This window comes from Quercus lobata, chromosome 7 (assembly GCF_001633185.2).
Source record: "Quercus lobata isolate SW786 chromosome 7, ValleyOak3.0 Primary Assembly, whole genome shotgun sequence".
Lineage (NCBI taxonomy): Eukaryota > Viridiplantae > Streptophyta > Magnoliopsida > Fagales > Fagaceae > Quercus > Quercus lobata.
The window spans coordinates 790,127-862,215 of NC_044910.1; the positions used below are offsets into that span (position 1 = coordinate 790,127).

Sequence of the window (72,089 nt, forward strand, 5' to 3'; positions counted from 1 at the left end):
TAATACAAAATTAAACTCACAAAAAATGATAATTTACTGCTATGAGTGGCTCCCAAACTTCTGGTTCAATTGTCCATATATTTAAAGAATCATTCCATCCAAAACCACTCAATCCATCTTTAAATATGTCATAACATTCATGAAAATTCTTCTTCAGTGTCTTCTGTCGATTTTTCACCTTATCCTTGTTAATTTCCATGTCAAATTTTTCAACCAACTCTTTCACTGTGTCATCATATGCCTTAGAGGTAAAAGTTCTATTAACTCTACCACCTATGATCACCTAATGTAAAAAAATATCCACTAAAGCATCATCCATAAGACTACTCCATTGTACTTCTTTGCTTGGATCTCCACCATTCTTTTTTGATATTTTACCCATACTATAATTAATAGAACAAAAAACACATATAAAATATTATATAAATATTAATATTAATATTAATTATCAAAAGATAGAGAGCAATATCAAAATAAAAAGAGAAATTTGCAAAACATTTAGGTCTAAGTAATTGAAACAAGCATAATCTTAAACGATATGACAACAATAAATCCAAAAGTTATTACATTTGGACATAGTTTTGCCACATGGCTGATACTATAGAATCTCTTATAATATCTCATTGCCTAACATCCTTATCATCTTCTCTTGGAGTAGGGGCTACACGTTCACGATAAAAATGCAAAACCTCTTCATCAACTTCAACAATAAGACTTTCATCAGGATCGACACCCATTAAATAATTATGAAGTATGCAACATGCTAAAATGATTTCATTTTGGGTGTCAACACAATAATTAGGTTCTGTAGTACTTACTATGATAGGAAATCTCTTTTTAAGTACACCAAATGCTCTTTCAAAAGCAGTGCGTAGTGACGCATGTTACGAATTAAATAACTCTTTAGCATTTTCAGGAGGGACGAATAAAGTACTCTTTTAAATAATAATGCACTCCTCTATAAGGTGCAATTAGACGACTTCTATTAATGTATCCCGCATCAACAAGATAATATTTACCTAATAAACAATAACAACCATTAATTGTATACTACAAATTTTTTTAATTATAAATAATACACCCTAATACGTATTTGAATTAGATTTACCTTGTGGGATTTTTAAGTTATCGTTTCTAGTTAAAACACTCTTTATTATTTTTGAATCTGAAGCAGTTCCTTCCCAACCTGGTAATACGTATGTGAATTTTAAATCAAATGAGCTTGCCGCCAACATATTTTGTGTTGTGTAACCCTTCTTACTCTGATATCTTGGTGCATCCTCATTAGACACTTTGACAGGAACATGTGTTTCATTAAGTGCCCCAATACAATCTTGAGATTAACATTATCTCTCAAAAACATTTACCTTCAAATATATTTGTACTAAACTACTATCAAATATAAATTATATGCATGATATATTTACCTTAAAATATAGGTTGAACCTACTACTTTGTAGTATTTCAAGTGGCACTTGGGTTACATCAGGTTGTCAAAAGAATTGATATTCTAACATAATTATTGATCTTAATATGTTATGAAAATGGCGACTAATGGTCTCATCGGAACGACAAAAAAGAAAGGGACATTGTACGAGTCGTCTGATTATGTGCTAGCATGTGAAGAAACTTGCCAACTTGCTCTTCAACCGTGGCACGCTGTGTGTCTTGAAGATCAACATCTCTCCGTAAAATGTCACACAAACCTTGAAAAGCTTGTGAACCCATGCGTATTACATCATAGCATTTTTCACTATTCATAAGTCGAGACATTAGTTTATCACAAACTTTTTGTCTTTCTATGGTTGATTGTGTAGGAATGTGGGGAACACGTCTTCTTTTTAGTCGTTGCCTTTGATGGATAATGTAACACAAATAACGGCATGCAGCATGAACCAAGGCTAGTTTCCACATAAAGTCCGAAAAAATTATGATCTTAAGTACCTCATCATTCAAATCCATCTAAGTAAAAAAATAGTTATGTTATTAGTCCAACTTAGAAAATTATGAGCACATGTTCTAAAAAAATAGTATCGTTTAATGTTTATAACCTTTCATCTTCATGTGTCTCAATCATTATTAGTAGCATTGGGTACTTTATGCTCATGCCATCAAAGTACCCAATGCAACTAATAATGATTCTTTCACCACTATTGTCTTGCAGACATCCCACAATAACACTAGATTCATAGCCATGGCAGTAAAGAGAAAGAGGGGTTTTATACTTTTTTTGAGGAGTAATATGTCAAATACTTTAATAGTAGTAGACAAAGTGGTATCAAGTATATATCACAAAGTGGCATAAAAAAATTTATATTAAAAATAATCTACTCCAACTTATTAAAGTTCTAAACTACTATTATTTTAATTAAAATACTTTTCGTTTTACTTTCTTCTCATTTTAAAATTTGTTTACTCTTGTTTTTTTCTTAACCACACACCTGTTCTTGTTCACTAGCTTTAACATCTTAATAAGTTGTAAACAAATGCATAAAATATATTATGTATATATTTTGTTTAGATAGAAAGGGAATTGACATTGATAAATTATAACATAGATTGATGGATAGAAAAGGGAACTATCATGGACTGATATTGGTTTTGTTATTTGCATTGCAAGAATTCTGTTGTGATTTCATGAATAAGTAGTGGGCAATAAATTTGTTTGAATTATTTTTGGCTAAGAATATATTCAATGAAATGCCTTGATTTGAATTTGGGCAGAGTCATGTAACTCAGTCCTAGGCTGAATCATTTTCATGTTCAGCATTAATAGTAAAAAAATAAATTTCTATGCTAACTCAGTGTATGATTTTCCGCAGTAGTGCATTACTTTCTAGTTTCTTCTCATTTAAAAATTGTTTTTCTCTTGTTTTTTTCTTAACCACACACCTGTCTTTTGTCTAAACTTGTACACTAGCTTTTGTAGACATTTCCTCTTAACCATACACATGGTGAAGCCTTGGAGATATTAACTAATTGGATGGTTGACTTAAAACTGCAAGTGTAACAAATCACTTGCTTCATAAATAACAGAAGAATCAAAGAGGAAACAGAGTAAAAAGCAAATCTGAGTTCTCCAGTGGTATTTAGTTTCAAATTCACAGCAGTTCTACAGCAGTTTTCCAGCAATTCTTACTTTCAAATTTCTAAATACAATTTTTTTTAGCTGTACAAGTAACAGCAATTTTCGTTTCTTTTCACTTTCAAGGTTTTTAGTTTTATAGAATGTAGTTTGTTTTGGTTTTTAGGTGTACAAAAACACTATATATCACTCTCATGAATAACTAGCAAAAATATTCCATTTTATTTCATTCCATTTTCTTCTCCCAAACGGAGCCTAAGGTTTTGGTGTTAATAGGTTGACTTATTACTTTGCTACATGGGCTTTTTTTTTTTTTTAATTGTAAGTTTGGTCCTTACGGGCTATTGCTTAAATTTCTTCTACACGAATGTTGGGCTTGGGCCAATTCCCAGCAAAGCCCAAAACTTTAACACCCACCCCAAAAACCTGATCATAGCGAGTCGGACCTGATCATACCGAGAACACAAACCGAAAACTTTTAAACCCCTAAACCCTTAATACTGTTAAACCCCGTCCCTTCAAAAATCACAACCAAGCCAGACAGCATAGCATAGCAGAGCAGATATCACTTCCAAATTCAAATCCAAAAGCCAAACCAGCATGCCAGAACCAGAAGAACAAGCGGAGGAGCTTTTGAAAGATGGCTCCGACATCTGCCAACAGCTCATGGACCGTTACGCCAGGTCCTCCGCCCCGCAGCACCGTCACCTCCTCGCGACGGCCGCCGCCATGCGTTCCATCCTCGCCTCCGAGTCCCTCTCCCTCACCCCGCCCGCCTACTTCGCCGCTGCCATCGATACCGCTGCTTCCAATTCCGACACGCTTGACTCCACCGCGGCCGCCGCGCTGTTGTCATTTCTGTCCGTCGTGCTTCCGCTGGTGCCGGCACAGGAAATCAGCGCGGAGAAGGCCGGCGAAGCGGTGTCCGTGCTGGTCAATTTGGTTGGGAAGGAGAGAGGGAGCGATGGAGGCTTGGCCGTGGCCACTGTGAAGGCTGTGGTAAAGTGTTTAGGAATTTTGTTAGGGTTTTGTGACTTGGAGAATTGGGATTCTCTCAAATTAGGGTTCCAAACTCTCCTTGATTTCTCAATTGATCGCCGTCCCAAGGTAATGCATGATTCTTTTATTCATAAATGATGTTGAGTTTATGAGTTTGTTAATTGCAATGATCAATTTCATAAAATTCAAACAATGAGTATATGATTGGTTCAGGTTAGGAGATGTGCTCAAGATTGTCTTGTGAAAGCTTTTAAGTCTTTTAAAAGCTCGGGTGTAAACAAGGCCGCGAGCAAGTTGGTACTGTCTATGCTCAAAAACAACATGCCTTTGGCAGTTAAATTAAGTAGTTTGAAGGCTGTAGATGGGTCTAAAGATGATGCATTGTCGAAACCCGAACATTTGGAGGTTCTTTATATGCTTAGTGTAGTGAAGATTAGTGTTCCGAGTCTTTCTACAAAAGTTAGTTCAAAAGTAATCTCAGAAATAGTGAAGCTTCTGAATTCCAAGTTCTCGGTGCTTACAAGACATGTTTTTCAAGTTGTTGAAGCATTTTTTGAAACATCGAGAGTTGAAGTTACTGTTCCAGAGACAGAGAAAATTGTAGATTCGCTTGTATCGTATGTGTCTTCGGGAGATAAGAACCCTGTGGACACTGATATTTCTGCAGCAACATTGTTAAAACGTGCTCTGGATATACTTCATGATAAAGAATCAAGCTTGTGGATTAGGAATCTTCCTCTAGTTTGTGGCTGTTTAGCAGGTATGTTTCTAGTTGTGTATTGGATCTTAACATTATTAATGATGCAACTATGCCTTTGGCATTGAAACATTTGATGTAGCTTCTTTTGCTGTCTCATCTCATGTTGTTAATCGTAATTTACCTTTTTTTTTTTTGGGTAAGTAGTAACTTCATTAAAGGAGAATTTTTCACAGGGTTACAGGGAAATCCTCCTAGAAATTACAATATAAAGTTTAATAGAGCAATATAATTTAAAAAAGAAGCTGTTTGTGATTGTCACATTTCACATTATTATCATCTTCCCCACTTCCCCTCTTTATCCTTTGTGTTAATTCGGTATATATTATACATCTACTGATTCATGTTGCTAATGCTGATTTAGGTCTTCTAAGTTCAGAGGCTAGCATTGCTTCATTGGCTTCAAGTATTTTGAAAGAGTTGCTCAGCCATCTTGCGGATTATAAAACTCTCTTGACTGATAAAGATAAACCATCTGATGATGAAGGTCAGGAGAGCATGGAAGCAAGTGCAATAAAATCAGTTTGTCTTATCTTTGAGAATGCCCTTGCCACTTATAGTGGAACTCCAGATGAGCATATTTTGGGGGTCATAACTGTTTTGTTTCTCAATCTTGGTATGCTATGTTGTTGATATCTACATTCTGCAGATTAATCTTTATATTTATTTTTAATTATTGTTACTTCTAAAAATTTCACTTGCTTGAATCAACTTATTTATTTGTCTATTTATCAAAAAAACTTATTTGATTTGTCTAATTGTTTTTTAGCAGTAGATTGTAAAAAAGAGAAATAAGGCATGTTAAAATTCTCTTAATTGACCACTTTTGTTCAGATAAGGTCATTAAAGTAATCACTGAATTATTACCTATCAAAAAAAAAAAAAAAAAGTAATCACTGAATTATTACTTGCACACTTTGGGCATTTGATATCGGTTAATAATCTACTTGCACAGGACACTTTTTATCGAGGTTTAACGTAAGTTAAGGTGTTTGTTCATCATCTATTGGCATGGCTTGAATTGTTTGATGAAAAGAAGTTCATGCTCAGCAATTTTAGCATCACACTGCCAAACCTTCTATCCTATAGGGATGATATGTTCAATCTGGACTGTGCTTACAGTTTGTACGCATTGCCTTGTTGCATTCTTCGGTGTTGACTATATTATGCTTATGCTAGGACTACTTTCTAGTAATCAATTTGAGGGTAGGACTGCGATATCTCCATATTCTTGGTTCAGTTGCTAATTTACCCTTCTTTTTTTTTTTAATAAGTTAAGTTGCCCCTCAGTTTTATTGAATATAAATTTCAAATGTCTGATATTTACTGACTGTAAGGTTGAAACTTAAGACTGACCCCAAATCCACTTCAACCTTCACTACTTGAGCCTAGCCAAAGTACATTATAAGCTTTTAATTGGACATTGTTAAGTTGTAGTTTGCGTGAAGATTATTCAAGTGGGAATAGGCTACTTTGCCTTCTTTTGCTTTGGGATCAGATCTTTTAGCTTTTTTAGGCAGCTTGAATGTTGGTTGACTTTATTCGCTGGGCTCAGATCTTTTACCCTTGAAAGAGTCCTTTTGTATAATTCCCATGTACTTGGGCCTTGCCCTTTTTATCATTGAATCCTTTCTTTTATTAATCAAAAAAATGAAAATGAAAGAACTTTCCTAACTTACCATGTACTTTATTTGAAAAGTCAATACTTCTTTTCCACGTGCTTTATTTTAATTTTGATTATGAAGGGTATCTTTGGAAACTGATAAATTGTTATTTCAAAGACAATTCATTAAATAATATTCCTTTAGGAGTTGGATTTTCTAAGGTGGACAAACAACATAGGACAAAGAGTGTAGCATGAAATCACAATATATCTGTAATTTTTGAATTTGTAAACCCCTTATTTTGAAACTTTGACATTATTATTGAACATAAAGAGGTTTTAGGTGCAAGGAAGTCAATATCGTATCGGTACCGGCCGTACCGGAAAAATATACTGTACTGGCCATTAAACTGATATTGGTACTCCTCCAAAACATACTGGAAAAAAACCAGCTTGTACCAGCCTATTTCGGCTATACCGGCCTGTATCAGCCCATATTGGCCGGTATTAAAATAATAATTGAAAAAAATTATTAAAAAATATTTTATTTAATCTAATATATTGTTTAATGTACTTAAGCTAATATGTAGGCTTGTAAAATATGTGGATTTTAAATTTTATGTTGATAAACATTGAAATTAATAAATTCATACTTACATAAATAATAAAAATATATATATTTATGCATAGAAATATATAAATAGCAGTAAACCCAAAATGGTACACTGTTATCAACCGGTATCGTAATATTTCATTCCCTTGGCCAAACCAAAATAGCCTTTGGTACGAAATTGTCTCCCTTGCATGGGTGATAAATTAATAGTAGAATTTTGAACCTTGTTGCATTTATATAGAGGCTTGCAACAACATACAAAAAAAACTTCAGTTACAAATTCAAGAGGGTATTAGAAATAGCCTATGAGGAATAATTTCCACACTGGGTTAAATTTCTTTAACAATGAGTTGCCAGTTATTCATTTGTAGTACATTTATAATATGGAATTATTGTGAAGAGCATAACCATGTATTTAGGTACTCTTTTGATATAATACCTTTATTTTTTGTATTTTGTTTTATCTTTTGGAATTTCTTTTAATTTTATTGAAACCCCTTTATAGTGAAAGTCACAGTTCTACATAAATGAGCTTCCAGGTAGTGTGTATGTTGATTTAAGCACCTGTATGCATGTTAGAATTGTGTACTTCAAGTTCAGTATGTTACAGCCATTTGTGAGCAACACTGATATTTTTAGTAAAATACTGCAATTTCTGCTCATATTATGTACTTTTGGTTGTAGGAGAAATCTCATATGTCTTTATGAAGAGTATAGTGCTTAAACTTGCGGACTTGATGATCCTTGCCAATGGGGGCACATCCAACACTGACCATGTAAGTTGATGGAAATTCATTTTAACTAATCCCATGTTGGTAAGCCTTTGGTTTGAATGAATATGTAAATATAAAGTCTTTTTGGTCTTGTTGTCACCTACATCAAGCTCTAATTTTGGTGACTAGCAATTTGCCAATTCCATTTTGGTGTTTTGGCCTTACACTGAATCATATATTTTCATTAGTACTAGTGGAAAGGCCCTTTTTTATGAAGTTTGTATTTAGATGAAAATTGGTGGGGGTTGGCAATATTGAACTCTATGATGTTCTTTGTTTGTGCATCAACTAGGGAATAATTTTTGATTTTGCATACTTAATCGGGAGACTTTTGGTTCTTATAACAGAGTTTCTAAATCTTGCCTTATTATTGAATTTTATATGGTTATCAGCTCAAGCAATTCAACAGATCTAGGATAACCACTCTATAATCTGGATCCATAAAGTTCCTCATGAATGTGATAAGTCATGTCAATTTATTTCTGCACTTTTGCTTTGAATTTATTTCATGGTAGAGGTACAAGTTTTGTAGGTAGTAGCAAATATGTTATCTTCAATTGACTTCTATTGATAATTGGTTAATATCTTTTTTGATGATAATGCAGCTTCGGAAATGTATTGGGTCTGCTGTAATTGCTATGGGACCAGAGCGGATACTTACACTTTTACCTATCTCCCTACATGCGGACTTGACTTGTTTGAACATTTGGTTGATACCTATTTTAAAAGATTATGTTGTTGAAGCATCACTAGGGTACTATATTGAGAATGTTGTGCCCCTTGCTAAATCATTTGAGCGGGCTAGTCGTAAAGGTATTTCCTCAAAAAATACTGGGAATCTCTATCCTTTATTTCAATTTTTTTTTTCACAATCCTCTCTCTCATTGCTTCATTGAAATCAGAGTAGGAGTTGTCAGTGTGAGTCTTTGTGCATGTTGTATGTGCTATCACTTCCAATATCTATCCATTGTAACACCTTTTATCAAATAGGCTCCTCTTCCTTTTGGATATGAAGGTAAATGATGAAACATACCTGATCTCCATCCTTACTATGTCTTGAACTGCAGACCTTTTGTGCTGGATTCTTTAAAAGTCATTTGATATACTGAGTTACAGCTCATTTATCCAGGATGTGTTGACTATATTGGGCATTTTTATATTCAGTTTTTAACCTTGATTATTTTTGTTGTAAAATTAAATTTCTTAGTAATTATGAAAGTTTGCGGAGAGGATTAAGACTTTCTGTTGCCATGTCATTTCTCTTATTCACACTAGTCTTTTAATGTTTTCTATTTGCTGTATATGATGGTATGTAGTGAACCATTTCATGAATTTACATGTGGATTTTCTTCTTTCTCTTGTCTTCCAGTTAAAAAGTTAGCAACCAGTCAAGATCTTCAGGCTCATGCCCATGACCTGTGGGGATTGCTACCTAGTTTTTGTTGCCATCCTACTGATACTTACCAGAATGTTGGAGCTTTGGCTGAAATATTAATTACTTTTCTAAAGGAGGACTCCTTTATGCATAAAAATATTGCTATTGCCTTACAGGTGCTCTCTCCTTCATATGTAAAGTCAGGGTGTTTTTCTTTCAATTTTTTTTAATGTTCATTTTTGGTTATGTCCTTAATTATTCATTTCTGTATCTTTTTTTTTTTTTTTGGGCTTTTTGCACAGGTTCTTGTCTATCAGAACAAGAATGTTCTTAGCCCTAAAACAGAATCTGCAGAACCCAATTCCTTTGCAGAAAAAGATTGTGTGTTACAGTTCAGAAATGTACCCACTTACTCAAAGAAGATTGCAACCAAAAACATCAAGGCCTTGGCATCATGTTCCACAGAGTTGCTCCAGGCTCTAACAAACTTATTTGTTGATTCACTTCCTGAGAAGCGCTCGTATCTAAAGGTTCTCCATTTGTCACTCACTGAACTTATATTTAGAAATTTGATATATCTTCTCTTGCTCTCCATTCCTGTAATTACAGGATAAGCATAATCGTAGTCCATAAATTACTCTGTTTTTCTCCATTGTGGTTATAGAAAGGTGGTCTATTTGTAACCATTTGCAATTCCATACACAAATTTTGTACAAACTTAATTCCCTTTTTTAATATTTATACCTTATCTTTCTTCACTTTTTTGGGTATGCATTATGCAACCTCCTTTTTAGGTAATAGAAAAAGAACTGATATGTATCTTAGAGTCCAAGCTACCATTATCAACCTCAATACTCTTGGTTTTGGGCAGGTCTCATGGTTCAATGATGGTCAATGTGAGCCGATATTATACCAACACTGACCTTCCTACATGATGGTCTCTTTATGCTAACACATGCCAAGCCAACCTGTGGGCTTTTGGAGAAGCTAAACTTGCTACTCTAGGGTATTGGAGCTTAATAACATGCCGTAGTTTTGGAACAACTACAGATTAACAACTCCGTGATTGACTGAAAATTAAGTGCAAATGCGTAAATGTGATTTTGTTTTGAATATGTACATTAGATTAGTGATTGAGAAATTTCCATGGCTGCAATATATTATATAATATTCATATATATTCATTCTAATATTGATTCTATTCAGCTGAGAGTTAATTTCCAAGGGACACAATAAGTTTCTCGTTTGAGAATGTTGCATTAATCTTTTCTTAAATAAAATTATATGTATAGAGTATTTTTTTGTGTGTCATTTTTTAAAGAATTTTAATCTTCTTTTTATGGTTTGAGATTGGTTTATTGCTTGTTTAGTTCTGATATTCTCTTGGTCTATATTTTCTTTGGCAGTATGAATTATTAGCCAATTTCTAAATAATAATATGATTAAATATCTTTTGTTCTCATTTTCTCAGGATGCCATTGGATGCCTGGCTTCTATTACTGATTCTTCTATAACTAAAATGATTCTCCTGTCATTATTTGAGAGGTTTCAGTTCGTAGATGGTGAGGGTGAATTTGAAAAGTTGGGGAGTGATAACCAAGCAATGATTGATAAAGAACAAGGCAATCTAAGTAGTACAGAGAAAGAGATTCAGAGGTAAATGTGAGTGATATTGTTTTTCGGATGAGTGAGCTTTGGCCCCAAGGGTGGTGGCAGAGCTGGTAACGTGAGTGTATGCATCATATAAAATTGGGTAATAGGCCATCTGCCAAGGGTTTTAGGTTTAATAATATATTTTAGCAGTACTTGTAAATAAATGAATATATATTATTATTATTATTTTCAAAGGAAGTCTGTGTGAGTTTTTTATTTCATGGAAAGGAGAAAACACTTCGGCTTAATATCCAAGAACTTGTTTGAAAATCATGTAAAGCAAAGGGACTTAAGGGTCTATAGTTATTTGACCAAATGGGATTGTCCATTTCCTCACTTAAGAGGAGTAGGATTAAGCTGAGCCAAAATGGTTTTCCATGAGACAGGATTTTTAACCAAATAGGATTGTCCTGTTTTTGTAGCCAGGTGATAATCCTACTTGAGATTTCTGTATAAATGATTGTTTGATGATGAAGAACTTGTCTTTGTGGTCAACTAAGAAAGGTAGAACACGGGAATTTTGTTTGTTTGTTATTTATGGCTTTGTATTGTATTTCTTATTGGCCTTTACCAATATATCTTACTTCAACAAGATAAAAGCAACTGAATTGTATGAATTTTTGCTGCCATTAATTGGATGTTCATTACTTTGTTTTCCTGGCAAAGTAATTGGTTTTTATTTTTGATTACAAATAGAATTTTTTTGGGAACTTTACTTTAAATTAACTACATAATGATTTCTTTGGTTTTGCGCTCCATACTTCTTTTAGATTCATTTGGTAGCCTGTTGGTTTCTTAGTTTTACCCTCTTTTAAAAGTTCATCTTCTGATGATCAGCACTAAATATTTTGGCAGTAATTTTCTATTAACTTTCTGTTAAAAAATATTATTCAGGAACTTTTTGGTAGGTAGGGAAAAGGATTTGTGTTAGGTATTGCCCTCTTAGGGTGTGTTTGTTTGGAGGTGAAATAGGGTAGATGGAAAACTTTGGAGAGAAAATGGGAAGGGAAACTTTTTTGAGTGTGTTTGGTTGGGTGAGGAGGAAGGAAAATAAATGGTGGGGCTCAGGTGTTTTCTCCCTGGGCCCGCCAAAAAGTTTTCTCTCCAAAATGGAGAGAAAATTGATGGGAGAAAATGAGGTTGCTTAATGGACAAAAATACTCATGTTTAGTTTTTTTTTTTTTTTTGGGCATGTTGCCTCTCTTTGCTTTTTTTTTATTTTTTATTTATATTAATTTTTTGCTTTTTTGGGGCTGTGGCTGTGGGTGGGCACGATACCAATTTTTTTTTCTTTTCTTTCTTGGATTTTTTTTTTTGTTTAACTAGACATGATTTTTATTTTTTAATAAATTGGGTGATTGCTTTTTTTTTAGTTGTTTGTCACTTTTTTGTTTTAATTAGTCATCATTTTTAAATAAGGGTGTATGAGTAAATTTAAACAAACTCACTTTTTCCATCTCTCCATTTTTCCACTCCCAACCAAACAAAAAGGGGAGAAATTAAAATCTTTTCTATTCTCCCACTTTTCCATCCTCCCATTATTTTCTATCCTCCCACTTTTCCACTACTCCAACCAAACGGACCCTTAAGTTACAATCTGTTAGCTTTAGTTCTTGAACTTCTTGTATTTGTTTCTTGTTTAGAGTGTTCACCATCGTGAACACGATGTTCAATTTTTTTGATATAAGTCTTAGTACCTAGAAAAAAAAAAGGTACTGCCCTCTTAAATGTCTTCTGAATGAGTCTGATTGCAATATTCTGTTCTTGGTACATATCCGTCAAATTGCTACAGTAACCAAAATTTACAATTATTTCAAAACCTCCATCTTGATGGCAAATGTATATCTACTGATAATGTATCCATAATTTATGTAAATGGGTTACCAATGGCATTCTTTGCTGGCATCAGCATTTGCCTGGTGCAATCATTATGTAGTCTGATATATGGGTTTTAATGATGCTTTTTATTTCATAAAAGTTTATCATATGGGTTGCACCATTATATTTTATAACGTGAAGTCTAATAAGTGGTTGTGTTAGATGACGTGAAGTCTACAGGAATGACAATGGTAAAAGGTTAAGAGAATTCTTTATTGTTTTCTAGTCACAAAATATTTTGATGATATCTGCCCCCATTGCAGCTTGTATGCAGTCATTCAATTATTAGACCATAAAACATTTTGTATAAGTTTGTCTAAATGTGTTGGATCATTTTATCCTAAATTTTTTGCCCTCCTGCTCCAAAACCACCTTTTCTTGTTGACTATCAGTACTATCTAGCACTTAAGCCTATGCAAAATATGTAAATAAAGTATAGCTTGTTTGTATTTGTATTGGTAGGAATTTATTGTTAGATATTTTGTAGTCAATGAAATGCCATTGTACATCAGGTAAAAAAAAAAAAACCTTCCCCCATTTTCTGGTCATATGGTCATAAAATAGATTGATGATTTACTGTTTAGTTAATGTTGTTATTCTTTCAGGTGTGTGATAATGGAGCTAGCATCTTCTTTTGTTGAAGGAGCCAAGGAGGATCTTATTGATCTAATCTATAAATTTATTACACACACTTTTGAGGTATATTGTTGGCACTCTTTACCCACATGAGTAACATGACATGCTTTTTATTAATGCCAATTCTGTTACTCCTTTGACTAATGGATTTAGGCTGACACCATTTGTGAACCTTTGGTTTTAGGTAACTAATAAGTCTGGCCATTGTGAAGCATACCACACCTTGAGCAGAATTCTGGAGGTCTGAATTGGCATCTCCCAACTCTTAAATTTGTTATTTTTGGAGCTTGTTATCATTATGAACTTGATTCTCATTTATGTTATGGAATGGGACAGGAACATGCGTGGTTTTCTTCTTCCCGATTTGTTGAGCTGATTGATTTGTTACTTGGTCTTAAGTCTCCTGTTGATATTGCCTCTCTTAGGAGTCGCTTTGCTAGTCTCCATATATTAATGATTCATGCATTGAAGGTAAAAAATTCTTTCTTTAAGGTAATGATAAACTTATTTAGTTTTTATAATGGGGGAAATTGTGCAGTTGGTCCTCAATAGTAGTAGGCGGTGTTTTTATTTTTCTAATTAGAAAGATGTTTGTTTGCTTCACTAAATATTGGTGCATAATATAGTGATAAGTTTGGAGAGCTGCCTGGGTGCGCTTTCTATCTTTGATTTTCTCTTGTTCTTTCTCTTTCCTCTGTTTTGATCTCATCTTTTACTTTTCTACCTGTTAACTGTTTAATTTTATTTTAATATATTTTTCTCTAAGTTATTTTCTGCTGTCCCAGTTAGTGATTCTTAAACTAATGCAGCATGCCCCATAGATCTGGTTTTGAAATTTTTAGCACTTCTCTATGAATGTGTCTCATGTAATTACTCAAAATGATAACAGAAGCCATATCTTTTTCTACAAGTTAAGATGAAAGTGTACTGGTTGGTAGGAAGCAAAGGTCTTTGAGTGCCCTCTATCAATTAAGATTAGCTATCAGAGCATGCAACACATGCAACCATATTAACGAATTCTTGTTATTGTCAAAGTAAATAAATAAATAGGGACACATACGCACTTATAGAAAAAATAACAAGAATACCAATAAAAATGTGAAGCCCTCCAAAATGTGGACAAATTTGCTCCTATTTTGTCTTATCTAATATCCAAATACGTTTTTGCTTGATGGCCTGGGAAGATTAGATGCTATCATTACATAACAGCCCCTTCCCCCTATGCTCTTTTTATCAATGGTCCGTGCAGTTCCAAAACATTGATGGTTATTGACTGCAGTAGCTGAAAGCATTTCTCTACTTTTTTGTTTTATACATGTGGGTTTATAAAGTCATCTTATCATGTATGAGATGGTTGAAAATATTTTTTCAGTTTCTGCTAACCACCATGAAGTTTTATATCCCAACTATGACTGACTTCACCAATGCTATTTCATTATTCAGCTTTTGTTGAATGATAAGCCATGATGCCAAAATGACCAATGCTTGTTTTGGCTTGCTGTAGTTCTTTCCACTTGAATTGTATGGCTCGTTGGCTACACTTTACCTGACAATCTCAGATGGCTTTTGTATTTTGTGTCCATTTTCCTGTTGGGTGATTGTTTTTTTTTTTTTTTTTTGATAAGTAAGAATGATATATAAATGAAAGACTACTCTATGCATGAAGAACATAGAGCAAACCTAGAAAATACAAGAAAAGGAAAACAGAGAAAAACAAAAAAGAAAACCAAACAATAGAAAAATTACAAAAGAGAAAGGGAGCAAAGAAAAGAAGGGAGGGAATCACTAGACGTGAGTCCCCACGCCTGAGACCAATCAAAAAGAGTTCCACTAAAAGAAGCAAGCATCTGATCACTGGAACTATCCAAATCTTCAAAAGTCCTCCGATTCCGTTCCTTCCAAATACACCAAAGGATGTACAATGGGACTAAGTTCCAAATCTGAGACGAATGCTTCCCCAGCCAATTCCACCAGCCAAACACCAAAGGACTAAGTTCCTGTTGGGTGATTGTTGCAAGGAGCAGGAAGAAAATTTTGTTTTGTTTAAGTTTAGAAGCCAACTATATGTTTTATTATTGGTCCATTGGATTTTATTTAGGTCTTATTATTTAATTGACTGGAGTGAAGGTTATTTCGTAATTCAATAATTGGGCTTTGACCCAAGTCAATTAAGATTGGGGGTTTTTTCTGATCAAAGATTTGGGTTTGTCATAGTAGTCTATATAGGCATATTATTATATTCTTATGGAGACAAATTTATGATTGACTTATCAAAAAAAAAGAAAAAAGTTTATGATGAATTAAAACTCAGTTGGAATTTTTCTAATAGTTTGGTGTTGACTCTAGCCAACCCTAAGTTTTCTATCATGCTCAATGCTGATTCCTATGTTTAATTTTATTTTTCGGTTGTTTATATTATCAAATTCCTTGAGAAATTTTTACTTCATCAGTTTTGGTACCAGCTCTCGTTGTTTTGCACTTGTGGTATGTGACCTATGTTCAATTATCATGCTATTCCACTTGCAATTCAGACCTTGACACCTGTGCTGGTGTTCTTGTTTCAAAGGATCTTCCACAAACATTTTATGCTGAATGAGGCTGTGTTACATTCTCATAGTTCCATATTTTAATTTCTTTTCAGAATGAAGATTAACTACTTACATGAAATACAGCCAGAACTCATTTGGCACATTACTTGTAGTTTAGTTGGTTCCCTTCAAACATCTACACTTTTCTGCCTTATTTGTGAAGCAGCAACCTTTTCTATACAGTTTTAAAAAGGCAGTTCAATTTCTTTTGCTGAATTTTTGTTAAATCTTTGTATGCTCTGTGCAGATGAGGTTGGAGGAGGAGAACACAAAGGCTTTTCTTATTCTCAATGAGATTATACTCACATTAAAGGAGGTAAGAGCTATTATTTCCAAAAGTATGATGTTGTAAATGCTTTACCTCATTTTTGTTTAGCCCGTTGTCTCTCTCTCTCTCTCAAGCTAGTTAGTTTCTTAAGAGTACATCAGTGAAGCTCTGCCTGAATTTTAGACTTGACCTTGTAACTGGGAATAATGAGATCTTTATACCATATGTGTCACTCAGTTCTATCCTTTAATTTTTTTAGGCCAAGAAGCTTGTAGCTTAAATCTCTTAATTAGATAATGTCTGTTCAATTCCATTAACCTACTATTGATGGGTTGTGACATGACCCACAATAGGGCTTGAGAGTGGAAGGCTAGCTGCCACTAAAGTAGCATTCGAGGTAGAGATATCTATATCCATGTTAAGTCTTTTTCCGCTAAATTGAATATTCATCTGAAGTCAATTATGATCTCCAGTTAGGGAGTCAACGCATCCACGAATAATGAGGATACTTGACTGTATGTACATTTAGTGGATCATCTGAAAGTATGGAGAGGCCCATAGAGCTCTACTGTCTTGCAACTTCTGGGAAACTAGGTTGTATAAGTTGGCAGTTGTACGCCAATATTTCCTTGTCCCTTTATAATAGTTTTATGTTTTCTTAATTTTCTTTTGTATGCATGTTGTAGTGGGGGGCTGTGATCTAATTCTATCTTTCCTTTTGATGAATGTACATTTCTGTTGTTGACTTTTTGAAGTAAGCTTAGTACTTGAACCTTTTGAAGCTTCTTGTGTCAACATTACTTAAGTTCCATTGTAATCACACCCTTTTTATAACTCTTATTTGCTATTGAAGCAGAGTTACCAATTCTGGGTTCAAGAGACAGCCAATGGTAATGGCATCGTTGTGCTGCCCCATGTCTGTCCAACCCCACCTCCCCCTCTATCTACCTGTAAAAAAGTTGCCAATTTTGCGATAAGAAAGATTTCTGCACTACTGATGTGTTTTTTTATATGTAGGGAAACGAAGAATTCAGGAAAGCTGCTTATGATATTCTCCTTAAGATAAGTGCCAGCTTGAAAGACTCATCAGCTATTTCTCATGCACCTTATCACAAACTGATTGGCATGGTAAGTATATTAATGATTGTACTTCAACATCTGATTTAATACAGATGGTACTTTTTAAATACATGATTATTTGATGAATTACCGCTTCCTCAACTGCTTTCATCTTTAATATCTAATGATTTTACAATAATCAGATAATGGGCTATCTTTCTGGTTCATCTCCTCATATAAAGAGTGGGGCTGTGTCTGCCCTGTCAGTATTGGTTTATCAGGATGCAGATATCTGTCTTTCAATGCCTGATATTGTCCCCTCACTTTTATCTTTGCTGCATACCAAAGTGGTGGAAGTTATAAAAGTGAGTGTTCTCTTAGTTGCTCCTGATTCAGTGGTTGGTACGATTTTTCTTTTTATGCTAATTAGTTGATTGCATATTTAACAGGCTGTTTTGGGCTTCGTGAAAGTACTAGTGTCATGCTTACAAGCCAAAGACCTACACAGGCTTCTGTCTGATGTTGTCTATGAAGTTTTACCATGGTCATCTGTCTCCAGACATCATTTTAGATCAAAGGCACTTGCAAATTTGACATTAAGCACTTATTTGCCTTATTTACATATATAAATGAAATTATATTGGTGTTGGTGTTGGAAATTTTTATACATATGCATGTGCATCTTTATTCACAGGTCATTGTCATAATGGAGATAATAATACGGAAGTGTGGTTCTGCAGTCGTTGAGTCAGTTACTCCAGAGAAATATAAGAGTTTTCTGAAGACCGTTTTTGAGGTGATTCTTTCATTTCCTGTTTTAAGCTCATTTTTAAATATATAGTTTATTTTAATTTTAGAGAGGGACTTGATCATCCAATTGGTTGAGAACTCCTTTGAGCTGTTTAGGCCCTCAAGTTTGATCTTTTTTATACCGTAATGAATTATTTTCAAATAGTGTAATCTCTACTAAAAATTGTTGGTGATGCAAATATAGCTTGATCATTGGTTCCTCTCCACGGATGCCTTGTTTTAAATGTCAAAGTACTGGCACAGGGCATTAATAAGCCACATGCTTATGTGGCTTCACAGTTATTTTATAATCTTGAGAAAAACATTAGCAATATAATGTTGCTGCATGTCTTAAGACAGTTTTCTGAAGAGTAGCTGTACTTGTCATGCACAATTAGCATGGTAGAAGCATGTCCTGTGAGCTCAACTAGGTGGATGGCAAATACGGAGATGGAGGATAGTTCAGTGGGATTAGAGGTCTGGAGGAGTTTGATAGACATTGTGCATGAAATAAACACAAGCTAGTATTTGAAACTAGGTATCTGGCTGTGTCTTTGAATGGAAATGCACTTGTATTGCCTGGAACGCCTTATGCATTTGTAAGAGAATGCTAGGACGGGCCCAACCACAAGTGTCACAAACCAGAATGAAACCACCAACGCTGAAAGCTTTTATTTCATTTTAGGGGGGAGGGTAAGATATTCTGATTTTGTTATTAAAATGTTACATAGACCAGCTATTGGCTGTTGTTTGATTGTTTTCCTTGCATTCTTTTCTTATTTTACCCTTTTCCTCTATTCTCTACTATCAATTTGGTCTCATAGTGTGTCCTCAGCCATTCATTAGATGAAGGCCTCTAGTTAAAGACACATAAAGACTTTCTTGCCCCCCTTAATGAATGAGCATTATCAGTTTAAACATAGGGATCTAATGTCCCTCCTGCAGCCATTTTTCTTTTGGTGGGAGTTCATTTGAAGTGTGTTTGATAAAGAATCATTTCATTTGGTATCCACTGGGTTAGACCTCATAAGGTTATTGAGTTGTTTGAGTCTTGGTAGGGTAAGTTTGGGTGACATTGCAAAATTGATTTTTGGAGACTTGTGCCTCATTGCTTGATATGGTGTATTTGACGTGAAAGGAATGTTAGAAGCTTTGAGGGATGTGAACCTTCTACGCTAGAGATTAAGTTTTTGTACTTTCACACTCTCCTTGAATGGAGTGTGGCTTTGTCTCATTCTTCTTGTTTTTCCCTTCCTGTTTTACTTGATTGTTGTAATTTTGGTTACTGATATGTGCCCCCATAGTACATCCCCAACGTACTTGGGTTGGATTTTTTATTAATAATAATTATATATGATGGAAGATTATTTGGATGGCTGTTCGTCATTGCTTGATGTGGTGCATTTGGTGGGAGAGAAACAACTGGTGCTTTGAGGATTTAGAAAGGACAATAGCTGATCTTAAACCTTTCTTCTTTAGAATGCTGACTGATTGGATGTCCATCATTGGAAGCCATTCCATTTTTTAAATCTATGACATGATGGATGTTTGTAACTTTTGTACTTGATTGTTATGATCCCCAGCTGTATATGTTGTGTATACTTGGGTGATTCTTTTTTATGATTTGAATAAATTTTAGATTACTTTAAAAAAAAAAAACATATATGATGGAAGATTATGTTGTCCTCATGTATCTTATTGCAGAACCGCCATGGCAAAACGAGTTCCAAAGAATCTGATGCTGGTGATACAGAAATGATGCTTGCAGATTCATCTATGAAGGCTTCTGGATCCATGTACAACTGATCACATTTTTTATGCTGCTCTGTTCTTTTGATAAATCTTGCTCTATTCTTTCTTTCCATCTCTTATTTTGCTTTATTGTTTTTAGGCTGGAGAAGAGGAAACACAAAGCAATGAGTTCTATACCTGAGGAGAATGGTTCAGTAGAACAAAGGAAAAGAAAGAGAGAGAAGAAAAACAATGCCTATGCCTGCATCCCTAGTTCAAATGAACATCACCCGTCATCTGGTAGTGGTGGTGGTTTAAGAGCAGTTCAAAGTGCTAGGCTATCTCATAATGCAAAATCAATGAAGGGTCAGTCAGAAGGAAGACAAAAGAAGAGCAAGAGGAATCACGACCAAATTATGAAAAATCATGAAAAGAGAAAGGAGCCAACTAACACAAGCAAGAAAGATGAAGCAACTCATATACCTAATGCTTCCAAATTAAGCAGACACAAGGTTGGGAGGAAAAGACAGAAGATCAATAAATGAGTAACGATGTGCACTGAGTCTGAATAGAAACTGCTTCCCTGAAGCACGAGAAGAATTTGGCATTCTCCTTGTACTGCCCTACTGAAGATGTTCATGTAGGATGAGAGCAAGCTTCTCACATTTTCATTGGGGAGTCATTTCCTCAGGAATTGCAGAGATCAAGGAATTCTATGAGCTGTGTTGGTCTAGTTTAGAGAGTGAGCATTCTGGAATCTCTCTAAAGATGGGATTCTGGCTTTATTCACTTGGAGGGTGCTGAGCAGTGCAAAAAGTCACCAGCTTTGGTCCTGCTTAATACTTACTAGTGGGTGTTGCCATGGTTGGCTACAAGTCTGAAGCCGCCGAACTGTTCAGCCATGTGACTAGAGGGCATTTGTATACATATTTTGTTTATTAGTCTTAAAAAGCGTTTTTTTTTTTGGCTACAATATACTCCAAAGCATTCTTACTATTTTGTCTTTAGCAGATAGGGTTGGAAATCTATTTAATTTTTTTTTATTAAGGTTAATTTTTTTTTTAAAGCTTATTAATAAATAAAAAATGTCCAATGGTTAAATTAAAGTTGTTACACTACTAGAAAATATATATTTACTAAACTATGTTTATCACTATCACTTTAAATATCTTAATGGTTAGAAGATTGCTTTTAAAAAATATCTCTATAATGTTTCAAGGTCATTTCCCCATACTCCCCTTACTTATTTTTGTTCTAAATGCTGAGTTATCGGGCTTGGCAGCAAGTTGGGCAAATAGGCCGGGCCAATGGGCTAGCCCATTGGGCATAAAACTAGCACATGGCTTGACCCATTGGGGTAGTGGGAAACCCATGGGCCTCAACAACAACAGGTTGGCTGCCGATTAGCTTGATGGGCCGTTGAGCTATTGGGTTGAGATGTGGGCAATGAGCTATATGGTGATCCTTTGGATGATAAGAGCTGATAAGAGACTATCCAAGTGGAGATGTTCATGAAAGATGAGATAATCAAGAAAGTGAGCTTCTTACATTTCACCAAGGCGTAGTCTTCTTAGGATATGTAGAGAACTAGAGATCAAGAAATTGGTGGATGTGTCTTTTTTTTTTTTTTTTTTTTTTGACCGAGGTGGATGTGTTCGTTGAGTTTAAAGAGATTGGTAGAATTCTTGAATCTCTTTGAAGATGGCACATGGATTAATTTCTTCTTCTTCTTCTTTTTCTTTTGGGATAATTCATGTCTTTATTCACTTATTCAGGTAGAGGTTTTGAAAGGAGCAAAGTAATTTGCCCTTTGAATATTATATGTTCGAAAACTGGATTTATGTAAAATACAATTGAGAGGTGATGTTATAAAGGAAAGACAATGTGCATTAGCCATAGACCATAGAAAATCAATAAACATTTTGACTTACATGCTAGTATGAATTTTATGTACTTGATTTTGTGGCTGGAAAAGACCTAGGTATTTTGTTTTGTTTTTATTTTTAATTTGTTAGAATTCTATTACTTCATTTTGGTTCTCGTTTTTTCTGTTATGCTTTTTGTTTAGGTCCCTCTCCCTTGCAATGGCTTATTTTCCATGGTTTATTATACGAAAATGAAAATGCAATGCTCCAATTTTTGTTTTCGTTGTCTATTTGGAACCTGTTCGAAATAATGCAATGACTTATTTTCCATGGTTTATTATATGTACGTATTTTGTGTTAATGTATAAAAGTATGCGATTGAAAGATTATCTTTGCACAACATTTTTTATAGATACAACAAAAATTTTGCACTATTTCGAAGAATGTGCATGAGTCGTATGTATTCACTATTCACAACAACAAATTAAAGTTGAACCATTTTTTTTTCTTATTCTTTGACCTTTTGGTAAGAAAGTGAATGAAAGAACATATTAAAATTTTTTATTCATTTGTGATGTATTTTCCTTAAAATCACAACGAAAATTTGGGAAAAAATATATACTAAATTTATTAAAAAAAAATCTTTTTTAGTTCAATTTTTATATCTTATAAAATTATATTAATAAGATAATATAAGTATGCTATTAAAATATATACATAGTATACCCGTAAGTACGTTTATTTATGGTTTTTTCATTTCCGTTTTTTATACCTTATTTTTTCAATAAAAAAATTTAGATCTTGATCCGATTGAGAAATGTACTTATTTCATATCTATGTCACACTATACATCTTCCGTCGCATACTTTTTTTTTTTTTTTTGGGGTAAGTAAAAAAATGCATAAGAGGAGAGGGTGACAATCCTTACATGCCGAAGGCAACATGGAGGAAGATTGGCGCTAACACACTCACTAGTGGGGATTAGGGGGAGTTGAATCCAATATCTAAGTCTTGTTGGCCCTATTCTCTTTTTCCATCCCATACATTACTACTACTTAAGTGCTGGGTCTCAAATAGTATTGTTACCAATATTATTAATTCCAAATAACAATCACATACAAAAATATAAATATTAACGTGGAAAACCCTTTTCTTCTTGAAGGGAAAAACCACTGGAAAAATTCTAAATTAATTTCACTATTCTTAAATCAATTATAACATCTTTTGTGTATGTCTCACAGAAAAAAAAAAAAAAAAAAAAATCTTTCTTGTTTTTCTTTGGTCTTACATATACTCTCTGTCTCACAGTTAAAGAAAAATTTTCTTATTTTTTCTTTACTCTCACACGCACTAATTATTTATCTAAAGGGTGGCAACACTTTATTCTCTCGTCTTTAGGGTTTTTTTATTTTTTTTTTATTTTTATTTTTTTTTAAATTATTTAATTTTTTAAATTTTTTATTAATTTTTATTTTTATTATTGTTATTATTATTTTTTTCACATAGTTCTCTTTGGCTATCTTCTTGTAGGTGGCAACACGTTGCTCTTTCCTCGGCTATCTTCTTGAAGTTGACAACCGTTTGTTCTCTCCTCTGTTGGCTATCTTTTTCAAGGCAGAAACACTTTGCTCTCTCCTCCTTGGCTATTTTCTCAAAAGCGGCAACCCTTTGCTCTCTCCTCCTTGGTTATCTTGTTGAAGGCAGCAACTCTTTTCTCTCTCCTCCTCGCATTTCTCCCAAGTGAAAATCTTTTTTTTTTTTTTTTCTCTCTCTCTTGGTTTTATGCTCTATTCCTCCTTGGCTATCTTCTTGAAGCTGACAACCGTTTGTTCTCTCCTCCGTTGGCTATCTTTTTCAAGGCATAAACACTTTGCTCTCTCCTCCTTGGCTATTTTCTCAAAAGCGGCAACCCTTTGCTCTCTCCTCCTTGGCTATCTTCTTGAAAGCGGCAACTCTTTTCTCTCTCCTCCTCCTTGCATTTCTCCCAAGTGAAAATCTTTTTTTTTTTCTCTTGGTTTTATGCTCTATTTTCCCTCTCCATATAGGGAGAACCCTTGGGCCAAAGCCATTAAATTCATTGTAACATTGTTTATTTATAAGACTCTTCCTATTTCTTCTTGAATTAGAAATACATTACTTCTTTAATAATGAATAGTCTTTCCTTCCATACAAAGGGAACCCAAATTAATTTTTCCTTCTTCAACTAAGAAACTTAATTGACTTTCCAAGTCACAATTGGAATTTGAGGCAATTTTCCAACATTATTATCCCAACAAGAATAAAAAATAAAAAACACACACTCACACACTTGCTGCAACACAAAAAATGAAAGGAGAGATAAATGCTGCTATGAAAGAACATGGCCATGGTGAAATTGTTAGAAAGTTGAAATTCAATAATATATCCAATGATATTTTTATTATATATATTATTAAGGTAGATCACATAATTAAAATCCCATACAAATAAAATTCAAGCTCTTATTTTGACCTTGACCAGCGGTAATCACGTAATGTGAATCCACCAGGAATATCATACACTCTGTGAAACGAAACCTCCTTAGTTAAGAACAATTTGATTGGCCAGAAATTGGATTGAATGAAAATGAAGTGTCCCAAGCGTAGGCAAAGGAAGTGTTAGAGTGTGGTGCAATCGTACCACCATAAGCAGTGACTTGTAATTGGTTTCCGCTTTGAACTATGACGGTAGAGTCAAGAGGTAATACAGTTTGAAACCCATTGCTGCTTAATACCAAATCTGTGAGAGTACATGGGCAGTCAAGATTGATTGTCACGTTCCACACTGGTTTTTGTTGTACAGCTGATAATTCACTTTTTGATTGAACAACTGATATGTTGCTTAAGCATTGACAATTTCCTGTAATTTAAGAAATACCAAATAATTATTAACACCGAAATTAATCTAATTAATTAAGAAGCATGAACGCAAACACAAGCAAATGTATTAACAAATTTCAAATTTATTTTAAGTTCTAAACATAAATAACTATCAAAATATTTAATGAAGACAGACATGTTGGAGTGACTCTAGCTAGCTAATGTGTAAAATTAAGAACAGCGACAAATTCTTCCAAATGAGAATATATACATGGTATAGTAGGAAAGCCATGCATTTCAGGGATTGCATGCACTGCATGAATCTTTTACCTTCGCTAACAAGACTCAGGAAGAAAAATACACACAGAAGTTTGATGAAAGCTGCCATTGCCGAAACCAATAATACCGCTACTTAGTTTCTCTCCTCTTTATTTAATGGAAATGTAATAGGGCCTTGTGTAATTTATAGTGATTTTCGAATCAAATGAATTAATTTCCGTGATCTTTTACTTTAAAGCTAGCTAATCTTAACTATATATATAAAAAAACCTTTGTAACTATACATATCGAAAAGCTGGAGAATAGCATTTATTGTTGCTATATTTTTGTTGAGCCACATTAACGGTCATATCATCTACCCATTTTTAACATTCTCTTACTTAATATCACTTTTCCTCTATCTCTTTATCTTCCTTTATCTTTTACTTTTCTTATTCCTCTCTTTTTACTATAAATTTATAATTATCTTTTCCATTCTATTTATAGTTTTTTTACACACAAAAGGTAATTTTTCTCTCTCTCTCTCTCATTTTTTTTTTTCATTGTTAGTGGAATTTTTTATATTTTTCTTGTATCTCTAATGCGTTGATATGATTAAATTTTGTGTTTTTAGGTTGTTATCTTTTTATTCTCTTTAATTTCATAAATGTTATCATATTGCGTTATAAAGATAGTATATAAGAATATAATGTTATTTTATTACATAACATGATTTGGATAATTTGGTGTTTATTACCATATTTTTTATTTTTACTTTTTTCTTCTTATATTATTTTCTATAAATTTCTTATTATTCTCTCTCACATTCTCTCTTGAAAAAGTATTTATTCTCTCTCTTGATTTTTTATTCTTTCTTGCAACTCTACTTTATATTGATGATTCATTGTGATTTTTAAAATTCTATTTTGGGTTTGTACATTTTGGTGTTGTATTTTTTAGTTCCCCATCACAATTACTCTCTCTCTCTCTCTCTCTCTCTCTCTCACAAATAAAATTTAGATAAAATATTATACATATTCAGTATAAGTTTGATATGAGTTTTGATTATCATGATAATCTCTTTTAAGAGTAAATAATTTGAATAATTTATTTAAATAAAATTATACATACATACATATATGTGTATATTTATTTATTTTGCTTAAATGTATATTCAACCTCATGCAATTCATTTAAAAGTAACGACATTAAAACAAATGCATAGCTGGTCTAAAGATTACATTTGTATATTTATAGCTTTTATATTTAGAAATACTTTTACTTAAATTTAGTCATATTGAAGTGGACTGAAATGCTACTATAGGGGGTTGGGCCCTGGAAACCATGTCAGCCCACCTGGACAAGGCCCAACATGAAGCCCAAAACCCATTAGGCAATCTGAGCTCAATACGCACAAGGGGTAACCCCGAGCTTTATCACAATGGGCCTGACCTCTAAATATGGACCAGGGGTTGGGGCAATGGCACCTAAGGGTTTCCTAAGAGGTTGGCAGGGTGCTGACTGACCACAAAGGAAATCAGGGAAAGGCACAACCCTAGCAACGTTGGTAATCGAGGACTAGTGGTTCTAGAAGGGGTCCATTCCCGAATACTATCCGGCATCTAGAATAAGTTCTAAGAGAATCCTTTGAATTCGTGAGGATCCCTTGGGAATCTGGCGAGCATGGGAATGTGTGTGTAAGTGGAGAAGGTAATGATAGCCACACCACTAGGAAGGGACTATAAGGGGGGTAGAGGTCAGGGGGCAAGGGAGGTTGGACATTTTGGAGAGGGGAAAGGTAAGAGAGCAAGAGATAGAAGGAAAACACTAGGATACACTAGGGAATTTGGGGGAGGAACTAAGGCTTGTTTAGGGCCTAAATTGGTAGGATAGAGCGTAATCCCACTTATAAATAAATTGTGACCCCATTATTGTGAGGGAGACGATTTTGGGCACGCACAACTACATTAATATAGTTTAACAAAAATGTAGTAACAATAAATGCTATGCTGAAAATTTTAGATATTACGAGTTTAAGATTTATATATATATATATATATATATATATTAATAAATTTGGATTTAGATTAGGTGCTTTCAACCTAAACATGCCTTTTCCCCATTATGTAAGTGCACAAAAAAAGATCAAAGCAGACCAAAATGAACCAAAGTGATTGGAATGGATTGAATTGGACCAAATGAAACAAAGTGGACTAAATGGATAGAATAGGACCGAATAGGAACAAGGTGGACTGAATAGGACCATATGGACGAGATTGGACCAAAGTGGACCTAATACGACCAAAATGGCCAGAATGGACTGAATAGATCTAAAGTGTACAAAATGCATTGAATAGGACCAAAGTGAACTAAATGGCCCAAATAGGACTGAAGTGGATAGAATGGACCAAATAGAATCAATGTGAACGGAATAGGATCAATTAGAACCAAAGTAGACAAAATGGACCGAATAGGATCAAAGTGGACAAAATGGACTAAATAGGACCAAAGTGGATAAAATGGACTAAATAGGACCAAAGTGGATAAGATGGACTGAATAGGACCGAAGTGGACAGAATAGGACCTGTGGACCGAATAGGGCAAATGTGGAATGAATGGACCAAAGTGGGCTGAATAAGGCAGAATGAACTAAATTGGACCGAATGGAACTTTAGTGGACAAAATGGAACTGTAATTCAAATTGTTTGTTTCAAACTAATGTGACACACACGGGCCTTTCTCAGCTTTCAACTAGATTTCCAACTAATCTTTTCCCATCTTTTCTTTAAGAAGTTATGCCTAGAACATGAGGGATAGCTGGCTTAGGCTTCTTTATCTTTTCCACCAACACAGCTTGAGTGGTTAGAACTACACCCGCAATTGACCCTGCATTTTGAAGTGCACACCTTGAAACACGACAAGGATTTGCAACTACAGTACTGAGAAGATCTTCATATCTGCCTATCATTGCATTGTATCCAACATTGGGAAGAATCAAAGAATTTAAAACTTAAATTTTTTTACGGTAAAATCTGTTTAATTTTTTGTTTTGTTGATGAAACCTATTTAATTTTTTTTAATTAAGGTTTTAAATGGTTTTTTTTATAAATCTTTTAATAAAATAAATGTCCAACGGTTTATGCAAAGTTGTTAGACTACAAAAAAAAAAAAAAAAAAAATTACTAAACTAAGTTTATCACGATCACTTTAAGTATCTCACTGATTAGGGGATTGCTCTTAAAAATAATATTTTATAATGTCTCAAGATCAATCCCCAATTCCCTATACTTCCCCTATTTATTTTTGTTATGAATGCTGAGTTATTGAGCTTTGCAGCAAGTTGGGTCAACAGACTGGGCTAATGGAGCCCATCAGGTGCACATGAACTTAAAACCTAGCACACGACATAAGCCATTGGGCTACCCATGGGCCTTAATAACAACAGGTTGGACTACCCATTAGCTTGGTAGGCCGTTGAGCTACTGGGTCAGGCCAGAGGCAATAGGCTGTTTGGTGACTCTTCAGATGGTAAGAACTGATAAGAGTTGACAGAAAAGTCCAAAACCCATTGGAGCTAGAGTCTTATTTGTTCCTTTTTGGTCCCACTCCAAGCCACATATTAAAACCTAATTGGAATGACCTAAAAGGTTAATCCAATTAGATAATCAGTAAAATATAAGGAGAGAAACATACATAATTTCATTAGAGAATTTTTAAGAGTTTTCTTAAGGAATGAAATCGTGTGTATGTGAGTGTAAGCTACTCTCTTATTTTTTCATTAGAAATTGATTGAGAGACCACACTTCTTGGGCATTAAGTGGAATTGGAGTAAAGATTAAAAGTGTTCCCAAGTACTTCTAATCTTTTGTTTTTGAATTTCACCGCACCAAAGTACACTTTCTTGTTCTTAAATTCTGAAACTTACATAGTACATGTTATCAATTGTGAATGAAGTAGATCCGTTAATTTTTTGCTGCGTATGTTTTGTATGTGATACAAACATGTATTTTTCCAACACTCTAGAGAGAGATCAAGAAACTGGTAGATGTGTTTGTCCAGTTTAAAGAGATTCATAGAATTCTTGAATCTCTTTGAAGATGGACACCTGGATTAATTTATTCTTCTTCTTCTTCTTCTTCTTCTTATTCTTCTAGGATAATTCTTGTCTTTATTAACTTATTCAGGTAGAGGCGTTGAAAGGAGTAAAGTAATTTTCCCTTTGAATAGTATGTGTTGGAAAACTGGATTTACGTAAAATACAATTGAGAGGCGACGTTATAAAGGAAAGACAACGTGCGTTAGCCATTGACCGTTGAAAATCAATAAACATTTTGACTTACATGCTAGTATTGATTTTATGTACTTGATTTTGTGGCTGGAAAAGACCTAGGTATTTTGTTTTGTTTTTATTTTTAATTTGTTAGAATTCTATTACTTCATTTTGGTTCTTGTTTTTTCTGTTGTTATACACTTATACCTTTTGTTTAGGTCTCTCTCCCTTGCAATGGCATATTTTCCATGGTTTATTATAAGAAAATGAATATGCAATGCTCTTATTTAAGTTGTCATTGTCTATTTTGAACCTGTTTAAAATAATGCATAGAATTAGCGACTTAATTTATTGGTTGGAAAACGTATTTTGTATTATATACAACATAAATTATGTACCATTGGAAGAATGTGCATGAGACGTATGTATTCACAACAACATATTAAATTTTTTTTTTCTTATTCTTTGACTTTTTGGTAAGAAAGTGAATGAAAGAATATATTAAACATTTTTATTCATTTGTGCTGTATTTTCCTTAAAATCACAACTAAAATTTTGAAAAAAAGATACACTAAATTTATTAAATGTTTATTTAATTCAATTTTTATAACATCTTATAAAATTATATAAGTATGTGATTAAATTATATTCATATATAGTATACCCATTACCCATAATTACATATATTTACAGTTTTATCATTTCCGCTTTTTATGCTGTATTTTTTTTATAAAGAAATTTAAATCTTGATCGGAATGAAATGTGTACCTGTTTCATACCTATATCACACTTACATCTTCCGCCCCACACATTTTTTTTTCTTGGTAAATAAAAAAACTCGTAACAGGAGAAAGTGCAAAGGAAATTAGCACTAATGTGGTCACTAGTGGAGATTAGGGAAACTCAAACCCAATACCTAAGTCTTGTTGGCTCAATGCACTTTTTCCGTCCCATACATTACTAGTTATTAAGTTAGAAAGCTGAAAGTCAATGTAATCCAACGATATATTTATTATAAATTATTAAGTTAGATCACATAATTAAAATCTCATACAAGTAAAATTCAAGTTCTTGTTTTGACCATAACCAGAAATCATGTAAAATGAATCTACCAAGAACATCATAAACTCAGTGAAACGAAACCTCCTAACACTTTTATCCAGAACAATTTGGTTGGCCAGAAACTGGATTGAATGATAATGAAGTGTCCCAAGCGTAGGCGAAGGCAGTGTTAGAATGTGGTGCAATCGTACCACCATTAGCAGTGACTTGTAATTGGTTTCCGCTTTGAACTATGACGGTAGGGTCAAGAGGTAATACAGTTTGAAACCCATTGCTGCTTAATACCAAATCTGTGAGAGTACATGGGCAGTCAAGATTGATTGTCACATTCCACACTGGTTTTTGTTGTACAACTAATTTGCTTTTTGATTGAACAACTGATACGTTGTCCAAGGAGCATTGACAATTTCCTGTAATTTAAGAAATACAAAATAATTAGTAACACCGAAATTAATCTAATCTATTAATTAGAAGCATCAACACAAACAATAACAAATGTATTGACAAATTTCAAATTTATTTTAAGTTGGTAAACAAAATAACTATCAAAATATTTAATGAAGACAGACATATATGTAGGAGTGACTCTAGCTAGCTAGTGTGTAAAATCAAGAGCAGCGACAAATTCTTCCAAATGAATATATATATGCATGGTAGTAAGAAAGCCGTGTATTTCAGGGATATATTGCATGCACTGCATGAATCTTTTACGTACCTTCGCTAACAAGACTCAGGAAGAAAAATACACAAAGAAGTTTGATGAAAGCTGCCATTGCTAAAATCAATACTACTGCTACTTTGTTTCTCTGCTTTTTCCTGAATGGTATGCAACTAGGTCATGTGTAATTTATAGTGATTTTAGAATCAAATAAAATAATTGCCGTGATCTTTTACTTTAAAGCTAGCTATTCATGCAAAACTTTATTACCTATTTAATTAGAAAGACCTTTAAATTTTGATAGGATAGAATTCCATAATATTTATTTATTTGGCAAAAAGAATAATAAAAAAAACTATCTTATTTTCCTATATTTGACAGCAACTTTAAATGAGTTGAAAAATTATCTTTTGACTTTCATTCTTTAGCTTAGTGTGAGATAAAATTGTTTTCAAGACAATTTTAGTAAAAAACAATTCTATCTCTTACTAAGTTAAATAAGAAAAGTAAAGAGATAATTTTTCATCTAAGCAAAGCTTTGAATAAATGTATATCAATTTAACCTTCTAACTAAGTAAAGATTTTTAATGATTTATTTAATTTTTGATATTTATTTCTATTCTACAATGAATAAGAGAACTCTTTCATTTAGCTTACCACCTCATCATCTTTTAATTACCATCATATTTCACACTTAGTTTTCTACCAAAGCAAAGTTTTAAATGAATGTATAACTATTTAACCTTCTATCTAAGAAATTTTTTTAATAATTATTTAATTTTTATTATTTATTTATATTACAGAATAAATAATTTTATTTCCTTACCATTTAAATTTAATAAAATTTATTGGAATTACTTAGCATATTATATATATATATATATATATATATATATAGACACACATAAGTGGAGTCAAAGTACCTCCCCTCCCCAAAACTCCTTTACACTAATACTGTTATAGGGAATTAAAAAAAAAAAAAAAACTGTTAGAGAAATAATGTTACCCCTCCCTCCCTCTTCTGCAAATAGAAAATATCTTAAGAATTATTTTTATTTTTTTAAATTTTGAGGAACAATTCTTTTAGAAGTTGAAATTCACAACAATTGGGTTTGTACTTGGTTTTGCTATTGGAAAAAATAACGAAGATCTGTTATTCTGTTTTATTAGTTTTTTTTTTTTTTTGAGAAGGTTTTTCCTAGAATTCTATTACTCTTTAATTCTGGTTTCTTCTCTTGTTATCATTTTTTTAGATGAGTAATGCTAAATCCACAAACTATGTTACAATATTTGTTTTAATCTAGACCTACCATTAACATTACTTTTTTATTTTTCAATAACTATTCACCACATCAGCAGTTTGTAAAGTTATTTATAAAAAAATTTGCATATCTAGCATTACTCTTTTTTAAATATATCTCTCACTTACTCTATATATTCCATGGTTTTTTGTAAAAAATGAAATTAAATACAATGGATTCGTTTCTATTTTTGTTATAATTGCTATTTTGAACCTATTTGAAATATTGGGTAAAAGCAACGAGTTATTTTATTAGTTAAAAGGTATTTTGTGAAAAAAAATTTCCTCCCTATATATGTTATTTTGTCTTGGAAATAGATATTATTTTTAGTTATGAATTTAAATTTTTATAAGTTAGTGAAGACATTTACCCTTATGAAAGATATTTAATAAGTTAATTAAAGACACTTATTTTTTTCAGTGCTATACATTTTGTTTGTGATTTAAAGTTTTTTTTATTTTTTTTTATTTTTATAATTTTTAATTTGTTAATTTTGAATACTAATTTAAGATATAGAATCATAAAATTTATTGAAAGAAAAATCCTTTAGATTGCACCAGTTTTTTTTTTTAATAATTTTTTTCTTGCACTTTTTACAAGCTAGAGTTGATAATATTGAGGATAAGGTTTTTAATTTTTGGAGAGCAACGTTTCAAACTCCCCCTATATTTTTTAGTGGATGTGAATTTTAAAAATTTAATTGTTATATTACATTTTCTATATATTTTTAACACGCATGTCAAATTTCGTTTAAATCAAATGTTATTTATTATTTGATCAATAAAATTATTTTTTATACATAATTTTATACTACAAAAACTTAAAATTTAAACATTCGATTGATGACATAGCTATTGATAGTTGATATTTTTAAAATTTTGCAAGTATGGAAGATATAATAAAAATATGTAATTCAAATAGTTAGAGTTTCAAAATTTACATATAATAAAAAGATATAGGAAAAATTTGAAGGGTTTCTCTCAAAATTGGTTTAGAGAGAAACATTTTCCTTCTATTGAATTCACACACGACATCTTGATCTAACAGGTTATATGGAAAAAATCAAGCCAAAACAAATGAGAGATGCTATGTCTACAATATTTTTACAACATTTTTACAACAAATCACAGGTGGTTAGTTGTTATTGGTTCAAATTTTAAACTAACGCTAAGATTATTTTTTTGCTCCAACAATAATAACTAGTAACAACTTGCCACTTAGGATTTGTTGTAAAAATGTTGTAGACATATCATTTCTCAAAACAAATTCCAGTAACCAAAACATTTCCTTAACACGAAATATGAAGATTTGAAAATCAAAATTTCATGTTGCCCATGATATTAAATGTAGCAATTAATTAAACCCGGTACATAAATAGAGCTCTTATTTTGACCAAAAATGATCTAAAGTGAATCTACCAATAAGAACATCAGAAACTCTGTGAAACCCATTGCTAGACAATTTCATATCTAATTGGGAACATGGGCATCCATTAGTGATTGCCACACTCCACACTACTGGCTTTTGTTGCACTACTTCTCCAATTTTAGATTGATTAATGGTTACTTGGCTTAGGGTACTGTTAAGAAAAATTAATTTAGAGCAGCGGAAAAAAACAAACATACCTCTATTCAAGTGTTTTAGAGAAAAGAAGAATCATTACAAGATAGTATAGTGCTAGTTTGAGCTTGGCGAGTTGTTCATTTGTTCGTTTGTTGAGTTGGTCTTTGTTCTTTCTTCAAATTTCTAACACAATAAAGACGCGTGTAAAAATGGCCCTAAATCCATGGAGTAATATGTCGTGCTGAATATGCGTATAATATGTGTTACCCAAATATATAGTTTTTTTTAGAGAGTATGAAAAAAGCTGTAATAAATTCTTCCAAATGAATATTATTGTAGTAAGATTGCCATGCATAATCCTTTTTTTTTTTTTTTTTTAAAGGGTTAATTATAAATTTAGTTCCTATAATTTTCACCATATGTTAATTGTTCCTAATATTTCAAACGTGTCACCGTTTTATAAAAAATGATTTTTATCATGTGTACTGTTGACTGAGATTAAAATTAAAAAAAAAAAAAGAAGCTAAATGAAGTTCTCACATTGGGATCAAAATCACGCCCCCAATTTGCTTCACATTTTGGTGGAGAGAAAATGGTGAACGTTGAAAACATATTTAGCAGATATGTTCATCAAACTGCAGTGCTAGACAAGCTCACGAGTCACGCTTGGAGAAATGTGGGACATAAAAGAAGGGAATTGAGTTGCAATAATTGACTTCTTAATTGGATGGGTATGATCACTATCAGAGCCCGGCCTTTCTATAAAACTCTTTTATTTTTAATTTATATATGTATCTCCAAATTCAAATGTTTGCTTTTATGGGATTTTTACGCTACGTAGTAATTTATTTAAGTAAGTATACATAGCACCGTATGTATGATTGTTCTCACACGATATTTCATATAAAGCTTCATGAGTCCCCGCAGTTTTGTGACTATATTAATGGGTATTCTATAGAAACGGAAAGCTTATGTTCAAACACCAGTTTCCGTCTTTTTTTTACACATATCTCAATTCTCAAGTATTGAAGTACCTGATAACAATTTTTTTTTTTAATAATTCAGCAAAAAAAAAGAAAAAAAAAGAAAAAAAGAAAAAAAGAAAAAAAAAAGAAGATAACAATTTTTATTTTTTATTTTTTATTTTTATACCTAACACTTTTTCACCTCCACTCATTCTCTCTTGCTTTTACGTTTTATTTTTACATTTTTAATCTTCATATTATATCCTCCACATGTTCACTTCCACTATGTACTTATCATATCTCCTTAAATTTCAAATTTTAAAAAACAAAAGTCTTGTCTCTTTTTACCATTTGTCTCATTACGTGATAACCCAAAGCAAAACTCAAAAACCAATAGAGAGAAAGATCTGAGGAAGAAAAAAAATGAAGAAGACCAACACCAAACACGCAGAGACCAAAATGAAAAAATTGTATTGCAAAGCTGAGAAGAAACAAAGGAGAAGAAGAGAAGAGATAAGAGAAGCATCAGATCTGAAAATTTGGTGACAAATCTAATATTAGGTGAGTGAAAATTTACAAAGAAATTTTTTAAAGAGAATCCAATTAAGTAGTTAGTAATTTGGTATAACATAGAAGAATTTTATTTATTTATTTTTTTAAAGTCCTATAGAGACATTATTCAATTCAAAAGATTGAAGTTTATAAAGTTTTGGTATAAGTATATTATATTATCTACTTGCTATTTTTTTTAATATAGAACTTCACATTTTAAATATATATATCCAAGAATTTATTTAATATATATTTTTTTAGAGGGACACCCCTTATTGATTCAATGAATCCAAGTAAAAGAAAAAATAAATGATCTTATGAAGTCCACCCGAAGCAACGGTTGACCCAAGTCAATAAATTCTCACCCACCCAAATATTACTGGTTGCATAGGAATAGGCGAGGATTCAATAATAATCCATATACATATATACTACCATCTAAGTTAGTAAGCTTTTCCAGACCACACCACAGATATGGATATTTCCCTTAATATAGTTATCCCATCCTTACTGTTGTTTGTGGTTTTCATCGTAGACCTTGGAGAAGGCTACAATAATATTAGGTGTCCCGAATTACGGTGTAGAGCAGATGGTCCAGCCATCCGATTTCCTTTCCGACTCAAAGACAAGCAGCCAGACCACCACTGTGGCTATCCTGGCTTTGATCTCTACTGCTCTCATAATAATGATACGGTGCTCGACCTGAATACTTCAGTAAAAGCCTTTGTCCAAAGCATTGATTACAAATCTCGGTTAATTCGGGTAGCTGACCCAGGTAATTGCTTTCCTTGGAAAATTCTGGGACTCGATTTGTCTTCCCCTACTTTCAAAGTAAAAAATTCTCAAGATGACTATGACTATGCCCTTTTCAATTGTACGCCAGAAACATATGAGGAAAATTATTTTCGGATAGATTGTCTTAGTAGCAATAGCCATCCAGTTTATGCTTTTCTTTCGGACGCTACCGTCGACTGCTATCCCATAGTATCATGTACAAAGATGTATAGCGTTTCAGTTCAATTTACTGATGATATAAAATTTTCTTTTCTTGAATTGACGTGGTCTGAACCGGCTGAGTGCGGACTCTGTGAAGGGGAAGGCAAGAAATGTAGATTCGAGAATAATAGCACTGAGAAGAAAACTGAGTGCTTCAACCCCGACAAAGACAAAGGTATTGTATTATCTCTACCCAATTTCCACTTCTATAATCATTAATCACACAAGTTCTTCACGTTTCAAGCCAACATTTATTGATTTTATCAAGCTCAGTTTATAAATGCTCTGCGACGGTAATTTATTTATTGTAACCAGTCATGAGGTGTTATTCCCAACCAAAAGAACATTATTTTAGAAGTCTGCTTGTCTCAAAAGGAAAATTATTTGTAAAGCAATCTGGTGCACCATTCTCTTATTTACATGAATGGTAAATTTTATTATAAATTTAATTAGTATAACTTACTATTATATGATAGAAGAGATTATAAAATATAAACTAAACTTTCATAATATTGAATAATTACTCGAGTCTTAAAAGAACTTAAATAGGCTAGGGTATCAGCTCAAAATTTAGCTAAAAAGATTATTGTAAGTGTGGTAATTTATTAATTGAGGAAAACTTATTGCTGAGCACATTAGACTTCTTAATAGCCGAAATATGAACACAAAGTCTGAATGCAATGTTACCCTGCTAATAAGAGAATTTAAAGTTTTAGGAGAACTAGTCGCTAACCCGTGCGATGCACGGGAAATGTATTGAGTACAATATATAATTTAATCTTTGTTTATTTTACTACAACACCAAAATTGAATTTGTAAAATAAAATCATATAGCTAAAACATTTGTTAACAATTATACGTTTCAGACATTTATTAAACTATATTATTATTATTATTATTATTATTATTATTATCAACTTAACAGTATTTTAATATATGATACCAACATGTTTCAAGAAAATGTCCAACACTGAAAACAATTTCGAAAACAAACTCAACTAAACAGTTTGATGAATAAATATATTACAATCTATAATATAAGCCAAGAAATAAACTTTGAAACCAATATAAACAAAATCCACGTCAAACAAAACCATTTCGATCATTAAGAATATGACTCACTAAAGTCATGAAAAACACAGGATTCATTACCAAAAAAAAAAAGCATCTTTATTCTTTATAGATTTTGCCTAAATACCCAGATACGATGACACATACTCACACAAAAAGAGACATAAACACGGACAATTAAAGAAAAAATAAGAAAAACAAAAGAGACGTAAACACGGACAATTAAAGAAAAAATATAGGAAAAAAAAGTTAGGAATAGAAATATAAGATAAAGATGGGTTACCCTAAAAAAGAATAATCCATGGATATTCATTGAAATCTTCTAGATAATTTCTAATAATAGAAAAAAGGGATAATTACACATTACCTACCTTTGGTTTACCTTTAATTCTAAGTGCCTACCCGTGGTTTGAATTTTGACACTTTGCCCACCTGTGATTCTCACCGTTATTGTGCCGTAACCCACCTCTCTACTTTCCGTTACTCTAACACAGAAAATGTAAAAACAAAACCCCAAACAGATCAAAACACTCCTCACATGAAGAACATACACAAACATGGATTGAAAAAAGCAAAGATCAATTTCAATGAAAAAAGCAAAGATCAATTTGGCATCTGAAACTTTTTTCTCTTTACATATGTTTAGTATGAAGCAGTAAGTTTTTCAAAAACCTATATCGCTCTCACTCAAATCTTGAATATGAAGAACATACCAAAAATCTGAAAAATTATAGGAAGTTGAACCCAAAATAAAACATCTAAATCATCAATAATAAAAAATCGAAACCCACTGCCCATTGCCCCTGCCACCAGCCACCACAACCCACTGCCATAGCCACCATCGCCCACAACCTCAAACCCCAACCACCAAAACTACAAACAAGTCACAAACCCAAAATCAAACCACAAACAAATCACAAACCCAAAATCAAATCACAAACAAGTCACAAACTCTAACCCATAACTGCTGAACCACCAAAACTGCAAACAAGTCACAAACCCAAGCAGTGAAACCGAGTGGTGGCATCGGGATTTGGCGTCTCTATCGGGTTTTGATTCGGATTCTAGGTGTTTTGGGTGGATCGATCAGACCCACGCCGAATTCCAAGCAATTGACCCACGCCGCTACCAAGAACTCGAAGAAGGGTGCGGTTTCGTCGCCGTTGAATCCGGTACTTTTGTGTAAAACCTCATCGTCTTTGGCGCCCCAGGTGTCGAAACGGGAAGCTTTGATAGAGAGAAGCAAGAAGCCGAGCCGGTCGGAGTTGGGACCGGTGGGGAAGAAGAGAAGGAGGGAGTTGGAAAGAGGGAGGCGAAGGAAGGAGAGCTGCCGTCTGCATAATGCTAAATCCGTATCTCAAAGAGGGTTTTTTTAGCTAATGGCTTTGATCGATCCACGTTCAAGTGAGTGGAGACTTTTGCTAAGTTCTGGGATTTTTTTTTTTTTTTAGAATGAGTAAGTTCTGGGAATTGATTACAACTTTTGGCTAGTTTAGGTAATTAAAAGAAAATATGTCGCCACTTCGATCAATTTTTTATTTAAATAAATAAATATAAAAGTAGGGCTGTTAAACTTTTGTTAACAATAGCTTTGTGTATGTTCTTCATGTGTTTGTGTATGTTCTTCATGTGAGGAGTGTTTTGATCCGTTTTGGGTTTTGTTTTTACATTTTTTGTGTTAGAGTAACGGAAAGTAGAGAGGTGGGTTACGGAACAATAACGGTGAGAATCACAGGTGGGTAAAGTGTCAAAATTCAAACCACGGGTAGGCACTTAGAATTAGAGGTAAACCACAGGTAGATAATGTGTAATTATCCCTAGAAAAAATAAAACCCAAAAGTTATGATGTTAAAACTTCCAAAAGGCCAAATTTTTTTTTTTTTTAAAAAGAAATCAGAAGATTCAAAGCTTCAAAAGTATTGAAATAAAACAATATATATATATATATATATATATATATATATAATTACGCAATAGAGAAATACAATAGAAAGAAGGGAATCCATGATTATAGCTTTTCCACTTATGTATTGGACTCCTCTCCTTCTTCGGTCAATACATCAAGGTTAGGGTTATTTGATTTGTTCAATATAAATTTGAAGATTTAATTAAAAGATTCAGGCCCAGCAATTAAATAAACAAAACAACAATTGACAAACTTATAAGAAAAAGCAACAAATCTATAATTTTTATTGAACAAATCAAATAATCCTAACCTTGATGCATTGACTGAAAAAGGAGAGGAGTCCAATACATAAGTGGAATATGTGAATTGTGAAGCATGAGCCGCCCTCAAAAAAAATCTTGAAGAAAAATAAGTTTTAAGGAGAAAATTGTGTTGCAGCAAAAATAAGTTTTTGGGGCTTAGGTTTTCTACGCAAGCAATTCTTAAATAGGAGAGAGTAGAGGCGGTGGGAGAGTGTCCTTATTTGGCTAGAAGTCTAATTTGCATTGGAAAAGGAAAACAGTGATGAGGTGGAAAATTTAATTTAATTTAAATATTGTGCTGACGTGGAAAATTGTGGGAGCTTCAAAAGTTTCGGTTTTATATATATATATATATATATAGATAACAGCGTGGTACTTCACTAAATAATTACTCGTGTCTCGAAAGAATTTGAATAAGCCCAGCCCATCAGTTGGAACTTGTAACCAAACCTTGCGGTATCAACATAAAACTTAATTAGCTAAAAAGATTAGCATAAGTGTGGTAATTGATTAATTGAGTAACACTCATTTCTTAGCACATTACCTTTCAAATGCCTAAACATGAACTCAAAGTCTGAACACAATATTACCTCACTAATAAGAGTAATTATTCAATATTTTAGGAGTACATTGACTTGGTACCTTCTTATCTTACATAATAGCTTATTTTAGTGGGTTTCAATTAGCTCAACTAGTAAAGTCTCTAATGGTTGAATAAGAGATTTGGGGTTTAATCCTTACTTATACCAAAAACCAATCGTTGTCTTGGTCTGATGATAAAAAGATATCATCAGGACCGGACACCATATGTTGAAATTATCTAAAAAATAAATAGCTTATCTTACTAATTAAATTCATGATGAAATCCATCATTCATGTGAGAAAATGGAGTATCATGTTGCTATACTATGGGAGAACCTTATCATTTTTTTGCTTATAATGAAAAAAATTCACACAATTATCCTTTTTTTTTTTTTTTTGATAGGTGTAATAAAAAGCTGATCATATTAAAATATTTTACAGGTAGATCAACAACAATATCAATAGTAATTACTGGTAAGGTTTTCGTTGGCCATTTAAAAATTTGCAATAAATTATTTATTTGTTGTCTTGACTCATGAATACGTTTAACATGCAGTTTCCACCTTGGGGTCATTTTTTTTGCTCCTAGTGGTCTATTTACTCTACTATGTCTATCGCTATGACAAAATAGAAAAAGAAAATCAAGCAAGGATTGAAAAGTTTTTGGAGGATTACAGAGCTCTCAAGCCCGCAAGGTACTCATATAACGATGTTAAAAGGATTACAAATCAATTTATAGAGAAGTTAGGACAAGGAGCCTATGGAACAGTGTTCAAAGGAAAGCTTTCGAATGAAATCCATGTTGCTGTGAAGATCTTGAACAGTTCCAAGGGCAATGGGGAAGAATTCATAAATGAAGTGGGAACAATGGGTAGGATCCACCATGTTAATGTGGTTCGCTTAGTTGGCTTCTGCGCTGATGGATTTAGAAGGGCTCTAGTTTATGAGTTTTTGTCAAATGATTCATTAGAGAAGTTCATTTCCTTAGTAGATTCTAACCGTTTCCTTGGTTGGAAAAAGCTAGAAGGCATTGCTCTCGGCATAGCAAAAGGAATTGAATATCTTCACCAAGGATGTGATCAACGAATCCTTCATTTTGTTATTAAACCTCATAATATTTTGCTAGACCAAAATTTCAATCCAAAAATTTCTGATTTTGGTTTAGCCAAGTTGTGTGCAAAGGATCAGAGTGCAGTGTCCATGACCACAGCTAGGGGGACCATGGGTTACATTGCACCCGAAGTGTTCTCTAGGAACTCTGGGAGCGTGTCTTACAAGTCAGATGTTTATAGTTTTGGAATATTGTTGCTTGAAATGGTTGGAGGTAGGAAAAATATTGATGTAACCATGGAGAACACTAACCAAATATATTTCCCAGAATGGATCTACAATTTTTTAGAGGAAAAGGAAGATCTACGATTCTATGTTGTGGATAATGGAGATGTTAAAATTGCAAAGAAACTAGCAATTGTGGGACTCTGGTGCATCCAGTGGCACCCAATGGATCGTCCTTCTATGAAAATTGTGGTTCCAATGTTGGAGGGAGAAGGAGATAAGTTAACCATGTGTCCTAATCCCTTTGCCTCTACAGCCCCTACAAGAACTTATGCAAGTATGCCTATAAGGTGTCTAAACCAAGAGTTAGAAGTCATGACAGAATCAAAGTAAAGGCACATTTGATAGAATGTAACAGTAATTACATAAGAATATGAATAAGTATTAGAAGGAATACAATATGTTGTAATGTAATAATAATTATTATTCACTTGTTTGGTGACAACACAATAATAGAGTCGTAAAGACAATGAAATGAAAGCATTTTAAATCAAACTTAAGATATATTTTAGGAAATATCTTACTCATATAATTATATTTTCTAAAAAAATAATATTTTTTAAATTTGAAAGAGAGATTAGTTATTTTTTATGATTTTTTTATTTTATAATTGTTATGTGCATATGGAAAGTTTGTTTATTTAGAAATATATTAATTTTAGAAATTAATACATCTACTAAGGGATAACTATTACAACATTTTAAGAGATGAATAGTTATTCCTCATTTTAAAGAATAACTATTCATAAGGAATGACAATTCCTTGTAATAAAAATATAACCAAACTACTGAATAGTTAAACTATAGGAATAACTATTATATAACCAAACTATTGAATAACTAAACTATATGAATAACTATTACAGTCTATCAAATATGCCTTAAGTATTTTAAGCTAGGAATCCCCAATAATAATATAGGTTGCAAATGCAATCATGGTGTACTCAGGGATTGACATTTTCAATCTTGCAATCAATGTAGGGACTTCAAGTTTTCTTATGTCGAGTATAAGCAAGATGATGCTTATAGGTAGTCAAGAATGTGCAGTTAGTTTTTTGTGTGTTTATTAATTTTTTATATTAATTTTGATAAAATTTCAGAAATTTGTAGAATAAGGCTTTATTTCCATATTTTAGATATACAGTTTTTAGTTTCTTAAAAAAGAAAAAGAAAAGAAGATATACAGTTTTTAAGAGTGTTTTAGTCAAATTTGAGCCCTTATATGGAATGGTATAAATTAAGATTTATTTTGAGAATATTTTTTGGCTAAATTTTTTGTTTTTAGACTAATTCAGTGCTTAACACAAATAAAGTTTCCCAATCAAACTAGGGCTTCGTTGGTGCTTTCCAATATAAATTGGTGGTTGTAGCCTTAAGGCATTCATACTTCTCTTTAATAAAAAAAATTTTCAAACAATGTTTATTGTTTTTGTTTTTTTTTTTTTTTTTCTTCTTCTAATAAATGCTTGAGAACTTTTCGCTTATCCCATTACATTTGCTTGTAATCGAATTAAATTCTTAATATATTTTATTTAGAGATTAAATTCTGTAAGGATGTGGTGTAAAATCCATGTTTTACCCCTTAAATTCTAATATGACATATCATCTTATCACATATTTTAAAAATAAGCACAGCTACACTCAATCAATTCTAATACCCATATATAAATCTAACAAAATTGAGAGTTTATTGAGATGTTATTAAGTGTGGTAGGATGTACTGAATTTTAAGTTAAATTTTGATATGACAATCTCTTATTGGATGATATAAAACATGAGTTTTACACCCTCTCCTTACCAAATTCGGACTCTTTAATTTAAGATAAAATGTGTTAAATTATGTTAAGAAGAACTTGGAAGAATTGTTGTTGGAACTTGGAAGAAGCCTGCTTAAGCTGTGTCGACTTCACGCAGTGCTAAATCAATGCTAGTGCCACATTAATGTGCAAGCAACGTTAGCAACTTAGCATATTTGCCTAGTTGGGAAAATAGAGAGAGACTCTGTGACATTCTAGGCTGGCGGTTCACACCTTCGTTGGGAAAATATCTGGGCTTCCCCATTAAGCACACAACTATTCCTTAGGACTTTGGGTTTATTCTTGAAAGGGTCCAAAATCGCCTTGCAGCTGGAAGGCCCACCTCCTATCTTTTGCTGGGAGACTAGTCTTAACCCAGTCCGTCACTTTAGTTGTTTTGAATTATATCATGCAATGCACTGATCCTCCTCTAAAAATAGCCAATGCAGTGGACAGGCTGAGCCGGAACTTTTTTTGGGGTTCAACGGAAAGCAAAAAGAAACCTCATCTTATTAGTTGGAGGAAAATTACCAAGCCTAAGAAGGAAGGAGGCCTTGGGCTCTTCACCGCTGAGCCCAAGAATAAGGCCTTGCTAGCAAAGCTCAATTGGAGATTTCACAAAGAAAGTAACTCCTTGTGTTTGTACATCGTAAGGTTTTGTGACCAAGGAGCTTCTTGACTTTCATCGTGTGATGAACTAAAAAACTTTACAGCCAACATCATTCTCAAGTTGGTGATTAAGTCGAGTACTGGGATTCGTGCAATTGGTTAGTCACGTACTGGGAGCTGTGCATTGAAAATGAAAGATTATCACTACAGAACAAGTCCAAAGTGTGATAAGTGTGGTAGTTTAAGGTGATAGTATTTAGTTAGATAGTTTAGGGTGCAAAGTGTAATCTAGTGCATAGTTTAGGGTGGTAAAGCATAATTTCCCCACTTTTCCATTTCAACGTTTGCAAAATGTATTTCAATATAAACATAGTTGGGTCCTTCACATTATAAAGGATAGACATTGTGCAAGTCACTCAAACCATGGAAAATCAATGTTATTAATTTCATGTACTTGGTTTTGTGATTGGAAAAAAAAAAAAAGTTTTGTGTTTTTGTTTATACTATATTTTATTTACTATAATTATATTACAATTTTGAATTCTGGTTTTGTCTATTGTTATAATCTTTTCTTTAGGTATCTCTCACTTACTATTTATATATTTCATGATTTATTATAGGAAAATGAAAATATAGTGATTTATACCTATATTTTTTTTTTTGGTGAAATATTGGGTAAAAGAGACGAGTTATTTTTTTATAAAAACGATTCATTTTATTAATTACTTGAAAAAAAATTGTTGTAGTTGAAATACAAGTGATATTTCAATAGTAATATTATCATTTTGTCTTGGGGGAATAGTAATTATTTTGAAGTATGAATTTAAATTTTAATAAGGTAATGAAGACATTTACCTAATGAATAATTTTTTTTTTCTTGAGAAGAGAATAATATTTATTTAGCTGATGAAAGGCATTATTATTTTTCTTTTTTTTGGGGGGGGGGGGGGGGGGGGGGGAAGCAAATTCTATTCTAGATTCATTGATCTAATGGGTTATATAGGAAAAAAACAAAAGCCAATAAACTGCACAACAAAAGCATTTGCTACAACACAAAAATTTAATGGAGAGGCAATGCAATATATATAAAAGAGCATGGACGACATGTTGCAATTCAAATGAAGCTTTGAAAATCAAAATTTCATGCTGCCGATGATATTATTATTAACGTAGACCACATAATTGAAATCGAGTACAACAATAAAGCTCTTATTTAGATGAAAAATCATCTAATTTAAATGAATCTACCAAAAACATTAGGCACTTTGAGAAACCTCCTTAAGAACAATTGATCTGGGAAGAAAGTGGCTGGAACGAAAATGAAGTGTCCCAAGCATAGGTGAAGCTAACTGAAGAAGATGGTTGAACTGGCACACCATTGTTAACAAGGCATTCATTGCCGGACTGAGACAAGACCGAAGGGTCAACCGGTTTCACAGTTTGAAACCCATTGCAGGACAATTTCAAATCTGATTGGGAACAAGGGCAGCCATTGTTGATTGTCACACTCCACACTGGCTTTTGTTGCACTACTTCTCCAGTTTTAGATTGTTTGATGGTTACCTGGCTTAGGGTGCATTGACAATTTCCTACAATTAAATAAACATAAACAAATTAGAAATACTAAATCAACTTCAAAAGAATGAACAACATATATAAACATGAACACTGAAACTGACAATAGTCCTGACTCTAAAGTTTCGTTTGAGAGTTCATAAGGGAATGAAATGAAATGAAATGGAATGTATTTAAGTAAGAGAAATGAATGAAAAAAAAAAAAAAATAGAATGGAAATGAATGAAATTAAGTAACCTTGATTGGATGTTTTAATATAAAGGAATAAAAATGAATGGAATTTAAGTAATCTTATTTGGGAATAACATAGAATGAATGTAATGGAATCATTTTATGATAATATTATTATTAGACCATTATTTTAAAATAAAGGGTTGAACATATAAGGGTATTTTGGGAGTTTTAGTAAAAAATTCATTAAATCTAATTTCATTCTCTCCCATTTCTCCTAATTTCGAGGGAAATGAAAATTTGAGGTTTTAAGGGAATAGAGAGGAATGAGTGTTCTCTCTTACCCATTTTATTCCCTCCCACTTAAACTCCTAAATAAGAGAATTGATTTTTCATTCCCTTCATTAATACTCCCAAACAAGAAAAGAGATTCTCAAATTATTCTTTTCATTCCATTCCATTCTCTCCTCCCAAACAAGAATTAAAGATATCAAAATTAATAAAATAAACATAATAAAAATCTTTAAAAACATATCTAAAAGACGTGTATATTATATATGGTAGAAATTAAGATTGCGATGCATTAGATAATTTAGATAGCATGACCAATTCTTGCATCCAAAAACATTCAAAATACAAGAATCGTTCATATGCCTTCATATTATAAAACAAAATGTTCCTTTTCATATAATATCATCTTTTTGTTTAAACGAAAGAAATGCCTTTCAGGATTGTATGCATTGATAGAATCCTTTACCTTTGCCAGCGAGATTGAGTACGAAAAGTACACAAAGAAATTTGATGAAAGTAGCCATTGCTAAAACTTTTCTGATGAAATTAGTTTCTCTGCTTTTTTCTGAATGTAATATATTACAGGACCTTGTCTAATTTATAGTGATTTTTGAATCGGACAAATCAATTGCCTTGATCTTTTACTTTAAAAGCTATATATTTTCCTATTTAGAAAGACCATTAGAATTAAGATTATGAATCAAAACTAGCATTAAATGTTAAGCAAATAGGGTAAATTCTTGGTGATTATGCTATGGGGGTTGACTTTTCAAAAATCTCTCATTCATCTTATATTTTTGGTAAAAGAAATTATCTTTAGATATAAATTTAAATGATAGCCCCCTAGATTTTTACTAAAAACATGTAAATCATTTATTTAGATAATTAATGCTTCATTTTTGTTTCCTCTAATCGCTCTTATAATATTAATAACTCAATAATTCAAAATGTATTTAATGTATTTGATAAAAATGGAAAATTTTATATATTATTGATACTCTATTTTTTTCCTCTAATAATCAATCTTATACCATGATAATATATCTTAGAAATATATAAGTAATTTTTTTTTAATAAAAAAGTTTTTTTTTTAATTTTAATTTAAAAAATTGGAGATATGAAATTTTATCCTTTTAGAAGAAATAATAAATGTTGATCTCATGGTAATTAGGTGTTAAAAATCTTTTAGTATTTATTAATGTTATATATATATATAATTTGATATATGTATGAAAATTGCATCCGTTAAAAAGGTTATTTTTTGGATTTTTTAAATATATTTAGCTTGGCCTCCTGACCAAATTTTCTAGCTCTACCATTAATCATATTTGATCTCATATATTTGTGGACTTCTCATAGAGTCATAGTTATGACAAATCCGTGATTTAGGATTATGAATTAAAGCGACTTCACCCAAAAAAAAAAAAAGCTTAAGAATTAAAGCTAAAAACTATACTGCACATTGCTAGTCTAGTTTCTTGAGAAGTGTTACGTATATAATATTTTCATTACATTTTCACAACAAATTATAGATATTAAAAGTTATTGGTCATAATTAGAGACTTGCCACTAAAATTACTGTTTGTCCACTAATAATAATCCGTAACAATATGATATTATGATTTTTTATGAAAATATTGTGGACATAACATTTTTTTTATACTTTTACAATTGTCTAATTTATAAGAGAAACACTATGTCCACAACATTTTCACAATACTTTCGTAACAAATTTTAAGTGACAGGTTATTGGTTGTTACATATGGGCAATAAAGTAATTTAAATTGTAGATCAAATTAAAACAAATAACAACTTACTAGTTATAATTTGTTGTGAAAGTGTTGTAAAAATACTATCAATGTAGAATTTCTCAATTTATAACGATTTTTTAATCAAATGAAATAATTGCCTTTATAGCATAAATAAGTCAAAAGAAATAATTTCCGTGATCATATATATATATATTTTCTCTTTTGAAAGACCCTTCACCTATTTAGAAAGACCTTTGAAATTTGATACCATAGAATCCCATTTTTTTTTTCCTGGGATCACTTCAAAGAGCTCGAGTCAATGCCAGTTATTAGTTGAATGCACCATGCAAAATTTATAGCTGAGATGGTTGCCTATTTCACTCTCTCCCTAACTCCCTTGCAGTTTTGAGATGGCAACATGACCAACATCAAGCACCTCACGCTATTCGAGGCCCTTTTTGAGTATCCTGATAAACTTATATGGAACATTTTTACACGTGTGGCCTACCCCTGAGCTTGAAAGTCTTAGTCATGGCATTGAAATTTTCATCTAGGAGTATTGTGTTCTGAAATCCAATAAAGCCATCACTGAAAAATTTAAGGTTGTAAAGAAAGCCCCTTTTTTTTCCGAGATGTAAAGAAAGCCCTTAATAATGTTGAATGAATCCTCATGTGAGTTTCCATTCTCACCAGTATACCAAATTTTGTTCAGCTTAAATATATTACAGAGCAAATTTTCAGACTTTTCATGTTGAAGGGTTCTTACAATTCAGGGACGGAACCACATATAGGTCCAAAGGGGCCCGGGCCCCTCTGACATTAAAAAAGATATATGTATATAGTTATATATTACTCCTTAATTCAATTTGGGTCCAAGAAAACATAACTTCGGCTCCCTCCGAAATGAAAATCAAGACCCAGCTCAAACAATAACATCACCCAGCCCAAACAATCACATTCATCAGCCCAAAAGATAAATAGAATTAAAATCTATTGACCGAAAGAACCCTTTTACCTAAAATCATCAACCCAACAACAATCATCAACAATTTTAATAACCCAGCCCAAACAACAGGCAATCATCAGACATTTCACCTGAAATTGACAAAATAATTTCGGTTTTAGAGAGAGAGAGTTGCCGTCTATTTCAAGCTGCCATCATTAAAAAAATAAAAAAGAATAAAAAGAAAAACCAACCCCGCTACAACACCAATAAGCAATAAATTTTATCTACTTGTAATAAATAAAGATTGGGTTTCTATTGAATTTGAATGTTATAATTTTCTTGTGAAGCCATCTATTTTCTATGGCTTGAAGATGAATAAGAAAACATGCTGAAAAGTATTGTTATTGGGATAAGTTTTGCATTGGAAGTATGAATTCCCTCAAAATAGTACATTTCATCATCAAACTTGAAGCCCTTGTTTTTCCTCGAAGCAATTAACAAAAAGAAAAATCTGTGCGCATAAAAATTGATATCAGAGCCCGTGTTATGGACAATTCACGCATTAAGCACGTAGGAGCTAAGCCTGGTGATTTTGGTTTATGGCAACAATGCGTCCTTAAAAAGGTGCAAGAGATATTCGCTGTATTGAATACTCACGTTGATCAATTTGCGGATAGTGTAAGTAATATTCAAGTTGAAGATTTTTTTTGAGAAAAAAAGTTGAAGATTTATGTGGCTGAAACAAATCAAGATGTAATCAACTTACTTGCAGGTAGCCAAAGTTGTGATCAAGTTGAAGATTTGCACAACCTAAAAGAATCAGGATATCTTAATGGCCAAAGTAGTAAAAACCAAGTAGTTCATTCAACATAATCAACTCGAAACTAGCTTAGTTTAATTTGCTCCACTTTAATGGTGATAAAAAAAAAAATCCTACTGATGTAATTTTTCAGATGGAAAAATTATCGAATTTCAAATATATTAGAGAAAAGGAAATACTTTCTTTAGCTTGTTATCATTTTGGAGGAGAAACATAAGTTTGTCAATAAAAAGAAGACAAACTTGAAGATTGTTAAGAGAGAGAGAGAGAGAGCCTTCCAAAAGTTACCCATGAGGACAAGGGTATAATTGAGGAGGGAATGTCATTAAGCTTTCTTACCATTTAAAATGGTATTTTTGTTATTAGGAATTAGGTAAATAGATAATGATTAGATAAAGGGTCATTCTCTTGTACCTTTTTTTTTTTTTTTTTTTTTTTTTGGGTACGGTACCCATGTGAATTTCAGCCATTAAATTTACTTGTTTTAATCTTAGCTGTTTGTATAATTTGAATAGAATATTAGTTACCAGTTAGTCGGGTTAACATATAAAACCAAAAATAGAAAAAACATACAGTTCTTCTTCTCTCTTGCATTGCATCTGATATGAAGCAGGTTCTTCTCTTTCACTGTCTCTTCTTTCCAACCTTCATCATTGATGTTCTTGGATAAATCACTAAATCTATTTGTTGGCATCCTATTTGGATCCCTTTGATTTGGATTTGAGGGGCCCAAATTCAAATCCTTTCCATCCAAGATTTGAGGCATCCAAATCCCTTGATTTCAAATCCTCTCACGTTCTTCTTCAAAGAAACGCTCTCTTCTACGTTCTTCTTCAAGCTAAAAATGAAGTCACCATCGATCCCAGTGCTCAGGTTTGTCTCTCTTCTCGACTCATCTTGTCCTCTTAAACGTCTCTATTTGTCTTTTCCACCAATTGTAAATTTGAATCACAAAATATTGATAGGATTGTCTAGATTTATCTGTGTCTCCGTGGGTTCCGTTTGATTTGTTTGTGGGTTTTGTTTGATTTGGTTCTTATTTTTTGTGGGCTTGTATCTACTCGTAAGGATGGGAACTGGGTTTTACTACATGCTACCAAAACAAAGTATACCAATTGTTGTGTCCTTTCTGCTATTTTGACAATTTCCTAATATCTAAAATGGAAGAACACCCCAATAAATCTATATTTAATTTTTTTATTGATAATTTGATAGTCACAATAGCACAGGATGTAACTAGAATATTAATGTATGTGATAAGTGATTGTCCCTAACGCAATAGTAGAGCAAGGAGGAGATTGTCCCTAGCTCTGATTTTCAACCTCTTCCTCCCACCCCCACCTTCCAATTTTGATCCCTTTGCCACACCTTGGAATTCCGCTCCAATTTGATTAACAATATCAATATTTACAAATTTTATTCAACTAATAATAAATTATAATTAACAAAATCTGAATAAATATTGAAAAAAAAGTCATCAATTCTTTTGTTTTTATGACTATGTTTCTGTGCATAAGTACGAGTTACAGTCTAGTTTTCGATTATTGGAAAGTCCAAAATGACACCATTTTTTGGGACTACAGGAACCAAAATTGGTAGCATCCTTTTGGACTCGTAATTATTAATATAAGAACCTTTCTAAAAAATTAAAAAAAAAAAACTAATAAGAATCGAAAATGGTTTTTTTTTTTTTGTAATAAAAATTAAAATGGCATTTTTTTTTTTTGTCACATTAACCGCACCCCCTACGTGGACAAGTAGGCCACATCACAGTCTAATTTGGGTAACATATGTAGCTTGACTACACAACAATTTGTTGCTTTCCTCATTTACTAAAATGATTTTCATAGTGCCATAAATTTACAAAAAAATTCATATTTTAACAATGCTTAGGAGGGGAGGGTGGCAATCCTTATGCGCCGAGGGCAACACGGATGGAGATTGGCATTATCGCGCTCAGTAGTGAGAATTAGGGATACTCAAACCCAAGATCTAAATCTTATTGGCCCAACGCACTTTTCCGTCCCATACATCGCTACTTAAGATCCCAGCCAAATGAAAAAAAAAAACACTCACACACTTGCTGCAACACAAAAAATGAAAGGAGAGACATAAATGCTATGAAGGAACATGGCCGTGGTAAAATTCAGTGCTATCCAATGATATATATTATATATTGATCACATAATTAAAATCCCATACAAACAAAATTCAAGCTCTTATTGCTTTCAAAAAAAATTCAAGCTCTTATTTTGACGTTGACTAGAAATCATGTAAAGTGAATCTACCAAGAAGGCAAGAACATCATAAGTTCTTAAGAGATAGTTTTCACCTAAGCAAAGCTTTTAATAAATTTATCTCATTTTTCCTTCAAACTAAGTTAAGATTTTAATACTCCTTCCGTCCCACTTTGTTTGTCCTGTTTGAAAAGTCAAACTTTTTAAGGGGACATCATTTATTGTATTGTCTACCTTTTAAAAATGTATAAATTTCCAAAATTACCCTTAAATAAATTTATCAAAAAATTGAATTAGTTAATTAATAGGGGCATAATAGGAACATTAGTAAATTAATTACTTTTATTTTTAGAAACAGGACAATATTTTGGGACATCCCAAAATGGAATAGAGGACAAACAAAGTGGGACGGAGGGAGTAACTTATTTAATTTTTTATTTCTAGTCCTCAATAAATAAGAGAACTCTTTCATTTAGCCTACTATTAGTATTGTCTCATTTGCTTTTAATTGCCATCATATCTCACTCTTTAGTTTTTTTACCAAAGCAATGTTGTAAATGAATGTATATCCATTTAACCTTCTGTGTGTATTTGGCTCTAAATTAAAAAAACCAGCTTATTTTACTATTCAACTTATTGTTGCTATTATTCATGAGTCATACTATACTTTTGGTACTATTCATGAGTCTCATAGTACTATTTCCTCTAACTTTTACCTCTATTTACAATACTTTTAACAAAAAAAATTTAATTTCAACAAAATAAACGAATCTCAAATAGACAATCTATCTAAGCAAAGATTTTAATAATTTATTTTATTTTTATTATTTATTTATATTCCACAATAAATAGTTTTATTTACTTACCATTCAAATTTTAATAAAATTTATCGGAACCACTTACCATTATATAGGAAAAGGAAAAAATAGCTACTTTATACCTCCATACATACATACATACATACATATATATATATATATACAGAGAGAGAGAGAGAGAGAGAGAGAGAGAGAGAGAGGTTCAAATTATACATAGTGTAAATTTAAGTAATGTTACATCATCCAATACTTTTTAGTTAAATGTGAATTTTGATAAATCTATTACTGGATTACATTATCTTCGTATATTCTCTATACTTAAAAAATATAAAGATATGATCAATGATCAATAACTATGTCATCAATTAATTATTTAAATTTATGTTTTTGTAGCTTAAAATAATACAAAGAATATGAGTTTATAGATCGAATGATAAATTGCATTCGATTGGCTTAAAAATTGCCATGCATGTTAAGAACATATAGAACATTTAATTCAATGGTTGAATTTTCAAAATATGAATTTAATAACAAGTTATTGAATAATGTAATATTACTTAGAGTTTACACTAGGTGCAATTTGAAATCAACCCCCCCCCCCCCCCCCCACACACACACACACACACACACACACACACACACACACACACACACACACACACACATATATATATATATATTGTTCGTATTGTATTTTGAACCTCTTTGACATATTGGGTAAAAGAGACGAGTTAATTATTTTTTTAAGGAAAATAATCATTTAATTTGTTGAAAAAAGTATTGTATTAAAATTCAAGTGATATTCAAATCGCAAAAGCATTTGCTACAACACAAAAATTTAAAGGAAAGGCAATGCTATATAAAAGAGCATGTACGACATGCTGCAATTCAATTAAATGAATGTTTGAAAATCAAAATTTTATGCTGCCCATGATATTATTATTAACGTAGACCACATAATTGAAATCGAGTACAACAATAAAGCTCTTATTTAGATGAAAAATCATCTAATTTAAATGAATCTACCAAAAACATCAGGCACTTTGGGAAACTTCCTTAAGGACAATTGATTACACCATGTGCAACTTGAAATCAAAAATTTAAAGGAGAGGCAATGCTATATAAAAGAACATGGACGACATGCTGCAATTCAAATGAAGGTTTGAAAATCAAAATTTTATGCTACTCATGATATTATTATTAACGTAGACCACATAATTGAAATCGAGTACAACAATAAATCTCTTATTTAGATGAAAAATCATCTAATTTAAATGAATCTACCAAAAACATCAGGCACCTTGAGAAACCTCCTTAAGAACAATTGATTTGGAAAGAAAGTGGCTAGAACGAAAATGAAGTGTCCCAAGCATAGGTAAAGCTAACTGAAGAAGATGGTTGAACCAGCACACCATTGTTAACAAGGCATTCATTGCCGGACTGAGACAAGACCGAAGGATCAACCGGTTTCACAGTTCGAAACCCATTGCAGGACAATTTCAAATCTGATTGGGAAAAAGGGCAGCCATTGTTGATTGTCACACTCCACACTGGCTTTTGTTGTACTACTTCTCCAGTTTTAGATTATTTGATGGTTACTTGGCTTAGAGTGCATTGACAATTTCCTACAATTAAAGAAACATAAACAAATTAGAAATACTAAATCAAATTCATAAGCATGAACAACATGAACATGAACACTAAAACTGACAATGGTCCTGACACTAAGGCTTCATTTGGGAGTTCATATGAGAACGAAATGAAATGGAATGGAATGATCATAAGAAAATGAAAAGGAATGGAATGTATTTAAGCAAGAGAAATGAATTAAATGGAATGGAATTAAATAATCTTGAGTAGAAGTTTTAAAATAAAAGAATAGAAATGAATAAAAATGAATGGAATGTAAGAAATCTTGTTTGGAAATAATATAAAGGGAATGGAATGGAATCATTTTATAACAATATTACTATTAAACCCCCATTTTAAAATAAAAGGTTGAACATATAGGGTATTTTGGGAGGTTTAGTAAAAAAATTATTAAATCTAATTCTATTCTCTCTCATTTCTCCCAATTTGGGGAGAATCAAAATTTGAGGTTTTAAGAGAATAGAGAGGAATGAGTGTTCCATCCTACCTATTCCATTTTCTCCCACTTATGAACTTTCCATTCCCTCTATTGAAACTCCCAAGCAAAGGAAGTGAAGAATATTCTAAAATTATTCTTTTCGTTCCTTTCCATTTCATCCCATTCCATTCTCACCTCCCAAACAAGAGCTAAAGATGTCATAATTAATAAAATAAACATAATAAAAATCTTTAAAAAACATATCTAAAAGATATGTATATCATATATGGTAGTAAGTTTGCGATGCATTAGATAGGATGGCCAATCCTACCGTCCAAAAACATTCAAAATACAAGAATTGTTCATATGCCTTCCATATTATAAAACAAAATGTTTTTGGTAAATAGGAAATTTCATTAACAAACTAAATGTTGGAGTATTTTAATATTAAATAATTAAAATGAATAATTGTTACAACATAAATGTAAAGATGTGGGAGTGAATATTGAAGATGAGGAGTTGTGAAAATGTTTAATCTCACATTGAAAAGGAGAGAGACTATTTTGTTCTTTTTGATTGTAGTGATTAATGGGCCAATATGAATTGTCTCAGATATTGGGCTAGATACGTGCGCAAGGGAGAGGTGAAGGGTGGAGGTGAAGGGTGGAGGTACTCATTACGAATGAGACTTGCACTGCCAGCCAAACCTGAATTGCCCCTAGACGAACCATCTGAATTTAATTTGAACCAATAACTCAGAGGATGCAGCCACCTCACCTTGATTTTATTTCGACTAGTGTTTTTGCTTCCATTGCTGACCAAATAAGCTGCCTTAGCTATTCTAGCCAAGGTTTGGTCTAAAAGATTACGTTGCGGACCTGTTCTACCAAAGACAATACTATTTCTGTGCAGCTAAAGAATCGATACAGCCATAGGAAAAATCGTTCCCCACTCATTTTAGATATGGCGCTAATCTGAGAGCTTCTGCAATTGATTTTCAACCATTCCACTAATGGCATACCAAAGAAGAGATTCGGAGGCATAGGAGGCAGAAGGGAATTCCAAAAACATCTAGCTTTTGGGCAGTCACGAAGAGCATGGACAATGGTCTCAGGATCGGCATTGCAAAATGGGCAGACCGGAGAGATTCCGAGCCCCCTCTCATTAAGAATTGCTCTCACAGCTATGCTAGAGTGGCAGTATTGCCAAAGGAAATGCTTTACTTTAGGGAGAGATAAAATCTTCCACACCCAAGTACCTGGAAAAAGAGTTCTGTTCATATTCTCCTCCTTATCTAAAGCCAGCTTGTATGCTTCTCTCAGTTTAAATTCACCATTTGAAGATAAGTGCCATGTTAGTCTATCATCTCCTTGGCAAGAGAATGGGAGGGGAGTTGCCTTTATCTCTAAAAGAGTTGAGGTTGGGAAAGAGAAAGACACCTGATCCAAATTTCAGCCAACATTCCCAATATCATCCTTAAGTTTGATAATATCATCTTAAGTCTGATAATACCCAACAACATCATTTTCATATAATATCATCTTTTGTTTAAACGAAAGAAATGCCTTTCAGGATTGTATGCATTGATAGAAATTTTTACCTTTGCCAACGAGACTGAGGACGAAAAGTACACAAAGAAATTTGATGAAAGTAGCCATTGCTAAAAACTTTTCTGATGAAATTGGTTTCTCTGCTCTTTTCTGAATGTAATGTTACAGGACCTTGTCTAATTTATAGTGATTTTAGAATAAAACAAATTAATTGCCTTGATCTTTTACTTTAAAAGCTATATATTTTCCTATTTAGAAAGACCAATAGAATTAAGATTATGAATCAAAACTAGCATTAAATGTTAAGCAAATATGGTTACTTCTTGGTGATTATGCAACGGGAGCTTGACTTTTCAAAAATCTCTCATTCCTCTTATATTTTTGGTAAAAAAAAAATATCTTTAGATATAAATTTAAATGATAGCCCCCTAGATTTTTACTAAAAACGTGTAACTCATTTATTTAGATAATTAATGCTTCATTTTTGTTTCCTTTAATTGCTCTTGCAAATATGGTTACACTATGTGAAACTTGAAATCAACACATATATCATATATATATATATATATATAGGGTTATGCTAACGAGTGCCCTTAAGGCACTTATTAATAATCTATTTTAAGAAAGTTTTGATACCACTTTTATGGGAAATGGAAAAAGCTGTTAAAATATTAATTACTTAATTTTCATTTCCCATTAAAACTTTCTTTAAATGGATTATTAACCAGTACCCTAAAGGCATTCGTTAGCATTTCTTATATATATATATATATATATATATATTTTGTTAATATTGTATTTTGAACCTCTTTGAAATATTGGGTAAAAGAGACGAGTTACTTATTTTTTTATAGAAAATATTCATTTTATTTGTTGAAAAAGGTATTATATTGAAATTCAAGTGATATTCAAATAGCAAAAGCATTCGCTACAACACAAAAATTTAAAGGAGAGGCAACGCTATATAAATGAGCATGGACGACACGCTGCAATTCAGATGAAGGTATGAAAATCAAAATTTTATGCTGCCCATGATATTATTATTAATGTAGACAACATAATTGAAATCGAGTACAACAATAAAGCTCTCATTTAGATGAAAAATCATCTAATTTAAATGAGTCTACCATAAACATCAGGCACTTTGTGAAACCTCAAGAACAATTAATTTGGGAAGAAAGTGGCTGGAATGAAAATGAAGTGTCCCAAGCATAGGTGAAGCTAAGTGAAGAAGATGGTGCAACTGGGACACCATTGTTAACTAGACATTCGTTGCCTGACTTAGACAATACCGAAGGGTCAACAGGTTTCACTGTCTGAAAACCATTGCAGGACAATTTCAAATCTGATTGGGAACATAGGCAGCCATTGTTGATTGTCACACTCCACACTGGCTTTTGTTGCACTACTTCTCCAGTTTTAGATTGTTTGATGGTTACTTGGCTTAGGGTGCATTGACAATTTCCTACAATTAAAGAAACATAAACAAATTAGAAATACTAAATCAAATTCAAAAACATGAATAACAAGAACATGGACGTTAATAAAATAAACATAATAAAAATTTTAAAAAACATATCTAGAAGACGTGAATATTATATATGGTAGTAAGATTGCGATGCATTAGATAGCATGGCCTATCCTTACATCCAATAACATTCAAAATACAAGAATCGTTCATATGCCTTCATATTATAAAACAAAATGTTCCTTTTCATATAATATCATCTTTTTGTTTAAACAAAAGAAATGCCTTTCAGGATTGTATGCATTGATAGAATCCTTTACCTTTGCCAACGAAACTGAGGACGAAAAGTACACAAAGAAATTTGATGAAAGTAGCCATTACTAAAAACTTTTTTGATGAAATTAGTTTCTCTACTTTTTCTAAATGTAACGTTACAGGACCTCGTCTAATTTATATTGATTTTTTAATCAAACAAATTAATTGCCTTGATCTTTTACTTTAAAAGCTATATATTTTCCTATTTAGAAAGACGATTAGAATTGATATTATGAATCAAAACTAGCATTAAATGTTAAGCAAATATGGTTACTTCTTGGTGATTACGCTATGGGAGCTTGACTTTTCAAAAATCTCTCATTCATCTTATATTTTTGGTAAAAAAAAATATCTTTAGATATAAATTTAAATGATAGCCCCCTAGATTTTTACTAAAAACGTGTAACTCATTTATTTAGATAATCAATGCTTCATTTTTGTTTCATCTAATTTCTCTTGCAATATTAATAACTCGTTAATTCAAAATGTATTTGATAAAAATGGAAAATTTTGTATATTATTAATACACTATTTTTTTCCTCTAATAATTAATCATATACCATGATAATATATCTTAGAAATATATAAGTAAATTTTTTTAATTTTTAATTTAAAAAATTAGAGATCTGAAATTTTATCCTTTTAGAAGAAATATTAAATGTTGATTTCATGCTAATTCGGAGTTAAAAATCTTCTAGTATTTATTAATACTAGTCGCTAAACCCATGCGATGCACGGGAAACCTATTTTGTATAAAGATGAAACATTAAATTACTTAATGAAAAATAGAAATCAAACTTAAGTTTAAAATAAAATGAAGAATTAAATCTTAAATATCCTCAACTATCCATAAAATGTATGAAACATAAAATCTTAAGGTAGTTATTCATTGCCTTACCATATACTGTCGTGTATGTACTACAATGACCAATCACCACTTACCAAGAGATGCAAATAAAACATTTGCTTTGACTTTGTGGGTACCTAAGGCATGCTTGGCAACGTCCTAGGCATGCTTGCAACGTCCTCGGCCGTTCTCGGCATGCCTTGCAACGTCCTAGGCATGCTTTGCAACGTCCTAGGCATGCTTTGCAACGTCCTAGGCATGCTTGACAACGTCCTTGGCGTCCCACATCGAAGGAAAACCCCCCCACTTTCTGCCTTATAAGCTGTGAAGCAAAGGGAGTAGTGTACCACCAAGCATCTCTGTGATCTTTTATTGTGGGTACCTAAGGCATGCTTGCAACGTCCTCGGCCGTCCTCGGCATGCTTTGCAACGTCCTTGGCCGACCTAGGCATGCTTTGCAACGTCCTAGGCGTCCCACATCGAAGAAAAACCCCCCCACTTTCTGCCTTATAAGCTGTGAAGCAAAGGGAGTAGTGATGCTTGGTGGTACACTACTCCCTTTGCTTCACAGCTTATAAGGCAGAAAGTGGGGGGGTTTTCCTTCGATGTGGGACGCCTAGGACGTTGCAAAGCATGCCGAGGACGGCCGAGGACGTTGCAAGCATGCCTAGGACGTTGTCAAGCATGCCTTAGGTACCCACAGACTTCATCACCGAATTGTAGAAAAAGTGCAGCACAATACGAACACACTACGATTAAATAATTCCCAGCCAAGCAATAAACTGTAAGAGACAAAAAGGCTTTAACTTCATATAATATATTATAAGCCAACTATATTTCAAAACCAAACAATGCAGCGCAGGCACAATATGCACAGACCAGCAAATATATAGACCAATGCTCAGTCAAACAAAGATTCAAGAGGACAAATATCTTAATATAATATAATTTAATTAATCCCACCACTACTTTCAAGCATCAAAACAACTTTATACAATGGTTGGAAAATATCTCAAACACAGTGCAAACACAGCAAATATGACAAAAACTCATAGACAGTTCATTGAAGCATTTCATCAAAGACATAATTTGCATTCCACAAATGAAAATAGAAATAGAAAATAAAGACAAACCCAAAACAAATATTTCAGTCATTTAGCAATATTCAACAATACCCACAAAAAGAAAATTCCAAAACCTGCTTTAGAGGCTGTGTTAGATTGCTCATAGCTTCCTCGATGACATCGGCGGCATCTGAGTTTTGGGTTTTCGGGTTTTGATTTTGGGGAAGGAGAGGGTTTTTGCTCATAGCTTCCTCGATGACACCGGCAGCATCTGAGTTTTGGGTTTTTGGGTTTTGATTTTGGGGAAGGAGAGGGTTTTGATTTTCGGGGAAGGAGAGGGTTGCAGAGTTTTGGGTTTTTGGGTTTTGATTTTGGGGAAGGAGAGGGTTTTTGCTCATAGCTTCCTCGATGACACCGGCGGCATTTGAGTTTTGGGTTTTTGGGTTTTGATTTTGGGGAAGGAGAGGGTTTTGATTTTCAGGGAAGGAGAGGGTTGCATGAAAGAATCTGAAAAGAGAGTGGAGGGCATCGGGTATTTTGGGAGAAAAAAAGAGTACCAGATTTAGAAAAAATATATATATATATTACCGGTAGCAATTTAGGCGGCCTGATGTTGATGAGCGACTGGCTTGCCGGTAAATGATAGTCTGACACTCCGATGATTCTTTCTCAATCTCCTTTTTTCTGTCTCTGTTCTGAGGAAGAAGATGTTTTGGTGAAAGAAAGGTAGCGCATCGTGAAAGAGAAGGCAGAGCATCGGGGGTTTTAGAAAGGTTTTATTATATTTTTATTTTTATTTTTTAATATTATGCTGATGTGGAAAATTGTGGGAGTTTCAAAAGTTTCGGTTTTATATATATATATCTATAGATTATATATATATATATATATATATATATAAAATTTGATATATGTAAGAAAATTGCATTTGTTAAAAGGTTATTTTTTGGATTTATTTTTAATATATTGAGCTTGGCCCCTGAAAAAATTTTCTAGCTCTGCCACTAATCATATTTGATCTCATATATTTGTGATCTTCTCATAGAGTCAAAGTTATGACAAATCCGTGACTTGGGATTATAAATTAAAGCAACTTCACCAAAAAAAAAAAAAAAAAAATTAAGAAGTAAAGCTAAAAACTATACCGACTAGTCTAATTTCTTGAGAAGTGTTACATTTACAATATTTTTACTACATTTTCACAACAAATCATAGATATTAAGTTGTTATTGGTCATAATTAGAGACCTACTACTAAAATTACTAGGGATAATTACATTTTACCCACATGTGGTTTGCCTCTAATTCAATGTGTCTACTTGTGGTTTCAATTTTAACACTTTGCCTACCTGTGATTTTCATCGTTACTGTGCCGTAACTCACCTCTCCACTTTCCATTACTCTAACACAGGAAATGTAAAAAACAAAACCCCAAACAGATTAAAACACTCCTCACATGAAGAACATACACAAACATGAAGAACATGCTAAAACATGGATTGATCCAATTTGGACTGACTGGTTGTATCAATGCTTTGCCAAAGCAAAAGGGTCCCAAGAAATAAGAGCTACACTTTATACGAAGAAATAAAGCCAGAAAAGAAAAGAGAAGAAGAAATTAATTATAGCCAAGCAAAACCCAAACCATAACATCCAAAAATCAAACACATTACCCACACTAATCCATAGCCAAACTCCGAAAATCTACCAAGAACAAACTACAACCTCAACAAAAACCCAAACACCTTAACTACACAAACCCACAGGCCACAGCCAAGCAGGACCCACAAAACAAAAGCCCACCAAACCCATCTCTTCCAAAAAATACAAAACCCCATTCAAACTCAAATGCCTTGCCCAGGTTACAAAGCACAAAGACCAAACCCACCAAGCCAAGACCCAAGACACCATAGCCATGGCTGAATCAACTTCTCTCCATCAGCCATCAATGTTGCCTAACCGCATAGAAGGGCCATCGCAGGGAGCATCTCTATTGTTGCCGTCGTACGTCTCTGTGGTGAACTACTACAAGACTCAGCCGCTGAGAGTAGACTTGATCAAACGGAGCCGTGGACAGCTTGGGATTTGACTTGGGAGAGAGTGAAGATGAGAGTTAGGCTGAAACGGTATTGCTTGATTTGATTTGTATCAGTTTTCTAGGTGAATGTTCTTCATGTGAGAAGTGTTTTGATACGTTTGGGGTTTTGTTTTTTACATTTTCTGTGTTAGAGTAACGGAAAGTGGAGAGGTGGGTTACGGCACAGTAATAGTGAGAATCACAGGTGAGCAAATGGTCAAAATTAAAACCACGGGTAGGCACATCAAATTAGAGGTAAATCACAAGTATAATTATCCCAAATTACTATTTGTCCATCAATAACAATCTGTAATAATATGTTACTTATAATTTGTGGTAAAAATATTGTAGGAGAAAATCTTGGGATTCGGGTTAAAATGGTTAGTGACTTGATGAAAGAAGGAGATCGGGAGTGGGACATAGAGCTGGTGAAGAGTCTTTTTTTACCCCAGGATGTGGAGGCGATCCTAAGTACCTCCTCAGTAACTTGGTTACAAAAGATAGACTAGTATGGGTTGAAGATAAGAAAGGCAGATTTACAGTGAGAAGCGCTTACAAGCTTGCTCGGGAAATAATGGCAGAAGATAATAATGCTAGCTGCTCGGACCCGATGAAATTACAGAGCGTGTGGCGTGGGGTGTGGAGTATGAACCTTCCAAATAAAATCAAGCATTTCGCTTGAAAGGCCTGCAATGATATTTTGGCCACTAAAGACTCTCTCTTTAGAAGGAAAATCAGGGTCAACAATTTATGTGAAGCCTGTGGAAAACGTGTTGAAACAATTATGCACATGCTCTGTTTTTGTAGCCGAGGAACAGAGGTTTGGAACGCTAGTAAACTCTCCTTGCCCTTCATTATACGAGAGTCATGGAGCTTTGTGGACACATTTAGCAGGTTGCAGAATTGTTGGGAAGCACAGCCCGGGAAGTTAAAGAAGTGGGTAACGATTTGCTGGGGAATTTGGAAGAGTAGGAATGTGGTTCGGCATGGAGATCAGAGGCGAACAGGTCTGTGGGTCGTGCGAAGCTCGCTGAAATCATTGGAGGAGTTCCAAATTGCCAATGAAACACCGAACCGGATTAGCTCAGACCACACAACAACTTGGAAGCCACCACCGCCGGGCTGGTTCAAGGTTAACGTGGATGGCGCGCTCTTCTCGAAAACAAAACAGTCCGGCATTGGAGTGATTGTGCGAGACGAGGAAGGGAACGTGATAGTGGCCTGTAGCAGAAAGCTAGACTTACCTCTAGGTGCTTTGAAGATTGAGGCGAAGGCCCTAGAGGCAGGGGTTCAATTTGCCGAGGAGGTGGGGCTCAGGAATGTAGTGTTTTAAGGCGATTCTTTGCTAGTCATCAACGTAGTCCCATGGTGCTGCAGAGACAGCGGCATCGGTTCAGAATATCATCCATGGTGTGCTGTGGAAAGTCCAGAGCTTCAGAACATTTGATCTTTTACATATTAAAAGGCAGGGAAATGTCCCTGCCCATTTGCTTGCTCAACATGCTCAAACTGTGGAGAACTCGGTTCTATGGCTGGAAGAATGTCCCAGTCAAGTGGCACATGCGTGTGCGAATGATGTAGTTGCTTTACAACGTGTTGAATAAAAGTATTGAGTATTTCCTATCCCACAAAAAAAAAAAAAAAATGGTAGACATAACTTTTTTTTTTTTTTTTTTTTTTACTTTTACAATTGTCTAATTTATAAGAGAAACAGTACTTTAGTAATAAAATCCTAAGCGTCAGTTATGGTTGTTACGTATAGATAAAAAAATAATTTAAATTATGAAATTAAATTAAAATAAATATTAACTTACCATTTATAATTTGTTATAAATATGTTATAAAAATATTGTGAACATAATATTTTTTAATTTATAATGATTTTTTAATCAAATGAAATAATTGATTTTTTTTTTCTTTTTTTTTTAGGAAGATGAAATAATGGCCTTGAGAGCAGAAATAAGTCAAAAGGAAATAATTGCCGTGATCATTTTTTTTTTCTTTTGAAAGACCTTTCACCTATTTAGAAAGAACTTTGAAATTTGATACTATAGAATCCCTTTTTTTTTTTTTTTCCTGGGATCACTTCAAATTGCTCGAGTCAATGCCAGTTATAAGTTCAATGCACCAAGCAAAATTTGTATTCGAGGCCCTTTTTGAGTATCCTGATAAACTTATATGGAACATTTTCACACGTGTGTCCGTTAACCCTGACCATGAGCTTGACAGAAAAACCCTTTTACCCAAAATCATCAACCCAACAACAATCATCAACAATTTTAATAACCCAGCCCAAACAACAAACAATCATCAGACATTTTACCCCAAATTGACAAAATAATTGTCTTAAAAAAATTATTTCGGTTTGAGAGAGAGAGTTGAGAGTTGAGACTAGTGACTTGGTTGAGTGACTTGAGAGAGAACTGCCGTCTTTTTTCTTTTTTCTTGAGAGAGAACTGCCGTCTATTTCAAGCTGCCATCATTTAAAAAAAAAAAAAAAAAAAACCCACTATGACGCCAATAAGCAATAAATTTTATCTACTCATAATAAATAAAGATTGGGTTTCTATCGAATTTGAATGTTATAATTTTCTTGTGGAGCCATCTATTTTCTATGGCTTGATGATGAATAAGAAAACATGCTGAAAAATATTGTTATTGGGAGAAGTTTTGCATTGGAAGTATGAATTCCCTCCAAATAGTACATTTCATCATCAAACTTGAAGGCCTTGTTTTCCTTGAAGCAGTTAACAAAAAGAAAAATCTGTGCTCATAACAATTTCAAATATATTTGAGAAAAGGAAATACTTTCTTTAGCTTGTTATCATTTTGGAGGAGAAACATAAGTTAGTCAATAAAAAGAAGACAGACTTGAAGATTGTTATAAGAGAGAGAGAGAGAGAGAGAGAGAGAGAGAGAGAGAGAGAGAAGTTACCCTTGAGGACAAGGGTATAACTGAGGATGGAATGTCATAAGCTTTTTTACCATTTAAAATGGTTATTTTGTTATTAGGAATTAGGTAAATAGATAATGATTAGACAAAGGGTCATTCTCCTATACCCCTCTTTTTTATAGGGATTATGGTACCCACGTGAATTTCAGCCATTAAATTTACTTGTTTTAATCTTAACCGTTTGTATAATTTTAATTGAATATTAGTTACAAGTTAGTCGGGTTAACATATAAAATCAAAAATAGAAGAAAAACATACGGTTCTTCTTCTCTCTAGCATCGCATTTGATATGAGGTAGGTTCTTTTCTTTTGCCGTCTCTTCTTTCTCAACTTCATCGCTAATGTTCTTGGGTAGATCACTAAATCTATTTGTTGGTATCCTATTTGGATCCTTTGGATTTGGATTTGAGGGCCCAAATCCAAATTCTTTGTTTATATATCTTAAAAAGAGATGGATTTGGATTTGATCCAAATCCATCAAGATTTGAGGCATCCAAATCCCTTGATTTCAAATCCTCTCACATTCTTCTTCAAGGAAACACTCTCTTCTACATTCTTCTTCAAGCTAAAACTGAAGCCTCCATCGCTCCCAGTGCTCAGGTTTGTCTCTCTTGACTCATCTTGTGCTCTTAAACATCTCTATTTGTCTCTTCCATCAATTGTAAATCTGAATCACAAAATATTGATAGGATTGTCTAGGTTTATTTGTGCTTCCGTGGGTTCCGTTTGATTTGTTCATGATTTTTTTGTGGGCTTTGTTTGATTTGCTTCTTATTTTTTGTGGGCTTGTATCTGTTGGTAAGGATGGGAACTAGGTTTTGCTACATGCTTCCAAAACAAAGTATACCAATTGTTGTGTCCTTTCTGCTATTTTGACAATTTCCTAATATTTGAAATAGAAGAACACCCCCATAAATTTATATTCAATTTTTTGTTGTTAATAATTTGATAGTCACAATAGCACAGGACATAGCAAGAATATTCATATATGTGATAAGTGATCGTACCTAAAGCAATAGTATAGCAAGGAGGCAGTGGCGTAGCCACTTGAAGACTGAGGGGGGCTTGGGCCCATCCAAAATTTAAAATTTTTTTTTTTTTTTTTTTGAAAATATCCTAAATAACTTGAAATTTTTTAAATAACTTTATTATTTTAGCCTCCCATACCTGATAATATATATATATATATATATTTATATATATATAAAGAGAGTAAAAATAAACATAATTTTCATTTAAATAAAATAAATTCCGTAAATACATATGTTAACAAAATATAATAATTAAACATTCAGCATCTTTAGAATAAAAACATAGGTATTTTAACAATTACTTCAACAAAAAAGGAAAAAAAAATTATAATTTTCATCCCAACACATTTATGGCTTACTTGTACATAGCAATAGAAAAATTGAAAAGTCATCAATACTTGATCACTTTGAATCTCTTAAAGAGCATAGGTTATAGTTTTAAAAAAAGATGTTTAACTTTTATGTTTTTTTTATTTTTTTATTTTATGGTTTGTGACTTTGCCCATTTCATAGTTGATTAAAGATATTAAATCGTTTTGTCAATCTTGTCTCATGATTGTTTAATTTTAATTAATACACGTTTGTTTATAGCACATATTGAGTTATGAAGTATTATACATTATTATTTTACATTTCATACACACAAAAAAAAAAAAAATTATATATGGCCCCCCTAAAATAAATTCCTGGCTTCACCACTGCAATTAGGAGGAGATCGTCCCTAGCTCTGATTTTCAACCTCTTCATCCTTCCCCCACCTCCAATTTTGATCCCTTTGCTACACCTTGGAGTTCCACTCCGATTTGATTAACAATGTCAATATTTACAAAATTTATTCAACTAATAATAAATTATAATTAACAAAATCCGAATAAATATTGAAAAAAAAAACTTCAATTCTTTTATTTTTATGACTATTGTTCAATGTTTTTGTGCATAATTACGAGTTACAATCTAGTTTTTGGTTATTGGAATATCCAAAATGACATCATTTTGGGGACTACAGGAACCAAAATTGGTAGCATCCGTTTGGACTCAAAATTATTAATATATGAACCTTTCTATAAATAAAAATAAAAATAAAAATAAAAACACTAATAATAATCAAAAATGGCTTTTTTGGTAATAAAAAATAAAATGGCATGTTTTTTTTGTCACATTAACCACACCCCCTACGGGGAAAAGTAGGCCACATCACAGTTTGATTTGGGTACTATATGTAACTTGACTACATTGCTCTTCTCTTTTACGTAAATGATTTTCACAGTGCCCTAAATTTACAAAAAAAATTCATATTTTTACAATGCTTAGGAGAGGAGGGTGGCAATCCTCACGTGCCATGGGCAACACAGATGGAGATTAGCACTATTGCGCTCACTAGTGGGGATTAGGGATACTCAAACCCAAGATCTAAGTCTTGTTGGCCCAATGCACTTTTCCATCCCATACATTGCTACTAAAGATCTCAGCAAAAAACCAAAAAAAAAAAACACACACACACACACACTTCCTGCAACACAAAAATTGAAAGGAGAGACATAAATGCTATGAAGAAACATGGCCATGGTGAAATTCGGTGCTATCCAACGATATATTTTATATATTGATCACATAATTAAAATCCCATACAAATAATATTCAAGCTCTTATTTTGACGATGACTAGAAATCATGTAAAGTGAATTCACCAAGAACAAAAACTCAATGAAAACGAAACCTCCTTAATTAAGAACAATTTGGATGGCCAGAAACTGGGTTGAATGAAAGTGAAGTGTCCCAAGCGTAGGCAAAGGAAGTGTTAGATAAAATCGTACCGGTACCACCATTAGCAATGACTTGTAATTGGTTTCCACTTTGAACTATGACGGTAGGATCAAGAGGTAATGCAGTTTGAAACCCATCGCTGCTCAATACCATACCTGTTAAGGTACATGGGCAGTCAAGATTGATTGTCGCATTCCACACTGTTTTTGATTAAGCAACTGATACACTGCTTAAGAAGCATTGACAATTTCCTGCAATTTAAGAAATATCTGATAAATTAAGCAGCATGAACACAAACATTAACAATAACACCTCATTATTAATTCATATCTTTAGACATTTCTATTTAGTTATTTATTGACAGATTTTAATTTTATTTTAAGTTAACATTAATAATTAACTATCAAAATGTTTAATGAAGACAGACATGTTGGAGTGACTCAAGCTAGCTAGTGTGTAAAATCAAGAGTATGTATGCATGGTATAGTAAGAAAGCCATGCATTTCAGGGATATATTGCATGCACTGCAAGAATCTTTTGCCTTCGCCTCAGGAAGAAAAATACAAAAATGAAATTTGATGAAAGCTGCCATTGCTAAAATCCTAAAACCAACTAGTCACTGATCAGTGCAATGCAAGGGAAAGCTATTAATTATGGAAAAAAAATCCGATAATGAATGAAGAATTTAAGCTATTACTTTAAAAAAAATAATAATAATAATGAATGAAGAGTTTAAGCTATCACCTATGCAATTTTTTTTGTGCATTTCAGTTAGACTTTAAACAATAATAATATGGTTATTACTTCTACTATTTTTGGGTTGAACTTTTTTTTTTTTCCCCCTGAATTGAAATAAAGTTATTTGTTTACTTTTTAAAAAATTTTTTTTTTTATGTTGGAGTTTATTTATTGATATTATTAAACTAAAATATTTAAAAATGATTATCTGATTATTTATTTAAAAGAAATATTTTTATAAAATGATGTAATGGCAGTTTTGTGAATAAAAAGGCATGTGATGGTATTGTAAAGGAAGCACCTTCCTAGAAACTTCCTTTCTACCCCTCCTAAGTGTCATAAATGTCATCTCATTTTTTTTTAAACTCTTTTTATTCCTCTTCTTAGACTACTCAAGCGTCTGCAAATCTATAACACTCCTTCGTCTCTTCTTCTTCGCTCAACCCTTTTTTTTTTTTTTTTTTTTTTAAATCAGTTTTCTTTTCTAACGTCCGCATTGTCAAATCCAAAAGAAGCTACTCAGTGAAAACACATTCTTCATTTAGCTCAAAAATTCATATTTTGTTCGGAATGACGAAATTTCAGCCGGAACGCTAGTACAAGCCGAATTTTGGAACGGAATAGAATAGTGGGTGTAAGGACGCGATTCGTGGCGGACCGTAACAGTGTCGGGTTCGCACGTAAAAAGGCCCCTAACAATATCATTTGTAGAGCGTGGGTTTGGAAGGCTAGGCCCTGGTTGACAGGCGGTGGGTTTTTCGCGGTGTTCGTACAAGTTTAAGTTTTCCTTCACCCCTGGAGTCTTTCTCCTGGAGGTGGGCTGGGAGGCTCTGGTTTTTGGCCACTTTTCCCAACCCCTGTTGGGTGCACTAACTTTTACATTATATAGTCCTTCTTGGTTGATCCTAGCCCTCCACTTGTAGGTCAGGCAGGAGCTTATTTCTGTATCCATCCCATCAACCGTCCCGTCTAACTTTCTATTAGTTGCATGGATCGAAGTTTACACCGTCCAAACGTCTTTTCTCATTAATCAGCTCTGAGTATTGGCAGGTGCATTTACTGAAGAGGGGACACATTTTCCTTGGTCCAATTTCACACCCTACTTCCCTATGGGTCCCATTCCGTTCACATCCCCTTGAGGGGGCTTTTTGGGGATTGCCTACACCATGGTGCTGGTCTTCCCATTGAAACTTTGGAATGCCGAGGACAGGGTAGGTTCTCAGCCGTTCCCCTTACTACCTCGGCCACTGATCATTCGTCTTCGGCAAGATACCTCCTCGGCACGGGCCCTGGGCCTAGATAGAGTTTGGGCCGGATTGCAGACCTCTCGGACCCACAATAGCCCCTCAAAATCCTGCTATCCGTCCCCTCGGACGGATAGGAGGGTTTTGATGACATCAGGGATCTGCCAATGCCTATCAATCCTTGTCATCTATCGATTCCCGAGGTTTTTCACCTGCCCGAGGCACGTTCCTAGAGCCGTTGGAAGGCGAAACGTGGCCTCATTAAATACGGGCGGCTTGGTGTTTCCCACGTTCAACGGTGTGATGGAAATCGAACGGTGGTGATCTCCTGGCCTCTTTGGGCGGGAAAAAGGGCGTGCAGTTTACCCTAGAAAGTATAAAAGATTTTTTTGGAGATGGATCCGTCTCTCCAGTTCTGTACTTAAGAGTTTTAGTGCGTGTATCCAGGGTTCATCCGAACTTCCGCCCAAATTCAAGTCTATCTCAAGCACATATAGCCCATCCGAAGCGTAATTCTCCTTTTATGTAAGTTCTCTATCTCCATTACCTCGCGTTTTTTTTTTCTTATTAATAAAAATCGTTGTTATTTTATTTCGCATGTTTTGTCTCTATGCCTTTTTTTTTTTTTTTTTAAATTTACAAATGCTGCTCGGCACAATAATATAGCATCTAAATCAATGACGACTAAGACCAAAATACTTGATAATAAAAAGATGTCGCCATAACTTTAATAGAAATGCTTGGCACAATAAGGCCGACCAGTGAAAAGTAGTACTTACCCCATGCTAGCCGAGGAGTAAAACGAAGGTTTGATGTCGTGTGAGGAATAACCATTTGAAGATATATCACCCACCAAATGAACAGCCTTTTGATACGACTAAATGCTGGGGCGTTTCACCACCTTCCTCACAACTTTATTGGTCCTGACCTTTTTTGGTGTTTAAGCCGTGGATGAAGTGACCTGACATTTTTATCAAGTAATCCCTCTTACGAAATTCAAACCTTTTCTTATCAAAGTATTTGGTTTCCCCATTGGCTTGGGTCCGAGGACCATACAAGGCCTTGGTTCTGTCCAAAACTTGTGATTTTTTTTTTTTTTTTTTTTACTTGGTTTCCCCATAGGCTTGAGTCCGAGGACCATGCAAGGCCTTGGTTCTGTCCAAAACTTGTGTTTTTTTTCTTTTTTGTACTTGGTTTCCCCATAGGCTTGAGTCCGAGGACCATGCAAGGCCTTGGTTCTGTCCAAAACTTGTGATTTTTTTTCTTTTTTGTACTTGGTTTCCCCATAGGTTTGAGTCCGAGGACCATGCAAGGCCTTGGTTCTGTCCCTGGGCCCATATGCTGATCGGGCTTGGGCCGCGAATTTACTGGGCCCACAAATTAAGAGGTATTTCCGTAGTCTTTGATCACGCGGTACTTTTTGGCGTCCCAGTGTTCGAGGTGCGCCTTCTCGAGACTCCTCTAGCCTCAGGGTTGCAGACGACGTGGGAAATCGAGTCAGAGATGTTTTGTCTGTAGCGTTCCTTGGGACGCTGCGTGAATTAAATGCCACCGGTTTACTTCTGGGTATAAATGGGATAGAGGATCACTTCACTTGCACATGACCTCTCCTGTTCCCTTCAGAACCATATTTCTTCCATATCCGCGATCTCTCTTTCTAGTGCCACTGCCTCAAAGCAAGATGTTTGAGGCGCGGATGGGGATGAAAGGTCTCCGCACGCTCCAAAGGCACCGAATCCTCAAGGTAATATGGTACGGACAAGGATGGCACAGATTCAAGCCAGTCCTCCGTCTTGACAGGAGGAAGATGGTATTCCTCTTTCTTTTAGTCAAAATCCAAAGCAGGTTCTGGTCATGCCAGATTTTTGGTAGGTCAGAAAAAGGAATTTCCGCGATCAGCGCCGTCTGCCCTGTGGCAGGCAAATTTTTGCGGGGGCTCCCCAACTTCCGGCTCCCTGCACCCTTTCTGTAGATGGTGTTAGCCTGAGGTCAGGTTCCCTGCACCTTTTCTCCACCGGTGCAGGCCCCGAGTTGGGTTCTTTTGCTGCCTGAGTTATGGGCGTGCAAAGGCATTGAGGAGGAATAAGGTCTCGAGGCAGTAGCCAACTTCTCCTCTGTGCTACCTCCTCGGCTTTATCTTCACTCTCTTGTATTTTTCGTTACATACGTAGTTAGCTTCAATGTAGGCTTTGTTTCAGCTTTTCATTGTACACTGTACTGTTCCTTTGTCTTAATAAAATATGTGTCTATTTCTCTATACATATCTTTCTTCTCCGTAACAACTACTTTATGCATGAATATTAAATATAAGCTTGCCCTTAATGATACTCCGGGCAGAAAAATGCTTTAACACAGATTCCTATTGGTTTAAACTCACAAGTATTATCAAGTATAACAAGGTTAATCATCAATAAATCAAACTCTTGGAACTAACCGGGATAACCGCTGAGCGCTGCGCGATGCATGCTAGAGCGATGTCCGAGAGCGATAAACTCTAAGTAATTCATCCGAGAGGGTAGCCGAGTAGCGAGGGACTTTGGTTGTGCTTTTGGGTAATACGTTGCGCCGTATCGCATCAACCCCTTTGATACTGGGGATCAGAGGGTAGACCGAGGAATCCGCGCAATCA

At 33.4% G+C, this 72,089-nt stretch overlaps 4 protein-coding genes across 4 annotated transcripts; 2 read left to right on the plus strand and 2 right to left on the minus strand.

Moving 5' to 3' along the window:
• Positions 1-3,554: 3,554 nt before the first annotated feature.
• Positions 3,555-20,850, plus strand: LOC115952802 (RRP12-like protein). Its single transcript, XM_031070079.1, has 18 exons — positions 3,555-4,192; positions 4,298-4,844; positions 5,206-5,457; positions 7,742-7,833; positions 8,436-8,643; positions 9,200-9,381; positions 9,508-9,735; positions 10,677-10,861; positions 13,342-13,435; positions 13,557-13,613; positions 13,709-13,843; positions 16,208-16,276; positions 17,246-17,356; positions 17,491-17,652; positions 17,737-17,865; positions 17,982-18,083; positions 19,781-19,872; positions 19,968-20,850. The coding sequence occupies exons 1-18, from the start codon at positions 3,686-3,688 to the stop codon at positions 20,350-20,352; spliced, it is 3,537 nt and encodes a 1,178-aa protein (XP_030925939.1). The 5' UTR covers positions 3,555-3,685; the 3' UTR covers positions 20,353-20,850.
• A 9,292-nt stretch (positions 20,851-30,142) lies between these two features.
• On the minus strand, positions 30,143-30,915 carry LOC115952923. Its single transcript, XM_031070282.1, has 2 exons — positions 30,815-30,915; positions 30,143-30,509 (listed from the first exon to the last, which is right to left on the minus strand). Exons 1-2 carry the CDS (start codon positions 30,870-30,872, stop codon positions 30,193-30,195), a joined length of 375 nt encoding a protein of 124 aa, XP_030926142.1. The 5' UTR covers positions 30,873-30,915; the 3' UTR covers positions 30,143-30,192.
• Positions 30,916-35,423: 4,508 nt separating this feature from the next.
• LOC115952367 (rust resistance kinase Lr10-like) lies at positions 35,424-41,783 on the plus strand. The gene is made up of 3 exons (XM_031069523.1): positions 35,424-36,309; positions 40,437-40,469; positions 40,552-41,783. The coding sequence occupies exons 1-3, from the start codon at positions 35,613-35,615 to the stop codon at positions 41,661-41,663; spliced, it is 1,842 nt and encodes a 613-aa protein (XP_030925383.1). The 5' UTR covers positions 35,424-35,612; the 3' UTR covers positions 41,664-41,783.
• Positions 41,784-57,115: 15,332 nt separating this feature from the next.
• On the minus strand, positions 57,116-57,807 carry LOC115953182 (TPD1 protein homolog 1-like). The gene is made up of 2 exons (XM_031070716.1): positions 57,750-57,807; positions 57,116-57,426 (listed from the first exon to the last, which is right to left on the minus strand). Exons 1-2 carry the CDS (start codon positions 57,805-57,807, stop codon positions 57,116-57,118), a joined length of 369 nt encoding a protein of 122 aa, XP_030926576.1.
• Positions 57,808-72,089: the final 14,282 nt, after the last annotated feature.

Excerpts from the sequence above, each read along its gene's own strand:
- LOC115952923 (XM_031070282.1), bottom strand. The coding sequence starts at position 30,872 with ATGGCAGCTTTCATCAAACTTCTTTGTGTATTTTTCTTCCTGAGTCTT. Across the intron at positions 30,510-30,814 it reads CCTGAGTCTTGTTAGCGAAG|GAAATTGTCAATGCTCCTTG; the intron begins GTACGTAAAAGA and ends CTTAAATTACAG.
- LOC115952367 (XM_031069523.1), top strand. The coding sequence starts at position 35,613 with ATGGATATTTCCCTTAATATAGTTATCCCATCCTTACTGTTGTTTGTG. Across the intron at positions 36,310-40,436 it reads CAACCCCGACAAAGACAAAG|GTAGATCAACAACAATATCA; the intron begins GTATTGTATTAT and ends AATATTTTACAG. Across the intron at positions 40,470-40,551 it reads AATATCAATAGTAATTACTG|TTTCCACCTTGGGGTCATTT; the intron begins GTAAGGTTTTCG and ends TTTAACATGCAG.
- LOC115953182 (XM_031070716.1), bottom strand. The coding sequence starts at position 57,807 with ATGGCTACTTTCATCAAATTTCTTTGTGTACTTTTCGTCCTCAGTTTC. Across the intron at positions 57,427-57,749 it reads CCTCAGTTTCGTTGGCAAAG|GAAATTGTCAATGCACCCTA; the intron begins GTAAAGGATTCT and ends CTTTAATTGTAG.
- LOC115952802 (XM_031070079.1), top strand. The coding sequence starts at position 3,686 with ATGCCAGAACCAGAAGAACAAGCGGAGGAGCTTTTGAAAGATGGCTCC. Across the intron at positions 16,277-17,245 it reads TTATACTCACATTAAAGGAG|GGAAACGAAGAATTCAGGAA; the intron begins GTAAGAGCTATT and ends TTTTATATGTAG. Across the intron at positions 17,653-17,736 it reads AAGTGGTGGAAGTTATAAAA|GCTGTTTTGGGCTTCGTGAA; the intron begins GTGAGTGTTCTC and ends CATATTTAACAG.